General features: G+C 39.1%; 5 protein-coding genes across 8 annotated transcripts; 2 read left to right on the forward strand and 3 right to left on the reverse strand.

Annotated features, from left to right (window-relative positions):
• Positions 1-574: 574 nt before the first annotated feature.
• On the reverse strand, positions 575-13,746 carry atg9b (autophagy related 9B). 4 transcript variants are annotated; one of them, XM_046409218.1, is made up of 15 exons: positions 13,283-13,744; positions 12,863-13,025; positions 12,682-12,725; positions 12,315-12,379; positions 11,034-11,204; positions 8,985-9,126; positions 8,081-8,829; positions 7,668-7,821; positions 7,263-7,442; positions 6,881-7,126; positions 6,340-6,578; positions 6,133-6,226; positions 5,859-5,943; positions 5,184-5,356; positions 4,502-5,009 (listed from the first exon to the last, which is right to left on the reverse strand). In XM_046409218.1, the coding sequence occupies exons 2-14, from the start codon at positions 12,969-12,971 to the stop codon at positions 5,202-5,204; spliced, it is 2,433 nt and encodes an 810-aa protein (XP_046265174.1). In that variant the 5' UTR covers positions 12,972-13,025; positions 13,283-13,744; the 3' UTR covers positions 4,502-5,009; positions 5,184-5,201. The 4 variants fall into 4 exon arrangements, with proteins under 4 accessions (XP_046265175.1, XP_046265174.1, XP_046265176.1 ...); XM_046409220.1 differs by having other exon boundaries at positions 13,264-13,744; XM_046409219.1 differs by lacking the exon at positions 4,502-5,009 and adding an exon at positions 575-762 and having other exon boundaries at positions 12,863-13,745.
• A 47-nt stretch (positions 13,747-13,793) lies between these two features.
• On the forward strand, positions 13,794-18,941 carry abcb8 (ATP-binding cassette, sub-family B (MDR/TAP), member 8). Its single transcript, XM_046409222.1, has 16 exons — positions 13,794-14,017; positions 14,382-14,712; positions 14,815-14,970; positions 15,440-15,534; positions 15,675-15,780; positions 15,879-16,040; positions 16,451-16,536; positions 16,632-16,729; positions 16,844-16,949; positions 17,070-17,103; positions 17,191-17,327; positions 17,428-17,522; positions 17,601-17,734; positions 17,866-18,013; positions 18,091-18,341; positions 18,533-18,941. Exons 1-16 carry the CDS (start codon positions 13,914-13,916, stop codon positions 18,614-18,616), a joined length of 2,127 nt encoding a protein of 708 aa, XP_046265178.1. The 5' UTR covers positions 13,794-13,913; the 3' UTR covers positions 18,617-18,941.
• Positions 18,942-19,516: 575 nt separating this feature from the next.
• On the forward strand, positions 19,517-26,900 carry cdk5 (cyclin-dependent kinase 5). The gene is made up of 12 exons (XM_046409223.1): positions 19,517-19,737; positions 20,102-20,190; positions 20,271-20,338; positions 20,500-20,560; positions 20,642-20,698; positions 20,891-20,986; positions 21,245-21,319; positions 23,080-23,176; positions 23,713-23,782; positions 23,949-24,009; positions 24,116-24,196; positions 24,415-26,900. Exons 1-12 carry the CDS (start codon positions 19,542-19,544, stop codon positions 24,499-24,501), a joined length of 1,038 nt encoding a protein of 345 aa, XP_046265179.1. The 5' UTR covers positions 19,517-19,541; the 3' UTR covers positions 24,502-26,900.
• A 1,832-nt stretch (positions 26,901-28,732) lies between these two features.
• On the reverse strand, positions 28,733-56,056 carry LOC124069789 (acid-sensing ion channel 1C-like). Its single transcript, XM_046409227.1, has 11 exons — positions 55,440-56,056; positions 42,025-42,175; positions 41,343-41,470; positions 36,908-37,058; positions 36,736-36,792; positions 36,132-36,285; positions 35,796-35,887; positions 35,367-35,446; positions 34,764-34,835; positions 31,772-31,824; positions 28,733-30,654 (listed from the first exon to the last, which is right to left on the reverse strand). The coding sequence occupies exons 1-11, from the start codon at positions 55,962-55,964 to the stop codon at positions 30,576-30,578; spliced, it is 1,542 nt and encodes a 513-aa protein (XP_046265183.1). The 5' UTR covers positions 55,965-56,056; the 3' UTR covers positions 28,733-30,575.
• On the reverse strand, positions 44,588-46,461 carry LOC124069786 (acid-sensing ion channel 1-like). Its single transcript, XM_046409224.1, has one exon. The coding sequence runs from the start codon at positions 45,301-45,303 to the stop codon at positions 44,593-44,595; it is 711 nt and encodes a 236-aa protein (XP_046265180.1). The 5' UTR covers positions 45,304-46,461; the 3' UTR covers positions 44,588-44,592.
• Positions 56,057-71,350: the final 15,294 nt, after the last annotated feature.

Below are 71,350 nucleotides of genomic sequence, written 5' to 3' on the forward strand. Positions count from 1 at the left end.
GCTTATGTGTAATATATGGAAATATAACACTTTTTGCATAGCAAATTGTATTTTAACTGACCTCTGACTGTTTTTGTCCGCCTCCTTTGTTTGATTTTTTGTAGTGCACATTTTAAGCTGTCAAATCAATTACTAGCATCAAATCACATCATGTTCGGTATTTCCACAACCTCTGATCACCATCCAAAAGTCACTCATTCATGCCAACTGGAGCAAAATACAGCAGAGGACAGCAGACAGGCTCACAGCGCTTGGTTGTTTTTAGTAACTATAGAGTTATACGCAATCCCATATAAAACATTCCTTTGTGATTAGACAATATTCACAAAAATAGGCGAATGTATACTCACCAGTATCTGACCTACGAGGCCTTGCACCTGACCTCTTAGCCATTTCAAAAATAAGGTCACGGTTGTATCATGTTCACAGCAGAAACACATGGGTGTTACCTCAAAAGAACGTTTCCACAGCAGATGACCCGCAGCGTCAGTCGCACCAACAACCAAGAATGAACAGCAGATGGCGTTTATGTACCTAAAATGATCTGTGAGGACTTAACAACAAACAGATGAGACGAAATAATGTGTTCCCTTGCACCTTTAATCAACTCTTACTTAAAAAGCAATCAAAGCAAAGTACACAGCAAATGTCCTTCCGTTTGGTCTTCATACCAAAGATTAGACAACAGCATTTCAGTTGAGCCAGTGAGTGTTTGCTCTGGTATGCACAGGAGAGATGGAGGTTATCGGCTGTTTAGAGCATCTGAAAAGAGACAGAGAAGTGAATGAGAGAAACATGCAACACATATACAGACGTGGTGTGTGACAGTGGGAACGTGTCCTGAACAAATCCGCTTCAAGCTTGTTCCAACGAGCTCTCATTCAAGGGTTAAAATGATGAGGATAAACACTTGCTGATATTGATGTATCAGATTACATCAGACAGTTATGTAACATGAAATATATTATTTCACATCTCTTAAAAAGCCTGTTATTAGGTGCATAAATATTTTTTTGGTTAATATTCATCAGTAGTTGACAGTTCTGCCCATATTTTTATGTTGGCTGTGTTACACTTTCATTACATCTGGCATTAATGTCCACTATATTGTCTTTTTGAGTCAGTAGGAGTCGCTAAAGTCAGATAATTTTAAATCCCACACAAAAAGTCTTGAAGTATTGCAAAGTTAATGCTCTCTGTAGTGTACACTGACCATTTTAAGACACTTCAGTCTCTGTTTTGGGAAGAACGCATGCTAACAATTTGCCTTTAGCTGTCATGTTAGCATATTAACAACATCTAACTGGCGTGTTAACAATGGCTGGATGAAAAATCTGTCTGCCAATCTCGTCACTCATGAGTGAAAGACATGAGAAGATGGCACGGCAATCATCCTAACAGGATGCTTCACTCTGGACCCAAATCACACACTTTCAGAAATCCAGGTTGGAATATAAAAGGCGTGTTGGAAGAACGAGTGTATGCCACTACAGTGTGTGTGTGTCACATCTAAAACATGTAGAGAAAAAGTTACACATTGCGATCACGCGAGGTGACACAGCAAACTAGCAAAAACAATATAAAACAGAGAAAATTAAAATATACTTTTATTTCAAATAAACATCACATAATCAACCACACATGAAATGATTAAATACACTCAAAACAAGATTTATTTGCCTCTCTACTCACTCACAGAAAACAACACGTATTGTAAAGCTGTGCTGAAAACAAGTTCTTTTGGCATGTTTCATTTTTCAGCTAGTGTTTCTTAATTTACAGACCAAAGACAGACAAACCTGTGTAACAAAAAAACCCCAAAACAAAACAAAACAAAAAAACAAAAACAACAACAACAAAATAAACAAACACCTCTTCAAACATATTCAACATTTCAGGATGAAAACTTAGCACCTTGTTCCAGTCACTGTGATTCTTCGACTGGTGTATAGTGGGTAAGAAACCTTAGGATGGTGAGAGGGTTGGCCATAAAGACATTGCCAAGAACAAGGCATGCTCCTGCTTCTTTAGGATACTGAGGACAGTGCAAGTTTAGACACCGTGATAAAGAAGTGCAACAGAATGACACAAGCTCTCAAGATCAGTTTGCAGCTCATTTTTACAAGCCACATCCACAACTTCAATACATATTTGATCCTATACAGAATGATGACCCCCCCCCACTCGAAAAAAAAGAATAGAAAACAGAAACAAAAACAAAAAAAATACCATACTGTACATACTGTGTGCTGCTAAATTTGTGAGAGTAAATTCAAAAGTTTACATGGCATGGCTTCTATAAAGAGCAAATACTAAACCTTAATACTAAGGCACTGCTTAAAATAAAATGACAAACATGACTGTGAGGTACAAATGTGGAGACCGTCAAAAGAAATCAACTCTGTGCACAAAGCTGAGCTCCAGTGCCTCTACAATAATAAACTCACTGCACAAATGGACAGCGACCACGATACGCATGTAAGCATATTTAACAGTGTGACAGAAACACACATCATTCCCTACAGGGCGACCTTTTACTGACGAGAGGTAAGAACGACCTTATGAGATTTGTCCACAGTGTTTCCAGGTGGTCTGCTGTGGACGATAATAACACAGTGTGTGCTGATGTATTGTTTATATACAAACAATGAGAAGAGGTCACTCAGGATGGAGACTGAATCGGTGTCCCTTTTGAGGCCTGCCCTTTCAAAAACATTAGCTGTCGCGAGTGCTGTACAGATGCACACATTTAAAACAAGAAAAAGGTTTATTTTCTCAGTGCAAAAATTCAAAGTTCACGTTAGCATAATTACGCAGGTGTGGAAACACATTCCTTCCACAGACACTCTCATAAAAGTTTCGAAACACATGTGAGAGTACATTTGTACCCTCTGACGTCTTGCAGTCGTGGAGGAAGAGATCTGTATTACTGTGATCTATGCAGAATGCTAAAAAAATGGGTGGAAAGATTGTGCACAATGCATCGGCAAGCAGATTCTGAGTTTATTTAAAGTGTAAATCACATTACTCATCATGCTTCAGGCAATTTTATCCTTCAAAATAAAAATCTATTTTTTTCTGGGGAGGGGGGGTACATGCCATGTTTTCAATAAGGTGACAATTTTGCAAAATCAATTGATTTGGGAAAGTAATCTAAATATTTTATTATTACTTATTATTTCAAATAAATAACACTGGGAATAAATAAATAAACGTAAAGGGGCAGGGAATAAATTAACCTAAAGCTAAGACATTATGCTGATTACGGAAAGGCTTTTTTCTCTTTATGCTCTTACTTTCAAAGCATAAATCAAACACTGAGGGGAACTGCTGACCTAAAATTCTCAAACCTAAACCCAACAGTGCACACTCTGAAATCAGCCATTTTATGATGAAGTTTCATTTTAATGAGAGCATGTTTTTAAAAAAAAGAACACAAACAAAATCTTAATGTGTGTCACTAGTACCCCAAAACACCACATTCTGGGACATCGACTGACTCACAATCTGCTGGACAAGAAAAAAAAGAACAGGAAATAAGAACCGATCCCGTTCACACATGCCATTAAAATCAAAATGCAGTTAAAAGATGCACCTGAACTCTATAAACAAACTTTTATATACTGTATATATATTTACACAAGAGTAAATACACTGCAGAGGTATTGGTTGGAGTATTAGTTTTTCTTTCCCACCGCTGAGGTAATACGGAAAACCATAATTTAAATACATTTGTTTCTATATTGGTGTTAAGGCATAAAGCTGACTTTGTTTCCAGCTCAAAAAGACTTAAAAAGACATCTCAAATCTGCATCAGATTTTGATGGCAAGTGTATTTAGGAGAGATGTACTATAATACCTGCACGTCATCTGGATCGCCCTAATAAAGGCTGTAAAATTAAATAGCGACATCGACCCTTGACTAAGTGGTTTTCTCATTCTGCCCAGTGAATGTGTACATTTTCAAAAGCACTGCAAGTTTGCCCCTGGGCCATCACGATAACAGTGGGCATCATAATATGTTAATTTCTACAAGAGAGGCTTGGTGGTCTCCGCAACTAGGTGGAAAAAAAAAAAGGTGAATATATCTGCATTGGCATCAGCAATCGGCCAAGATATCGGCCTGTCAGATATCGGCAAAAGTCCAATGTCGCGCAACCCCTGTATTTGGGGCAAAGGGTTACAGAGCTGTTCTTGAAGAACAGTAATGCCTTGATACATCAGCTGTGTAAATATCAATACTGAATAAAATCTGGATTTAGGACCACTAAACCCAGACAGCAGCATCAAAGCATGTGTATATCTGGCTTAAAGCCATGGGCAGGACATTTGCCTGGTACACATGGTGGTTTAGTTGTACAGCTAGTGTATAGTCAGCGCTTTGTCAAAGCAATACTTGGTATCTTGTTCAGGGTTAGATCTGGTAGTAAAAATGTGGACTTTCAAAAGGATAAGTAAATGCAGAAGTGTATTTACAAATCACCAGGCTGCACAATTTGAACTGTTGAATTCCTTTTCTTTTTTTTTTTCTCCCACTTGATCAAAATTGTTCTGGCAGATATAATACAGTCTGCAGTCTTCCTAGCACAGATCAAAAGCTTCAGATAGACTTGCACTGCAAAACTCTGTGATGCACAAGTACTTTAATTGTGCACACAGAGGCTCAGCAGAAGTCACAATGAGCCTTTCGCATTCCGTAACAAGAAATCCACCCACCATCACACAGTGATCCTATAAATACACGACATTGTCTCTCTGTTACTTTACACACAATCTGTCTCTACAAGCAAGTGACAAAATCAGGATGAAGCGGACGGAAGACGTATGGTTTCCCTGATGCCATAGTCTGCCTGGTGTGACAGGATGAGGCGTGGAGGTGCAGAGACAGTGGTTATTCAGTAAACTCCTCCTACAACAAACGCTGAATGATGTTTTAAAGGTCCATGCTAAATTCTCCATGAAGATCATCTAAGGCCACAATGTTCATAGAAGAAAGTAAAATGTAAACACTATAAAATAAAAGAGAGAGAGGAGAAATTATCATGGCGATGTATCCCATGTAGGATTAAAAAAAAAAAGAAAAAAAAAGCCACCTGTTGTTCAACAAGCAAGAATGTCACAGGTACAGAACCACAAAGCATAAGCTGTAGACATGAGTCATAGTTAAAAAACAGAACATATACCTTATGAGATAAGGCACTTCAACAACTACTCCCAGTGCCCTGTTTTGGAGTAGATCCGCTGTTAATCTCCTGATCATCCTCATCCTCCTCTTCATCCACCTCTTGCCAGCGACCGAGGTGGACAGGGGTGGGCATGGAAATGCTGGAAGCAAGGCTGCCATGTGCCTGGAAACCTGAGAAGGGTGTTGACATAAAGTCAGAGTCTTTTTTAGGCATAGTGTTTTTTTTCTTCAATATTTTAGCTGTTATTACTAACTTGCAATAAGCCCCACTGAGTTTCATGTCTGCAATTACTTGGTTTGGTTTGGTTGCTGTATTGCCATGTGATATAACATACGTTTGACAAATATTAAAGTAGGCATAATAAATTCTAAAATCTTTTCTAATTTAATCTTAAATCCTTTAAAGCTCCGCTCAGCTGTTCTTGATGTGACTGGAGTGTGTGAAAAAGTGCTGCAAACTTCAGTCATGACCATGCAATGCAGTACAACTACAAGCAATCTTTTCCACATTACAAAGAGTTATTTAATTGAAAAGTGATGTCAAAAGTATTCCTAAATGTGAATCTGAAATAAAATTTAAGGATTCAAAGATTCAACAAACAGAAACTGACACTGCCAGGAATTTTTCACTTGTCTTTCACCAGTATTCTTCAAAATCAATATGTTTGTTTACCGGTGTTTGTGTGCAGATCTCTCATTGGTACTGGGTTCTGCCACTGCCCAGAAGTTCTCTGTGGGTGAGAGCTCTGCTGGTGGAGCTGGAGAGACAAGCAGTTGTCAGTGTAAAATAAAACAGAGCACTGGACTGATGGTCTACAAGGAATACTAACGAATTTGTGTATCAAATATACAAAACTGGAGTATCACTTTAAACTCCAAAGAAATGGAGTATAAATGTAACAATGTCTGTAATGTCTTTAGTGCCTGGAGGTGAGAGAGGAAATTACCTCATGCAGGTAGATGGCATGGAGACTCATCTCTGCCGAGGCAAACTCTGAGTGCAATGCATTGCTGCGGATGCGAGAGTCACTGTTCGTCAAACTGAAAAATAAACATGTTATCCAAATCTGATAGCCATTCTTTGCATTTATTTACTAATTTCTAATAGCCGCAGTACGTAAATAAACAGTGTGAACGTAATATGTGCCTGGTACCTGTCAATGATGGTGCGGTCGCTGCGGTACATGGTGCTCTCGGGGTGGACGGACGAAGGAAGGAGGCCATGTGAGCGGCCGCGGCTGGGATGTGCCAGCTGGGAGGTGGACAGGGAGGCCAGGACGCTGGCAGCAGCAGAGGCAGCGGTGCTTGGAGGGATGAAGCGATGGTCTCGCCCTTGTAGTCCTGATGCAGTTAGAATGGGGTGGGCCAGGACACTGGCCAACAGATTGTCAGGCTGGAAACAACAGCGTAAGCCAGTAGAAGACCAGTAAGTAAATAAGGTTACACTGGTATAGAAAACCAAAAGGAAACTGACACTGTAATTTCACTGGGAAAAAAACCTGCTAATTTATGGAATAATAGCATATGCAGGTAAAAAATATTTAATTTTTAAACATTTACTTTTTCTCAAAATGTATTACTGTTTCTCACATCAGCTGTTAAAATATCTTTCGATATTAACAATGTAATTTTTTTAGCATGACACAGTGATCATCACATCGGTCACACATCACAGTGGTCCTTAGGGTCTCTTACCCCAGTGGCAGACTCATTGGACTGCAGCGAGGTGCAGAGAGGAGCCTCAGAGAGCAGCAGCTGGGTGGAGGGCCCGCCCTGAGCATCGTGCTGGACCTTTTCCTTCAGATGGCTGATAAACACTGAGCTCTCCTGAGGCGGCTGCCAGCGTGGGTTCTTAATGGTGAAATGCATGAGAGACAACTCTGTCTTGCCATTTTCAGCCTGTTGGTATATGGAGGCCTCCGTCTGGCCCTCTGACATCCACTGTAAAATAATTTAAAGATGAAAGATCAATCAACAATGTCACAACATTAAATTAAATATTCATTGAGATCCAATTTGAAAAATGCTAAACAAGTGACTGGTTTGAACCCCATGTAACAGAAAAAACAAATCATACTGTTGGGTTTCCATGACGTCTGATGTCCATCTGTGCAAAGGAACAGATGTCTCCGACGCCAACCACCTCCACGGTGAAGTTCCTGAAGAAGTCAATGATCTCTAGAGACTTATTCCTCAGGAGGAAGATGAGAATGAATGGGGTGACAATAGGACTGAGCAACTCCTCCAAGATGAACACCTGATTCGGACAGAAACGAAACTGATTATGTGCTCCCAAATTCTAAACACATTCATAATGTACATTCTCAAATGTAGATCAATGTTTCCAAAAATGCATTAGCAGATGCATGTATTGTACTGTTAGAACTGTTAAAAACTTCATCACTCACAGCACAAATCATCCCTAACTTTAGTTTGACTGTGACAAATGTCTTCCTATCCACTGGTTATCTCCATCCCTCACCGCTTTGTATTGGAACAGCTGTGCCACCTCGTCGCGCGTCTCGCTCTTGTTAGCATTGCCTCTCCAGTGGTCTGGCATGTAGTGAATGTGTGCCAGCATGCACTGCAGCAGCTGTTCTGGACACCACACCATATGCTCATCTGGGATGAAAGACCTGGTGCAGAACAAAATATGAACATTTGTCAACAGTACGACTATAGCCGTACATTTGAGATAAATTAGGGAAACAGGAAAGTTTTGTAAGATAAAGTTAGATTCTTGTAATGATTTATTAGGGGACAAGGATGCCCTTAAAAAATTCCCATATCATAAACAGCTAAGGTAACATTTAAAAAGTACAAATAACTTTTTTTTTCTACTTAAAGCGATCCTGAAAAGGCCCCAGGAAAAAAAAAAAGGTCCTGAAAGCTCACCTGGTGATAGTAATAACCACCCCGAGCACAGTGATAGCAGTCAGAATGTGCTGCACTGTCAGAACATCCTCATCATAGACAGTCAGTGCGATGAGCACAGCCAACACTGAACCTGAGAAGAAGGCAATGTTCTTGGCCAGCACAGTCAGCAGTGGCGAAGTGAAAGAGTTCATGTATTTGGAAGTAGGTTTGTAACCACGGCCTAAACGCCCGTTCAGCTCATGGTTCAGCTCATTGAAGTGTCGCAGGTATAAACGACCATACAGGGACCAGCGTCGTGCGCCCAGGCTTCCAGGTTCTCTGCGAATCACTTCGGTATAGCTGAAGAAAGCATAAAGCACCTGCCACACCAGGATGAAGGGACATAGCAGCAGGTTGGCCAAACCTATCAGCAGGATGACTCTACTAAGCTGTTGTGCAAGTTCTAGGCGGTTTCCGCTCCGCTTGTACTTGGGGTGCAGGTTCCACTTATTCTGGAACAGAGAACCAGGACCCCAGAAGAGAATGAGCTCAAAGTTGTACTTGAGGCCCTGGGTGAGGAACACCACATTGCCCAGCAGGGGGAGCTGCAGCTGCACTGGCAGTAATGACTTGTTTATCATAGCCACCATGTAGTTCTTGAATCGCAGGATGCGGTGATAGATATCAAGCTCTGTCAGCTCTTTTTTGTGAATGCACATTTGCTGCTCTCGTTGCAGGTTGATGAGACGGTCTTGGACTTCCTGCCACGTGACGTTGCATAGTTCATCCTGGGACAAAAAAAAGCAAGGCGCAGAAACTGTCTAATACTGCAGAGACAATGCATGACAAACAACTCAGCATTTCCCACAAGACTGGTTAGGATGACCTTTTCCTGTAATGTATGTAACGCATGTAGTGACAAGGTCTCTGGTGCAGCACTTACCATCCTGATCTTCAGTGCTTTGATGTAGAATTGTCTGATCTCCCAGTAGCTCAGAACATTGCAAATAACTTTGACAAGTCGATAGATCCAGAAGATGGCAGCCATGATGAGGAGGAATATAATCCAGCTGTTCTCTTGAATGCTGAATAAAAACAAAACACAGTTGGCATTTAAGTATCTAATAAAGACACAGGTGATTATGTACATAGTTAGTGACAGCTGGATTCAAATATGTATGTATGTAAAAAGAAGGACATTTACTGAAAACACCACAATGCTCATGCAGTATTATGAAGGGGATGGAAAGATAGCAAACAACAAAGACTAATAAATGACCTGCCAAAGGGGTTAAGGAGGAGGTCAATTTGAAATCTGGGATTCAGAATTTCTATAAAATGACACACATCTGTAGTGTGTATTCAGAAGCACACATGACGACCCCTGTCCTCTTATCACACTTAAGCCACTTTACTCAGTATTTAACTTTTAACATGATGAACAAACTGTTGCTCTCTGTGTAATTTGTAATTTATTAAACGGATACTAAACTCCTGTTTACAGGATGCGAGTGACGAAGCTGTTTTAAAACTAAGGAATCCTCTGAGTATCACATGTCAAAACAGAACGCACTGCGCATTAGTTACCCCTACTTATAAACAAACATTAGCCAGTAGCAGTTTAATTGCTGCTGCTCCCTTAATTTTCTATGTCATTTCATATGAGGTCACTATGAGATATAGTAAACAAAAAATTAGAACATTTTCAGGACAAGCATCTGGCTATACAAGGGAAATTAGAGAAGAGGTAAGAAGAGGCCAGAGAGGAGCCAAACTGTGGGGCAAGCTGTTCCCAAATTAGAATTCCAAGCATGTGGATGTCATTGACTTTCATATAAACGGCTATTCAGCCACCGTCAGAACCAAAAACAAATTGATGACAGACCTACTGGACTAGCTGAAGAAAACAAGCAGAGGCTAGGCTACATCTTGGAAAAAAAAATATGGCAACATGGGAAAGGGGGCGAAGGCAGGGGGGGGTCTGTTCCTTGCAGCCAGATAGTCAGGTGTCATGTGGTTGTCAGCTGGCCCAGCTGAGTTGTCAGTATTCTGACGGGCTAGTTTCACCTCACCAAAGCTATCATTTACATTGCCCTGTTCCCTGAAGTCGGTGTGAACACAGTACACACAAATACCTTCCTCCAAGAAACTATCAGTTGGAAGAATGTTCCAATTTGAAGCTACCAATCTCAGGTTGAAACAAACAACAAAACTGAGAAAGAAAAACATTTAATATAAAGAGAGGTCACTCGTACTTTAAACACTCTGATTAAACCTGTTGCTTTTTGATTGAATGGTTTTCTAACACAAATCGAACATTTAATGCTAGCTTGTAACCTGCTATTACTTTTGCAGATGACTTCCAAACAATCATGCACCATAACAAAAATGTAATATTTGGATGACATTGCCATTTATGGGATGTAGGTTAAAACTGCTCCTTTTAAGTTTCAGAATGAAAACAAGAAACTGATATTCAGATCAGCTGATAAATAAGCATTCCTTGTAACGGAACATAAAAATCACTGCCTCGACACACAGTTAATAAGAGATTAAAGGGTCATTGTTTAAAATTACAAATACAAGACAGTTCTCAAGATTTTCTGGAGTAAATAAAGAAACCCACAGGATACGGCCAAATAGGCTAATGCTCCATTTTCCTTCAGTGAGTGAATCTGATGGTATCTTTCTGTCTGAAGCCACATATAACACAATCCAATAAGAAATTAAGCCTGAAAGTCTGACTGCCACCATATTAAGCCAGACAAATTGAATCCCTCTGAGGACCTTCTCTTAAAAGGCTCTGATAAACAACATCTCTGTTTGAGATCAAAATACAGAAACAAACTGGCTGAAATGAGAGAGCACAGGCACATCCCTTTATGGAAATGTATAGCCTTTTCGATTGATTCACCTTGACTGTCACATTCATTAAGTCCTCAAAGAAATAACGCGCTAAACCTCTCCCGAATACTACATTAAATATAATTACCTCTGAGTGCACTGTTGAGTAGGTAGGATGGCATCTGGAAGAGTGACCTTGTTCCTGTCCAAGGGGTTCTGGCCTGACCCAGTGTGATTGACCGCTCGATTGGCAAAGAGGACATCATACTCCACACAGTTGACAAGGAACGTCGTGAACGTGACAACAAACAAAAACTGACTGTTTGGGTAAGATGAAAAAAAGTAAAAGAGAGATCAGGCATCATACTTTATGACAATGAAAAGACAAGAAAATGCAAAATAATAACAATTACAAAGAAGTCACTGGCAACAGACAACAGTATTTTTGCTTTAATGTATCATTATGAGGTATACGTTGATCACACAATGTAACAGCAATAGAACAATGGCACCATCAGCCTTTAGACTGGTTTCCTGTAAGCATCGCTTTCACTATGTAATTTTGTCTGCTACCGGGCATGAAATCTCCCAGGAAAAAGAAGACTGATTGGTGATTCAGCCAAGCTGGCAGCCTGGCACCATTTCTGCCTACTTTCATGTCCCCATTATAGACTAACTGAATAGATAAACTCATGTTTTGTTGTTAGCTGCTACTCAGAGATACAGCATTGAGATAAATGATAATGTTTAATTTCAAGCCACATATAGTTCACTCAGGATATTCTGAGAAGCAAGTAATGTATAGGACTTCAGTTAATACAGATCAGATGTTGAACTGCTGGCATGAGATTTGTTGTGGGCTGTCATTATGTGGACATATTTTCTCCAGCTAATGGTTAAAGGAGCCCCATATTATAAACCAATTATGACCAGATTCAGACCTGAACACCTGACCAGTGCTCATTAGAGCTGGCCTGTTGGCACACACAAATGATATCTCATGTAGCAAGACCAAAAAATAAACAAAACGTGTACTGACGTCATTACACCAGGAGAAATACAGAATTGCCAAATAGGTAACAATAATACTAATATTGTAACAAATTCATGTCAATAAATATATAAATGTAATAATTATAGAGTAAATAAAGCCGGGATCAAAATTTTTGTGCTTAGTGAGATATTTCACATGAGATTCAAGTACTGCTGCTGTTGTACTTGAGGCCCTGGGTGATAATCTGGCTGAACTCGTCCATGAAGAAGCCAGAGGCATACAAGTGTCAAAACAGCAAGAAAAAAACACCAGTGACATAAATGACGCCCAAACCTGACTGAAAACATGTGTACTGTTAAAAAAACGGCTACAAACACATTGCTATATCTCGTGATGTAGTCCAGGCATCAGTATTTTGTGCTATTTAATACTTACATAAGTTCAAAGAACTCTGACAACATCATACAGGCAAAGCCATTCTTCTGATGAAAATGATAGATGTGGAGAGGCTGGTTAAGGAAAACAATTTTCAGGATAACACAAGATACCACAATTATATCAAGTCGTCAAACTTCAGGTTCCCTAAAGAATTCACTTTCCTGTTGAACCCTGTAGTCACCCTGTAGTCACCCTGTAGAAACATGTGGCAATCCTGAAGTAAACATTGTGAAATTCGACAGAGTCTAAATACAACCACTGACATGCACCTTAATAAGCCTGTGTCAGCATGTTGACGACAGTGACATATGACAACACAGGCTGGGACATGCTATTTAACTTGACCGTGATTTAAAAAGGATATCCTTGTGAAGAAGTTATCCAAGTTCTTGATATGGTGCCATGAGTCTGTAACGTAAATAAAAGCATTAAACAGCTCGAAATCGTACATAACTTTGATCCAGTTGCTTCATTTTTTTCAGCTACGCGGCTATCAACGTGCAGTCAGCTAATTAAATACACTTTACTCGTAATAACATGTTTACCTTTCAGGCCTTCGGGTACATGCACGAGTAAATCCTCCTCCCCTGGCGGCGAGTCCTCCTCAAAGTCCTCAATTCTCTGGTACTCCTGGTAAGCTTCAAAGTTGGCCATTGTGCTTCACATTCTTAAGGTCGCTCCCAAACGACGAGCTTCTTGTAGTAAACACTGTATTGAAAATAATACAGTCTCGCAACCTCAGTACATTCTGCAAGCTAGCCTCACAGCAGCTTAAACAGTTCCAGTAGCGTTAACCGCGGCTAACATTAGCTTGCTAACTTGCTAGTCTGGGGACAACGTTTGTGTAACTACACTAACGACACCATGGTAACACGTAATAAACTCGCTAGCAGTTAAAAATTAGGTACACGAATTTTCAGTCGATTAACTAATGGATGTTAGCGACCCTAATATGATGTGACAACCTGACTCTACTGTCTGCTGGCTAGATAGCCCGTGAATGATTCAGCCTCTCATGTAGTCCGGGGTGACACGATTTTGTTTTGTTCCCGTCCTGGTCCGTCCGTATGCTGATCTAGACTTGCTCTCGTTTTTGCTCAGAGTCCGGTGTTGACGCGATGCCGTTTAATATACAGTCCTGTTTTAATTGTGATAGGCTGTTCTTCAGTCTATCGCGAGGTCCGCTAGTTTCCAAAAATACACCATACTCTGTGAGTCCACTGTTTTTGTCTTTCACAAACAAATGTCAACAAAACGTCACTGACGTCACTTCAGGCTTAAGCCGCCGTCATTTCCGGGTATCAATTGTAGTTTTCTTGAGTGTTCCCGAAGAAAGTCTGATTTTTTCCGCGTCTCTGTTTAACAGTGCCGTTCAAATCCCTTAATAGTCCTCACTGCGATGCCCTGTTATGAAATAAGCAAACACTCTGCGGTCACAAACCGCCATTGACCGTAAAGATTACCTCCACGGCAGTGACAGAAATGCACTCTGGGTCAGAGTCAAGATGGCAGCTTGCAGATTGCCTGTGGATTACTGCAGAGCTTAACGATTACTTTGATCTAACAAGCTTGTTATCTCTGATATAAGCATAAAACATGTTTCAGTTACTCTGTTATAGAGCAAGCATCACTGCTCCAGTCCGATCTTTGTCGTTACCCTCGCGATGCAATAAAACAGCAGACTTGTGGAAACTTTCACGGTAGGAAAACCGGTGACCGGGTACCTGGTTTAGCTAATGACAGCTGACCTGTATCACCTGTACAGGTTATATAGTTAATCAACACTGACAAGCTTGGCCCACTTTGATGCTCTAAACAGTACATCTTGACATGTCTGTTTTTCTCTCGTGTCCAGATATAGACAGAGGGATGAACTTGTGTATATGAGTTTGTAATCAGGAACAGACGATTAATCGATAACAAAAAGTTCATCAACAGCAATTTTCACGCTCACAAAAACATCAGATTTCAGACCAGTTTAAACTCTTACAGCCTAAAATATAAAGACTTTAGACATTTTTTATTGTAATGCCTCTATTAATATTCTATTTTTCTCAAACACAGCCGGCACACAACTCCAGCATCTAATGCATACAGCTCCTCACAGCAGTCTGGAAATGCTGTCAGCCGTTTTTGGAGGTTCACTCAAAGAACTGTCTGCCAGTCCGCCAGCCGAACATCCAAACACCCGGGAGCGACTCTGAAGTTCATCCTGGGACCGGCAATACTCACAGTCTCTGCACGACTGTTTTGCCATGTGGCACACTGCGAGGCAGATGCGAATAACAACATCCCTGTGGAAGTTGTAGCCAACACCCCTGTGCCTGAGTTCAAATGGCACGTCCTGTGGGAATTTGTTAAACCCGAACTGTTTGCACTCATTGGCGCTGTTGTGGTAAGCTTGAATCAGTTCTCCAAAATGTGATGTCAGTGTTCCTAAAATAAAATACGATGTGTAAGATTTATGCAACTAAACTGAGTAATTTCTCTTTTTCAGCTTGCTTTTGGTGCTGCTCTGTTGAATATTAAAATCCCCTTGATGCTTGGGGACCTGGTAAATGTTGTGGCACGTTACCTGAGAGAACATACTCAGAATTATGTCCAAGAGATAAGAGGTCCTGCACTGAAATTACTTGGTCTGTATGGTCTCCAAGTAAGTACTCAACAACTCTGTCAGTGTGCCAAGCTATTTCATAGCTTGCTAAGCCAGAGCTTTGACTAGAGTCAAGTACAAGAAGCCGTTGTATTTCTGCTATCAAACGGATAAACACATCTGATATAATAGTGATTGCCCACTCAGGTGTTTTATTTGCAAAAGGAGTCTTGTGCTCATCATAACACTTAAATATGCAATTGTAATGCAGGGCATTTGTTTCTCAGTTAATTAACTGAGAAGAATTGGTAAGGATAGACGCAGTAAAAGTAACACCTGGACAATATAATGCATTCCAATGCAACTGCTCTGAAATAACTACCACTTTCATGAAGCTTGCAGATGTAATTACTGCTTATTATCTAACATCTCTGCATGTTCTGTTCAACTTCCGTATGAAACTTTCAGATATCACAACTGGTTTCTGAAAATGGTCTTGCACTGGTCATTAATCACCTCCTTTATGCAGGGCCTGCTGACGAGTGGTTACATCATCCTGCTTTCGAGGGTTGGGGAGAGAGTGGCGGCTGACATGAGGAAAACCCTTTTTGCTTCCTTACTGAGGTACACGATCCCTCAATGTTAAAGCAGAAGAATGCATGGATACAGTAAAAGCAACGGTCATCAGACAGGATGCTGTCATTTATGTGCTATATCTGCAGTCCAAGCACTGCTAACATTGTCTATGTTGTTTTTCTTGTCAGGCAAGATGTGGCTTTCTTTGATGCCAATAAAACTGGACAGCTGGTAAATCGTTTGACTTCTGACATTCAGGAGTTCAAATCATCCTTTAAATTGGTCATTTCTCAGGTATGAATGCTACATTTGTGTTGTAAAATAATTACTAATATGCTATATAGGTTTAGCCTTGTAATTGCTATTATTTTGCTCTTTTTGCATATCTGCAGGGTCTGCGGAGTGTCACACAGACAGCTGGATGTTTTGTTTCTCTTTATGTCATCTCCCCCAAGCTCACAGGTTTGACGGTAGTGGTCCTTCCGTGTCTAGTGGGAGCAGGGGCTCTCATTGGCTCATTCCTTCGCAGACTATCCCGTTTGGCTCAAGAACAGGTGATCATTTTGCTCAGGGCTGCAAAATCAGAACAGCCATAGATCTGTTCTCTTTCCCTGCCTAATTTTAAGTTTCCGTACAACTTCTTCTTGATGCCCTCTCTGATTGCTATCATTTAGTGGGCTGACACATCAACAGAACAAAATGTCTATGCCAAATAAGCAATAGTCAGAAGTGACAGGAAGATGTTTTCTTCAGATTGCCGGCTGCTGTCAGTGTTTTCTCTGCTACTATGAAGCCTAAGTATTTTATTGCACAGAAAACTCAACCTACTAATTTTAAGCGTCGGTACTTGCAGAGCGTACAATTTTAGACACAGTGTAACTGGTATTATTTTTGCAATGTACAAGTTTTTAGAAGTTTAATACGCTGTCTTTCTGCGTCTTGACTGAACTGCATTTAATTTAAGGTTGCAAAAGCAACAGGAGTGGCAGATGAGGCTCTTGGCAATGTGCGGACTGTGAAAGCTTTTGCCATGGAGGAGAGGGAGCTCCAGTAAGTGAGAGTATATTCTGATATACTTTGTAGAGATGCAGTATGATGTCTGTCAGGGATAATGTGGTTTAATCTTTACACCTTTTTTTCTACAGATTATATGCATATGAAGTTGACAAATCGTGTGAAATGAATGAAAATCTTGGTGCTGGAATAGCAGTTTTCCAAGGACTGTCAAACATTGCCCTGAACTGTGAGTGCATTTTACAATGTTAACAGATAAACACAGCATCCGGCAAATTGGTTTGCATCTCACAATGTCCAGTATAGACTAATCATCTTCATGTGTTGTGTGCTGTTAATACAGGCATTGTCCTAGGAACTATTTTTGCTGGAGGAACTTTAATCTCTAGCAATGAAATGTCCCCTGGAGACCTCATGTCTTTCCTGGTTGCTTCTCAGACTGTTCAGAGGTAAAAGACACAACCTGTTCTAAAATAAATGCCTTTTTTTATCATTTCCAATAAAATGTATCATTTTGAATGAAGCTGATTTTAGGGTATTACTCTTTTAACTGTTCTCTTTATGTTCAGGTCATTGGCCAGTATCTCCATTCTTTTTGGACAGGCGAGTAAAATAAGACACATTATGTGCACATTTGTAGAAAATTGAATTGTTATTGAAGGAGAAATCGGTCAATAATATTTGTTACAGATGGTGAGAGGAATAAGCTCCGGGGCTCGGGTTTTTGAATATCTCTCTCTGAAGCCCAGCATTCCTCTGTCTGGAGGAGGACGCATCCCTTACCACTCTCTGATAGGAAGAGTGGATTTCATGGACATTTCATTCAGGTTAATTCAAAAGAAAAGTAGATTTCAAGACAATTCTAGACATTAATTGGAGTATGGATGTTGTGGATACTATCTAGACATATTTTTTCTATATTTATAGCTATCCAACAAGACCTGGCCATCAGATCTTGAAGAAGTTCAACTTAACGTTGCCACCATGTAAAACTGTTGCCATTGTTGGTGAATCTGGAGGAGGTAATTTCTAAGCTATTGATTCTGATTGATAATGTGTGCACTTGTGAGCCTATAAATGAGTAATCCAATACATTTTAGGAAAGTCCACTGTGGCATCCTTAATGGAGCGTTTCTATGACCCAACCAGTGGTGTTATCATGCTGGACGGACTTGACATTCGAACACTTGATCTGTCCTGGTTGAGAGGCCAAGTCATTGGATTTATCAATCAGGTAAAGGCTTTCATAATGAATTCATCCCACTTTTTCAAGTAGGGATGTGAATAATTTGTTGGGTTAGTAAAACTTTGAATTTCAAACATCTGTCCAGTTTTCATAGCATCTTCTATCCTGTATCTCTACAGGAGCCAGTTTTGTTTGGATCATCTATCATGGAGAACATCCGCTTTGGGAAACCCGAGGCCACAGATGCTGAAGTCATTAATGCAGCCAAGCAAGCCAATGCTCACGGCTTCATTACAAGTTTCCCAGACGGCTATAACACTGTCGTTGGTACGTGCTCTCATTTAGACAAATTGGGAGAATGAGACATTTAGGCTAAATACTAAGCTCTGGATTTCTAAACCCAGGTGAACGAGGTGTGACGTTATCAGGTGGACAGAAACAGCGCGTCGCTATTGCCCGCGCCTTGATCAAAAATCCCAGCATCCTAGTGCTGGACGAAGCCACGAGCGCCCTGGATGCAGAATCGGAGAGAGTGGTGCAGGTGGCTCTGGATAGAGCCACCAAGGGTCGGACTGTGCTTATTATTGCTCATCGGCTGAGTACCATCCAAGAGGCTGACCTCATTTGTGTCATGAGCAATGGCCGAATTGTGGAGGTGAGGTAGCAGAATATTTAATGTGCTTTTATCTCCTCTTAAAAGTCTTGGGTAATTTATTAGACAATATTGTAAGTTCAAAGAAGCGTTGAAAAGTATTTATTTCATAACAGTAGTTGCCTCCATTTCAATATACTTACTATGTAATGTAAGTTGTAATTATATCTAACAGCTTCCTCTTTTCTCTTAAGGCTGGAACTCACTTGGAGCTGCTGAGCAAAGGAGGACTTTATGCCGATCTAATCCGCAGGCAAAGAGCTGAGGGGCAGAAATGAACACACCAAAACCTGTTTACTGTAACTGTACAATGAGCCTACTATGAGTAATGAAATTCACAGCAAAGGCTTGCCTGAATAGATAAATTATGACAAACGTGTAGTGTAAATTTACCAGCTGTCAGTCTAGTTCTATGACAAACTGTCAGTTTATGTATGTAAATGTGTAAGAGGACCAGCTGGAACAGTCTGTGATGATTAACAAACCACACTACTGTACAGTACCTAACATGAATGGGAATCACACTGTTTTCTCTTATCCTGTATAGAATGATAATTTATGATGCCGTAGAACAAAGAATTAAACTTTGTTTTAATGAGAGTATACTGAATTTTTTCCTTTTTAATGGATTATAATAAACATAATTTCCATGGTTTGGCACAAATACAGGGTTGAAGAGCCTAAATGAACAGTATATTCTTGAATTATATATTGTTGTAGTGTTCCTACAGTTAAAATATTGTAGCTTATTGGGGGATGAAGGAAGCAGAAAAGTAATTTCCACATTGCTTTGGTTGCTTCCTACAATCATCTACTCTGTTCATCTGTGACTTCTGTTTTGGAACCAGTATCTCCCCCATTGTATGTGTAATCACTGTTAACTGTCTTTTAAAGCTTGTTTCTACCTCTGGATACAAGGTTAAACACATTTAAGAAGGTTCTTTTTCAGATATCCCATAGCCTACACAAAATATACCTCTCCGGCACAGTGGTTGTTTCACATGAAGAGTTTACATGTTCAAGAGTGAGTACCTGGAAATGACTGGTGTGACCTAGCTATACAGTCATTTTTGTCTTCCCTGTGGAAATAAAGGATGCCATAAGAAGAGTAAATTACTGCAAAGATATTTCTACATCCTTGCAATGTTTTGGGATCTTTCCACTGGGTTTTAAGAGCATTGCAGTTCAGCCTTTGGCCCCTAGATGACCAACAAGAGAAGCTTTGCTGCAGATCGACCCGGAGCAGCAAGTGTAGATAGCTTGAAGCTAACGCTAGCTATCATAACATTTTCAACCCTCAATTGTAGCTTTAATAAGTCATTGGTTTGCTGGCTTGTTCAAGGCTGGCTTCACTGGCCAGACATGCAGAAATATGAAAAGCTTGAAAAAATCGGAGAGGGTGAGTTCCACATGCTCTTTTTTTTATAAAGTTAATATACGCTAGCTGACGTTACCCTATTTTGCTAAAGCAGCATTCATGTAGTTGTGTGGCTAACGTTAGCAGGATTGTGCGCTTTCGTTGTGCCTGTGATAGTTAATTCCCTAGCTAGTTAACCATATAGAAAGCCGTGTGTACAGTTTTTACTTACACTGTTAGTGTCATCGACAAAATCTGTCAGAAAATGTGTGTCTACGAGCTTTTACGATATTACCGAAAGCTAGTTAGCCAACGTTAGCTAATGTCAGGACCCCCTTACGATAACATGCCATTCATCAATACGACAGCCGTGCTTTAATTTAACGCTAATCTAATTAATCCGTAGGTACGTATGGGACCGTTTTCAAGGCGAAAAACAGAGAAACCCACGAAATTGTTGCTTTGAAAAGGGTCAGGTTGGACGACGACGATGAGGTATGTTTGCATAGTATTTTCATTTGTCTGCTGTCTCCTAGCAAGCTAGTGCTCATCAAGTTGGGTGTCATTTCTTCCAGGGGGTGCCCAGTTCTGCCCTGAGAGAAATCTGTCTTTTGAAGGAACTAAAGCATAAAAACATTGTCAGGTCAGTCCGCTGCCTAAACTGAGTCAAATCTGTTGTTACGTGGAAACGACAGGTAGCTTTACATTGTTGTGTCAGTTGAGCTTAGTGCTGGTGCACCAAGCAGTTTGCATTTAACCCTGATGTCAACCACCATCGACTTAAAGCTGTTCTGTCTTCTGCAGACTGCATGATGTTTTGCACAGTGACAAGAAGTTAACCTTGGTTTTTGAATATTGTGATCAGGTGAGATAGCGTCATCTCAAACTTGCAGGATGTTTTAATGTGTACCTTCTAAGGCTAATGTGTGTCTCTTATCAAATGCAGGATTTGAAGAAGTATTTTGACAGCTGCAATGGGGATCTGGATCCTGAAACTGTGAAGGTAAGAGATAAACACGTTAAGTAAGGACAGCATGCCTGCTTAAATGAATACTGTATAGATAGCTTGTTTTTAAATAGCATCATGTTTGGCCTCTGATTGTCATCAGTGTGTCAGCTGCATCCTGTGAAACATGGAATTAACTTCTTAAAGACTGCTTTGTCTCTAAATTCAGTCTCTCTCTGTCTGATGCAGTCATTCATGTACCAGCTGTTGAAAGGTCTCGCTTTCTGTCACAGTCGAAATGTTCTTCACAGAGATCTGAAGCCGCAAAATCTCCTCATAAACAGAGTGAGTGTTTAGGTGCATTTGGACTTTGACTTGAAGGCTGGTAAATATTCGTTACTGTGTGAGTAAATCATTTGGCTCAGGTATGTCATGTGTATGTTCAAACCAAAAGGAAGGCACACCAAAACATACTATGCAAACTTGAAGTAATATAATAGTATCTGTGAAATGTATATCTTAAATCTGATGTACTAGGCTCTGATTTATTATTCTATTTTAATACCATCTGGGACGAGTTGGTAACTTTGTCTTTTTCTACAGAATGGGGAGTTGAAGTTGGCTGACTTTGGGTTGGCTAGAGCCTTTGGCATTCCTGTGAGGTGTTACTCAGCTGAGGTAGGTTGTTCTCCATTAACACAGCAGGTGTTACTAACTACGTCCATCTTAAAATATATCACCTGTGTGACACAGCATTGATTTGTCGCAATATTCAAACTTCAATATCTGAAGAGAAGCCAAGTCCAAGGCTGATTTCTAAACACTTACTTACTTTCATGGAGGGATTTTAAATTAGGTGCTAACTGACATTATAATGAGTTTTGTGCCCTTTAATCCAGGCTTTTGCAGAAGTTGTGTTATGTCTGTGTAGCCAAATTAAATGTTCCCCAAATACTGTGTTAAAAACATTTTCCTGGCTTTAAAACCAAGCAGTATCTCATCAATAAATTAAAAGCCTTCAGGCTTTGTGTTTTAGGGCTGGATATTAAAATATGACACAGTAGAAACATCTGACCTCCAAACAGCAGCAATAAGGGCAGATGCATTGCCTCTTCTGCAATGCTCACATGTTTTTTAGACACTCATTTGTACTTTCATTTGTGTGAACACTCAGTGGTTTTAATTTGTTTCTCTGAGGTCCTGAAGCTAAGTTGTTCAATTAGTGATGGGTGAGAGTGGAACGCTCAGCAGCATGTGGTTTAAGAGTTGTTTGATTTTGTTGTTGTTGTTGTTGTTGCTGATACAATCAGAGAAATGACAGGCAAGTCTCAGAAAGGTTTAGTGGTTTTTGGTTGGCTGACCTAAGGGCCCGGCAAGCTCATCTCATGGGGAGGGGGGCGCTTGACCCAGAGTGACACTATTGATCTGAAAATGTAATAAACAGAAAACCTAGAGGGGAACAGTTTGAAGTTTGAAGCATTGAGAATTTGAAGGTCATTTTAAAAGGTCATTTCAGAGGATGTATTGCCCTGAGACTCTGAGCACTCTCTCTGCAAGACAAAATGCACTACATTTACATACTGGATATAATAATAATGCAGCATAAATAAAATACGGTGACTGAAGTTCTTATCATGACAGCATGGGGACGTGTTTCATTTATTCAGTCAGGGATCAGTCAGATCCCTGCCTCAGAGTACAGTTCATCAGTGTTTTTACATTTTCTTGGGTGATACTTTTTTTTTTCTTTCTAAAGTGAAGCAGTAACAGGTGCATAAGCATTTTTTAATGCATAGAAAAAGTGAATATGCAGAGTTCCCTACTCATATTTAGAAACACAGAGACACTGAAATTGGCATTAGAACGCGCTCAGTTTATCTCATCTCAGTCACTTTTTTGAATGTTGTAAATTAAAAAAAGAAAAAAGAAATTTTAGAGATAATTATATATAGAAATTATTGTGACTCGATATCTAACTCATGCTCATAGTTCCAGTCAGAAGCCTTACAAAAAGGAAAAGAGAGAGAGAGGGGGGGGATCTGTAGCAGGTGGCTGAATAATTAACATCTGTACTAAACTGAATTTTTCAAGCTGAAACATAAGCACTTTTAGTCAGAGCGCTCAAACACACACACACACACAGCTCACTCTCTTTGAAGCCAAACTTTTTTTTTTATAGTTTCATTAGATCATTTTCACTGTTCTGTCAGTACACTTCAGCAATCAGATTTTCACATAACCTGGAAAAATGTGTGAAACACTTGCTGAAGCAGCAGTTTGCTAAAATGTCATCGACGTATGGGAACCAGATGGCCCTTTCTTTGTGAAATCAGTGTCGCTACATTGGGTCATTACGCTGAATGTCCACACTGTTGTTGTTAACACCAGTTTGGGTGTGATAATTGGCATAAACACTTTACTCTGTCAATTGTTTGTAGGTGGTGACATTGTGGTACCGGCCTCCAGATGTGTTGTTTGGTGCTAAACTTTATTCTACCTCAATTGACATGTGGTCGGCTGGATGCATATTTGCAGGTTTGTTTGTGATTGTTGACACATGAGATAATGTGTTCTTGTCTTTCTTTGTTCAGTTACATAGTCACTAGATTATTTCATTCATGAAGTTTAGGGAATTTTAAATGGTTAAACACACAAGTCTTCTGTATAAATGTCAGCAGCAAAGGTGTATTACTAGACATAGATAATATTCAGTGTTATGCTACCTTTTGGAGCTAAAGAGCCAGAATGTGGAACAGTTTATCAGATAATGTGAGATCTTTGGAATATGTTACAGTTCATAAAAGCAGATTTAATTATTCAAATGGAATAAAGAGAGATGGGTGATGTGTTTACTGTAATCTTTGGAATAGGGAAGGATAGGGGCACTATGGAAATACATTATTTTGACTTGAAGTGTTTTTGTTCTGTTTTATATTACTTCCTTGTGTTTCTGTTTGTCAATTTTTTGTTTTGGATTAAATCCACATGAATGTGTGGACATGTTTGTAAACCCAAGCACAGCATATCTAAAATATTAATGGCATTTTGTTTGGATTCCATGTCCCATTTAGAGCTGGCTAATGCTGGAAGGCCTTTATTCCCTGGGAACGATGTGGACGACCAGTTGAAAAGAATCTTCAGATATCCTTTTTTGGACATCATTAGTATATTTTGACAACATGGGTCTCCTGCTTAGATAGTCTGATATGTGGGACCACAGAAGTTTTGTTCAGTCAGAACTACTGATCTGCTCTGATTTACAGGGTGAACACACCTCTCTGCAAGTTTTTCTTTAACCACATGGTACATTATTGGGTACACCAACTGAAGAACAGTGGCAGACAATGACGAAACTGCCTGATTACAAGGTAAATTGTTACCCACGGTGGATAGTGTAAACCCCTTGTGTTACTGGTACACTCCCCCCAACCCCCCTCCCGAGCTGTTCTTAACTTCTTCTTTTTCTGCCTGCAGCCATATCCCATGTATCCAGCCACCACCTCACTGGTAAATGTGGTCCCCAAACTAAGTAGCACAGGACGGGATCTACTCCAGGTAGTTTTGACTAACTACCCTTTTAATTTTATAGTAAATGGCTCTGCACAAGTGTTTTTTTTTTTTTTATTAGACCTCTTTGTATAATTGCTTGTGCAAATAACTCAGTGACTTCTGCAGAAATGACCTACCAGTTGTTGCTAATATATATATTTTTCATGGAAGAAATTTGATGTTGCCGTTCACTTATGTAAATGTTTCCTTTTGATCTCACCCAGAACCTGTTGAAATGTAATCCTGTCCAGAGGATCTCTGCAGAGGAGGCCTTGCAGCACCCTTACTTTGCCGATTTCTGCCCACCCTAGATGCTAAATTGCCTCTTGCTGAACCTCAGCCGCCAGAATCAATCATCCTTCACTCTGTCGGGTCATTAGGACCGGTCCCAATCAGGCAGATCCCTCAGCGGTTTTCAAACACTCCCCTGCTTTAATTCTGCTGTGCCTCTACGTGGAACAAAGTCCGAGTGGCTCTGCAAGGTTTTAGGTTCTTTTAGGCTGCAAGCCTGTTTAATTTCGTACTTATACGCCTCCCAGTTAATTAGCACTAATCTGGGAGGGTGTGTGGCATTGACTAAATTTTGTACCTTTCAAAACGATTGTAAACAAGAAGCCCCTCAGAATTAATAGACAGGAATTGACAGCAACATTCTAATATTATGGTTTATATTGCTATTGAAATGTGTTTTGCCTATTTCCTTCCATTACTCAAAGTTATAACGTCTTCGGAGACGGTAGCCCAATTGATTCAGGAGTATTGACTACCATATTGCTATTTAAGAGTTAATGAAATGAGATAATGAAGCCAATAAACTTTTTTTTTTCCCTTAAATTTGGTTATTAAAGGATTATGATTGAGACATATTTGGACAAACTATGTGATGGTGACACTATTTTAGATTCTGTTGTGTTTGCCGTTACTTATTAGCCACAGTATACACAGGTACTGATACATCTGTGAGAAGTTAACATCCATGGATAAATTGGCTGTGGTGATGCTACAGCGTCACTTAGGGGAACACCAAGCGAGTAAAGGCTCTTTTTGGGATTTTATGTTATTTTCTACAACATTTTATTTTACAAGTCTGTAATTTAATAGTATACATATAAATAAAACTACTGTATGTCATTTGGTACTAATTTATATCTTTGAAAGAACCCCCCCCCAGTTAAATCTGAGTAAATGTTGATAAATTATTCCCTTATTATTGGAAACTTTATTTTCACTATATTTACATTATTATACATTTTTTTGTGTGTTTGTAAATATATTTCAGATTTTTGGCCGATTCAGTTGATCATTTGCACTCACTAAGAGACTCGAGGTTACATGAGCCTTTAATTAGAAATGATTAGTGTACCAGTTGAACACTGCCCATGTTTTCCCTGTAATCAGTACCCAATCACATACTTCTGTCCTGGAAACTTCCCAGGAAATCGTTAAGCAATTACAGACTTGTGAATTAAAAATTACCCTGTTTTTTTTTTTTTTGGACTTGTACTAATAATGTTTCATGTACCAGCAATACAGCGCTATGTCCCACTGTCTATGACAAGATTGTATAATAGCATGGGAAGCTAATTTATAATTTCCCCAGAGTTTTGCTCCCCCTTTTGTATTTGTCTTTTGTGCACTTTGTAACTGACAGTTTTATTTGAAATATTTAGTTATCGATATTATTAAATATATTGAACTCAGCCAGGATTATAACCGGTATAAATGTATCTATACACACACACACACACACACACACACTCATGACTAGTGGACCATTAGCAACACTTTTTTTTTTAAAGCTTTATCATTATTGTACTAATGTCTTTTAGTTTTTTTTGTTTTTTTTAATGCTTTTGTAATAGTTAAATTCAAAATGAAAAAAAAAAAATCCACTGATAATCTGAATTTTTCGATTGTTTTGCACCATTAGCTGTTTCCATTTTGGTTACTTATATTAACATGGTTAACGGCTCACAGTGTTATTATACTAGAGATTGTTACAGTGCTTCTCATCCTGTAAAAGCCTACATAATGACTTGTTAGAAATAGCCTTGCCAATAGGGACAGGATTTTTCTTTGTGCTGATGTAAGACAATAATGGATGCATGTATTTATTAATGATGGTATGTCTGTCTTTTTTTTTTTTTTTTTGCATTAATTTGGTACCGAAACACTCCTTTTGAATGATTTAATGATACTTGGATCTGAAACGTTTAGGAGGCTCTTTATAGGAGTTAGTATGTTTGAAGGTTGTGTGTGTGGATTAAGTTATAATGAAAAAGAAACACAAAAGCTTTTGCTCTCAGTATTTCATTATCTCGCGATGACAGGACATTTAAGACCAACTGCAGTAGAGTTAACTTTATGCTGCTTCAACTTCAATTTTGAATGAAGAGTGGATTTTGCATTTTGCTAGTATATTTGCTTTTTACTGGTAGACCTTGGGACAGATGCCACCAATTCTTTGTGTATATTTCTGCCAATAAGACATAAATACATGTCTGCTTTTGAGAATGTAAGTTCATTCTCGACCTTGGAAGCAGAAGTTGACAAAACTGTCTCACCACGAGGTCCATTTAGTAGCTGTTGTGGACTCTTTGATCATATCACAGTTTATCACATATCATCTTTCTCGTCAGATGAAGCCTGTTCAAAGTTTCTTGTTCATGATGTCTTAAAAATTTACATTAAAAGTTCACTTTCAACAAAACAGTAGTTGGCTAAATAATCTCACTACAAGGTCCGTGCGTTTCGTCATTTAGCAGCTGTTGCGGAGCTTTCGATCGTTTCCGTGGCAACTGGGCAAACTTGATCTGCTGAGAAAGCTCACGTGACGATTGAAAGCTCCAGGGCAGCAAATAACAGACCCTTGTGGTGAAATTCTTCTTTCATTTTGGAAACATCGTCATAAAAAGTATGACAACCATGTTTTACATAGTGAAAAATAAAAGCATCCTGTACTTTCGTCAGCTTCAGTGTACACCAAGCAGGATGTCAACTCATCTTAAAGCCCTTGAAAACTTTTTAAAAATGCATATATGCAAATAATTAAATTGTACATGTCTGGGACAGCAACTTGTTATATCTGAGCCCCTCCAACCAATGAGAAGAGCTGAGACAAAAAAACAAACCAGCAGATTATTTTGTGCTCGTTGCTCGTAATGAGAAGGGGCCCTGAAGTTAGCACAGTTTGGTTTGTGATTTAAAACTGACTACACGTGGTTAAGTGTGTATGAACTATTTAATGTACAGTTCAGAGTTAAAATCACATATCTACAATAAAATGCACATAAAGCACGCAGAGCCAGATGAAGCAAGTTCGGGTCCCCAGATGTTTGTGTACATGAAAATTTCTGTCACCTGTAAGAACCAGCCTTGAAGGCACATTTCAGTTGGACTTCAAGCCACATTCTGCTTATTTAATCCCTAAAAATTGATAGAAAGATATTGCATGAATATCGTTCCTTTTTGAGTATTGCACAATCCCAAGACTGGTTTGAGGAGGACTTCTTGTGTTCTGAAGACTCAAAATGTTTTAGCACATGAAGTGGAGAACACCGTTTTGATTCATCTGGCTCCAAAAGTACATTTTGGATCTTACAAAGTGAAGAGCATGGCTAAGATTACAGTAAGAGGCCAGGGATAGTAGGAGTACACAATGGTCATGCAAGGAAGAAAATGGAGGAGATATGACATTAATTATTAGTCGCAAGAATAAAATAGTTCAAATCCAGGTGATGAGTGACAGAAATATATACAATACTGTTTCATACTTGGCCATAACTATGCAGTAAATATCAATTGAGGACTACTTAATGAGCACAAACATTTCAGTACTAGTTTCTGCCAGTTCACATACACTCTGCTGTTCTCTGACTGGTAGTAAGGCAGGGGGTGGGGAGAGATAAAGAGGTAAAGACCACGGACATTTTCACAAATTCTTCATCCACAGTTTGCGGTAAATGCTGGGTCTTTTTTTTTTATGCTTTCTTACACGACAACATGACACACAAAGTCATCATGTCAATGCAGCATCATCAGAATAGCATCATTGTGTAACATGAATTGGCATTTGTGTCCCTTTATTTGACGAATGACGGTTAATATACAGTTTTCATATCATACATCTGTGTTGTAGCTGGCAGCTGTTCACCCTGCATCCGTTCCGGCTGTTCAGTATGTAATGAATTGAAAATGGGGATCCCAAATTTTTTTTTTTTTTTTTTTTTTTTTTTTGGAAATTTGATAACAGTTGTATCTGACTCAGTGCATTTATTGCTCTGATTCACCTTTTCTGTTTCCTGAAAAGTAAAATTTCCATTTGGATAAAGTCTCTCTCATGAGGTGATCGCCGTACTCCTCCTCCGGAGTACGTGCTTATTCCCATTAATGCTGGAGCACTGAACGCACCATGTGTAACAGTGTGTGGTTAAAACTAGAGCCATAAAAGATAGTCACAACCATAGACGTCCGGTCATTGGCTTTCAAGTGATGGCTGATCTCCAGGGGTTTGTGCTTCACATCAACAGTCATCTAATACACACACAACAGAGTAATAAAGCTACAGTGTTATGAACACCATTTACTTGATTGGCATTATAAGTTTCACATTAAAAAATTTTTTAATAATTATAGCAAGGATATGTGCCTACGAGTCCATAACCGTAGCGTCAAGGATTTAAATAACAGTGAACCGTAACGATAGAGAAAGCAGACTCACACAAAGGTAAGAAGAAAAGTTGTGTACGTGAGTAAGATGGGTAAATATAGAGTTTATTATACTTGATCATTTATACATCACAAACTGTTATTTGTGACTTATTACATGTTCTGTAATAATAATAATAATAATAATAATAATAAAAGGACACAATGGCTAAATTGTACAATGCATTTCTGTAATAAATCAACTGAAATAAATGGGGCTGAGGTGGTTTTGATGTTTTGAGGCAATTCTTTTGTGTCTAATAAAGTCTACTTAATTGTAAGTCATGTCAGAAACTCAAAGACACTTAAGGTCAGACCCAGACAGAAAGTCCAAATTCCTTCTGGTGTAAGAACAGATGAAGAGACACTTTTTTTTTAATCTCTATATATATCTCTATTTATATATACAGTAGACTGATATATTTTGACCAATGAGCGGTTTAGAATTTCTTCATGGCATTTGATTGTGGGTATTTACAAATTTCTATCATGTTTAGGAATGTCACCGACACGCTTTTGAAACTCTGCTTATGTTCCATAGAGAATAGATTACTATCACAGGGGTTTGTGCTGATGAACACCTTTAAGACACAGTGATGAAAAAAAAACAGGACTGAATTATTAAAAAGGCAAAGAGGAAAGCCTGATTGTTTTTTCTTCTGTTGAATTCAAGGTAAACAAGGGGCAACTTTTACAGCAAGCTGCATGCTAGCGTTTTTTTTTTTTGTGACAGCACAGCAACTGGGAAAACAATGAAAACTTGAAATGTTAGCTATATAAAGATAAAAAGATACAATCAATAGCCTTTTTTGACCTCCTGGTTCTCTTCTTTGATCCTATGTAAAAAGTGACTAAAGTTAACAAAAACATCCAATTTGAGAGTTTCTGTCATCCTGGGATCCACATGGAACAAAACCAGATACTTGCATATGTACATACAGTCAAGTTCCTCTTCTCTTTTTAAACTGAATAAGCACAGTCATCTAATTAATGAGGCAAATGAACGCCTCACATTAGCAAAAGGCAACATTTAACACTCGTCTAGTGTTTTCGATTTAGGTGCGAGAAGGTCTTTTCACTGAGAATCGGCTCGTTAAAGTCGAGCCTTTTCTACGAAGGCTCTCTCGTTCAAACTGGTGACAAGCATAAGGTCACTCAGTGCAGCATTGCTTAGATGCTGGAGACGACACACTAATAAGAAACCGAAACGCTACACATACCAAATGCACATGTACTCTTTTTTTTTTTGTTGTTTGTTTTTGTTTTTGGATTCATGTACAGCAAAACTACCGCAACAGTACTATGTAACTCATCTCAACACAGGTCAGAAACCCTTTCTGGACACATTAACTTGACTGATTGTATACTCTCAAGTGACCACATAAGGAAAACAAATCCAGAGAATGAAACATGAATAAATTAACATTGATGCCTTGACATGGCAGTTAAACCTGAGTTCTGTTTTGGAAGTGGTTTCTTTTTCTTCTGATGATAGTATTCTATTTCTATTCAGGCATTGATAAACTCTACTAATACGTTTTTGAGTTACACACTCAACCATTTTCGGTTAAATACATACATTATTTCACAGTTTGCTGTCAAGTCTCCAGATATGCCACCCCACCCCACCCACAATCCCCTACTTTATGCTGTCAACAAGCGAACTCCTCAAAGTTGCCTAAAGTCGGGTGACGAGGTAACATGTTCGGCGTGAATCCGAGACTGTCCGAGTGACTCCGGAGGGTGTCACAGGTGCTCTGCAAAACAGAGGGAAAGGAAGGAGGGAAGACCAGTTCAACCGGGTTAAGGGAGGGGCGATGAAGGGAGCGACGATATGATGGCGATGCAGGAAAGAAACAAGCCACAGGTAAAAAGGAGAACGACCGGAACAATGGAGGGACGAGGAGGAAATTAAACAAAACACGTGTGGTGAGGAAAAATTGAGTAGAAACAGAAAAAAATGAGGTCGATCGTTATCAATACATCAGACGCAATGATAGAATGCAACAATAATAAATGAGAGAAACATATGTGGGCAATGATGAGGTAATGAATACAAAAGATTTGGAGGTTCCGAGATCAGCCACGTCGCATGTGTTTCACAGGTAGCGGAAACAGAGTTTAAATAAAAACCAGGGGAAGGTGGGGAGAAGATGAATGAAAGGAGGGAGAGGAGAAAGAAAACAGCACATTTTAGTCCTGTTTTTACACTATCATGTTAAGTTGTTATAGTTCTGGAAATTGAAACATCCACATAGGTCCGCATTTCCCTGTATGTGCTCCATGAGTAAGTAACAAGGATAACAATCAATGCTAGTCCCACTGGCAAAAATGGCTATTCCAGCAGACAAAGAAACATTTATATATTGTGCAAACTCACTGCATGCAGACCTGTGATAACATCACAAAGTAATGCATCTAGTGATGTTATCTGGCATGAGCCTCAAATGCATTGCCTCTAAATGGACCTCTGTGCTGCAGGGAAAACAAATAGATCTCATGTGGTTCAGCTTTTTTTTTTTTCAGTAAATACATAATCTGTTTTCAAGGGAGGACCGCGGATTATCCTTTGGGAAAGAAAGCATCATTATTCAGTTTTGCATAGTGCAGAAAGTCAGGTCTTTATGCACCTGGAGAATCCAACCAACTCATGTCTTCCGTAAAGCTGATAAATAAAGAGACACACCAAACTAACCTGATATTGAAATGTTCATTACATTTGGCTAATCACCCCTCTTTTTCTGTTGACTGTCTACTAAAGCCAGTCAAATTATTTGTAGCCACTGAGAAAATGATGTATGAGATGGTATCAAGTATGTATGAAAGAGAGGGACAGCATGGGAGGGAGCATCTATTATCAATGGGGTGTGCTACCTGGGGGCATGATTAGGCGTGACACCAGGGCTGGTTGGGTTCTCTGGAAACTCCTGGAATAGACATGATGAAAAGAAAGATGGGTGAGGGTGACTGAAATGAAAGTAAAACACAATGCAAATGCTAATAGTTAAACTTGGAAGGGAATACTGCAAGAGTGTGTTATCTTCCCGTCAGTGATATCATTTACGTACTGAAGGAGGATGGCTGTTTGAAACAAGATTTGAGCTTTTCTCATAAGCAGCGTAAAATAGTTAGTGTCATCCATAAGATCATCAAAGAGAATGAAAGTCAGAGTTAAAATAGAGTCTAATAAACCACTAAATGCATTACTTTTTTGTTGGGTTGTTTGAGTGGAGATGCGACAATGGACTAGTTGGAAAAAAAAAAAAAAACAGTTATTGAATATGAGAAGAAGGAAGTACAAAAGGATGGTTTATCGTAAGCAGGTGAACACATGACATGAATGGCGCAGAAGACAGTAAACATCACACTATGTAAGACTCTAGTATAATACTTTAACTACTTGAATAGTTTCAATATTAGCCCACAAAAATAGATGTTTCTTCTACTGCCACTATTAATTTGTACAAATTGACCCTCCCAAAACCAGACTGACTAAAATAACCTCATTCATAACTATGCTATTTCTTAAGTTAACATATCTCCACTTCTACAACGTAAAATAAACAACTTCTTTAAGTCTTTTCACTCCACAACAGCCATACCAAATCCCAAATCCGAGGCAACCAAACATGCAAGAACAGAATCCACATGCATGAGACAAACCCATGGCTTTTTCATAGATTTTAACCAAAATAGGACTGTTCTTTTCCGCATTGTATCGAATTGCCAGTAATGAAAAAGTCTTGGGCTTGTGTGACACACAACAAAGAATTAGAACTTGCATTTCCAAGATTCTGTTAAAAAGACAGGGTGCAAACTGGTAGAGTAAACTCAGGGACAAAAGGAACTGTCTGCTTAAATGCTTTTAATTATAACAGTACCAAAAAAGAGAAAATGTTTTAGTTTTAGTTTGAGCTTCCACCCCCACAGTGAACTGCAGAGAAAGATTAGTGGCTTTAAGCTGTTATTTGGACTACTATATGACCAGGGGTCCCCATGTGTACAAAATAATTGGATTTAGTGGTTATTACAGTTAACATTTTGAAATTTGCAATGAAAGGAAAAGTTTAGTTATTATCTGAGAAATTTCACGGTGGTTATTAAAATTTAAAAATGTTTAAAGTAAACCCTAAAAATGAACATTAATAAACGAATGAACAAATTACATGAACATTTTTTGTAGCGTCTCTTGAACAGATGAACAAGATCGAACATGTAGAACATTTGGTTGAAATAGCAAATAATTTTTCCTATCTTCAAAACGTGTGACGAGTGATGATCACAAAGACAATGAATTAATTAACTTAATGCCAAACAATTTGTTTTTTGTGAGCTGTTTGGTTTCTCTTCAAAAGACAAAGTAAGCTGAGTCACACTACTTATGCAAATATTAGCACATTTAGCTTTAGCTAGATTTCTCACAAATGACTTTTATCTATTTTGTGATGGAATAAAGATCGACTTGTGTCCCATAGATAATCTTTCAGTTGTTTTTAAGTCTGTTGTCCAAGTACATAAGTAAATCAATTTTTTAAAGAAACCATTGACGATAATTAACAAAAAATGTAAAATAAAAGCTGACCCTAGCATCTTCCCTGTGGGACGCCTCAGAGGTTTATTTACTAACAGAGAAAAGTCTTGCTTTGTTCTGTCAAAGAGGTAGCACTTTCATCCAGGCAAGAGTTAAAGGTGAAATAACAGAACCTTTACGCCTGACATGAAGATAAAGATCAATAGCACTGATTTAAAATTTACCTGAAAATAAAATTCTTGCACATTTTTCTCAGCAGTGACTACATTAATGGTTCCACAACTGCAGACACTCCATCTAAAGTGTTTGATTCAGCAGTAGATGCTGAACATGCTAATTACTGATATTAAGAAGTTGCATTTCAGTTATTAATAATTTGTTAACTGCTCTGTCTAAAGCTTACACAACAGTCTGCAGGGAAAATGAAGACGCCTCTGGACGCAGTGCAAAACCACTGGGCTCGACAAAATGCTGTGATTTAGGGCAGGACAGAAATGCCTCACATTTCTCTGGTTTTCATTGGGAAGTTAAAATGGGTTTTATTGCCTTGAAGGCTATGAAAATGAGTTGATCATGAAATGTTAATAAAATCCCCAGACCTCTTAATCTTGTTCTACTTTCAGCTCATTCTTCAACTCTTACATGAACTTGCTTTGAATTTGCTCTGATCATACTGCCAGACACAAAGCAGTAAAACCTGAAAACAGAAAGGGCTTTTACTGCTCTAAGTGAACCCTAATTACCTGATTGGGGGTGAAGCTACTGTACTGTATATTGTGAAAATACTGAAAGGTTGGCTGATCTGTGAATCAACTGAGAAAATATAAACTGAATGTAAGAGCAGTTTATCAGCCACAGAGATGAGGTCAGATTAGTCAGTAATCTGACTTGTCCATGCTTAATAGCGTAAAGCAATTCATGGCGTGAAACACTTGATAAACCACAACAAAGCTTGGAGAAGAAGCTTTAAAGGTCCGTCTGTGCCATTTAAATACTCATCTGCATTCCTACAGTAGATTTTTGTTTCTCTGTAATATTCAATATGTAAATACAGAGTACTGTATGTGTATATCATTAGATACACTGATTATGCACTCATCCTGTGCTTATGTGTTATTAATGATTATGTTTCCTAGCACAATACATCTTTTCTGCATGGGAAATTGAAAATGATGGCGATATAATGTGCTGCGGCTTTGCTTTGTCTCTGGTGCTGTTCATTAAAAGCATTTCCAGTGTTAACAGACATTTTTGTTGTTGTTGTTCCTGAGCTCATTTAATATCACATCACACTCATTTCATTCAATCAAATGCCTTCTGAGAGGCTAAAATTACCAGATTGTCGCTCTGACAACGCTGCGGCCGTTTCTTGCGTATGAAGTAACCCAAAACCTTATCCTTAAACACCTAAATGCAGAAACATCAGATACAAATTATACACAAATGCAATACATCATGATCAATGACATTAAGACCTAACATCACCAGTACAAATAAATTATCATTATCAATATGGTTATTGGAGAGTCAGAAGACATGTTTGATAATACTCTCATGTCTGTACAGTAAACATGGACTGCAAGCAGCCATTTAGCTTAGCTTAGCATAAAATTTTAGTCTTGATAATATAATTCATCCAAAACTGCATGCAAGAACCACAAGTTGTGTTTTTACTGGAGGTTATGTGCTGGACTATTTACATGCAATGTATTTATTTATGTAGCACTTCTCAAAATATATGTTATGAAGTGTTTGATGAAACCACAGCACAGACAGAGCAAGGCTAGCTGTCCTGTCTGAAGTCTTCATGGTAAGCTAAGCTAACTGGCTACTGCATGTAGCTGTTGTAACTGTTTGCCTTTATATACTGTAAGACAAGAATAAACTGAATTAGTGTTTAAAGGTTTACATTTTAATTGTTTAAAATCATCACTTTACCTCATATAAGTAGTCAAATATTTCCAGTATTGTTAAAACGCTGGCTCCGATAAACAGCCCCATCTGACCTCCAATGTCACCTAGTAAAAGCGAGATAAACAGATATGAACAATACAGTAACTGAACAATGGTGCGTGAAACCATTTCCCGTGCTGTCATTTCCAATTCGGTATCTCTCAGCCTAATCTGAGCAGAATTGGTAAAAGTGTCCATCCAGCCCTGACTTCTCATCAGACCCAACCCGGGTGCCCTTGCAAGAGCATCAGATTATGAAAATGTGTTCAGCCTGTTTCACAAGTTCAAAGATGAAACCTCAAAGCACCAGAACACACGATGTGAAATGTGCGGTGGGGGCCCGCTGAGAGTGCTGATACCGAGGTCAACCACATTCTTCTGTCCCAATGAATCGGAAAACTGCGAGAATCTTACCAAGAAGCCCTGCAATTTCATAGGCCTTCTTCTGCTCAATCTTCTCATAATTCAGAGCTTCAAAGAAGATGTCCAAGACCAATATATTCTCTCTGGAGAGAGGATAGACAGAAAGCACACCCAAGAAAGTTTTACTACTGGTGGTATTACATTATACAAAATGATGTCTCACATTTCCTGTGTTAATTATCTTTCATTATTGTTACATTGAAGGTGAACGATGGAGACCCAGGTCATGCTATGCCACAGTACATCCATCCAGCAACAAAAAAAAAAGGAAAAGAAAAGAAAAGAGGCTTCGATCGGAACAACTAACTGCTACTAAATAATACTTACCCAATATATTGCTCAGTTTTGTTGAATTTCTTAGCCAGATATTTAGCAGATGCCTTACTGGGGATCTTAACCATGGACAGCTCCTTGCCATAGCGAGTCATGTTGCAGGGGGTCTGACACACACAGTAATCGTTGTCTTTCTCTACCAAAAAGTCTGTGGATGATCAAAGTCATTTAAAAATATTGTGATCACTGCGAAGAATCAAATAAACCTGCACACAGAGGCTCTCAGTTTCCACTAAAAATATCTCTGTGCACCACAGAAAAACTACAGTCGCTGCCATCGTTCACTTTCCATGAAAGCAAATAATGACTGAAGCTATAGTACAAGGGGAAGATAAAAAGCTCTGTGGGAATTATTTGATATCGGCGAAGCATAGACACATCACAAATCCTGCTAATGGAATTTTTAAACAATAATTTTACTTTATTATTTTGCTTCAGCACCATCTGAGATTAAAGCAATTTCAAGTTAGAGCTTCAGAGGTGCCATATAAAGGATGGAATAGTCTCGACTCTTGTGGTTCTGTTGCTGAATCTACACACTAATGCAAAATGATCACACTAACATTTCATACTTATGCAGTAAAGTGTGTGGGCTCACCTAAAGCTGGGTCAGCACAGTCTTTGTACTGCTCAGGGGTGCAAACTGTGGAGGTTCCTGTTTGAAATTACATAAAAGTGAAAATAATTACACATGCAATATTTAAAAAATGACAAGAAGACACAACTATGTGTTACATTTTTCAATTGGCCAAGCCTTGCTACAATCATACCAGGCATGTGAACCATCCTGCAGTTGCAGTTTTCCAGCAGGTACCGGGTTTCACAATCAATGCGGCAGGCTGTGATGCTATATGTTGAGAAGTATTCAGAGTCTATGGGGGTAGACTTGCAATCTCCCCAAGGCGGAGGGAGGTACTGGAGCTGAAAGAGCAAACAGCACATGTTTTCCATCAGTGTATCAGTACACAGGATTACAGTTTCTGACATAATGCAAGCCCAGTACAGCAGAAGTACAAGAGAGCACATCAAGCCCGCAAAACCCAACACAAATGTCTCCAATGATAAAATAAAAAATAAAAATACAGAAGCATTTAAATGAAAATGTGTACTGGGACAATACTGGCACAAAATGTCCAGTCAGACCAACATTGTTGCTCATGTATAGCAGCAAGCAGACATCATGCAGAACATTACTGATGCAGGTCTAGTCCCCGGTAGGAAGCAGAATACCATGGGAATAGAGACAAGCTTGAGAGAAATCTGTAAAATATGTAGTTTCAGACAGGACACCACAATCAATGGACAAATTTTATAAACCCTGAGAACAGAACTCAGAACAATAAACAGTTTTACAGTTTTTGAATGAACAAATACATGAATTGGACTGATTTTAACAGACATTATACAGACCATTTTAGAGTCAAGATTTAAAAAAAAAAAAACGTCCTAATTAATAAACTACTCTCCAGATGCTTTATTACAAACTACCCTGACTGCACAGCCCTGTGAATCTAGTAATGAAGTGAAAATGGAGTGTATAGTTAGTTTGCAGTCTCATTAGAGGTAAAACTCTCATTAAAAGGTGAAGAGCATTTATGAGTAACTCAGGGAATTCTGAATGAATCCACTAATGAGGAATATTTAATGCCTGAATTTTAAGGCTCTGGTTCACACTAAACATTATGCTCATGACGCTCCTCTTGTAACTGCACCAATGTGCCCTCTGTGTGTATATGTGTGTGTGTGTGTGTGTGTGTGTGTGTGTGTGTGTGTGTGTGTGTATGTGTGTGTGTGTATGTACGTGCAAGATCTGTTTAGAACTCCTTTGGTGTACAAAACAGACTGACATTTAAGCACCAGCCAGACCTTCGTTCTGCTTTAAAAGTCTTGTTTACAGCTATTTATGGTAATGAATGCCTATTACTCATTTTCGTGACAAAAACTAATTAACTATTTATAAAGACCACCAATGCTTGCTTGGACATTTCAGGATGTTGCTACTTATTGCAATGGGAGCTAGCCAGCTGTAATCAGTACCAAAGGCTTCTTCCTGACAAACTTCACAAGGAAACGATACCACAATTGTCACATTATGGCTCACTGTAATCTCCACCAGCTCTTACCAGGCTAACTGGCAATCTGATGGTCATTTAGTCAATCAAATGTGACAGAGATAGAGTGAAATTCACCGAAGGGGTGGACTTAACCCGGTAAATGCGATTAAGCCTTTATTGAACTCTGTTTCAAGCCCACAGACTCTCATAACTGGGGTTACTCTGGAGATAAAACCCCAGTGCAATAAATGCTAGACTTCAAACTGATGCCAGAGTTCTCATGGGTAATAAAACCTAATGAATCACACTGCCTGGTCCCTCCAGATGATATTAAGCAGCGGTCCAGTGAATCGCCCCGAGAACACATAAAAGCAAAAAAAAAAAAAAAAAAAAAAAAGAAAAAGTTAACAGAACTGTACATGGGAGTGAGAGGGTAAAGCCAAACAACAGCTTTGATGAAGCTAGAGACTGGCATGAATGGCTTAAAGCTGGAATTTAACACATTAGCTGCTCTTTTTTTGATATATATATATGTAAAACAAAGAAGACAATGAGGACAAGGACAGACTGCAGATGTTGCATATCATTGCTTCAGCCAGGAGGAGGCAGATGGACCCAGTCCACCGGGGGGGGGGGGGGCAGGGAGGGGGTGGGGGGGAGGCAGGGAGGGGGGGTGTGAGGTGTGTGGGGGGCAACAGATGAAAGTGAAGAACTTGATAATGGGTGTGTAGCTATTTAACAATACAGTATTTGTGGCATGCAGCAAGCCCAGACAGTCATACGCTACCCTCTGCTCTTGGGTGGAAACGAACGTTTGGAAGCCGGGGGCGACCCCGAAGCCCAGCTCATGGAGGAAGGGAGGCTCTGACTGAGTGTGAAGCTGTACCTTTATGCCGGCCTCATACGACGTCTCATCTAGGGCGAGGGGTGAGGGAACACAGCCCACATCATTATCAAAATAATAAGAGGAGGAACAGCAAGGCAAGGGGGCAGACAGCGATCAACCCCTCCAGGCAGAAAGACATCCTGTTGTCAGTGTAACAATGAAAGAGCTCCAACTCCCAGCGGTGTGTAAAGACTTTGCAGCATTGGTGTACTAGTGGGTTGTCATTCAGCCATTCTCTCCTTATATCCACTCAAGCTTGAGCGAGGACACTGTTCAAATTTCAAATCTAACATAAAACTAGTCCAAATTTGGTGGATCTCGGAGCCCACAAGCCATTGTTTCTTCTTCAAAATTAAACTCCTCTGGCAGAGGCTTAACAAATGAAAAGTCTTGAAATCATAAGGGCTGAAAGCAGAGACACATGTCACTGTACTCGTTGAAGACTGACTGAAATTAATGCTGGCCAGACTTTAATGGCAGTCTAATTAATTCAGACCATCTTTTAGGTCATAAACGTCTTTTAGCTGTCACTGGTATGGGCGCTTATGTCTTGATTGTAAATGACAATCTGTGCACTTTTGCTTTCACGATGTTGATTAATAGGTTGGATTCACTTCTTGGAGATGGCTGAATGATGATACACTTGGAGCATTTTACAACTTGTACAAAGGAAGAGAATAAGACAGATATGGTTCAAAACTGCTTTCGAAACACATTTGCCATCTTTGTGGTGTCCAAGTGTCTGTTTCAGGAGACCAATCATACCTCAATCATCCCATGTTATTCTGCTAATACAAGAGAGGAAGATTTTATGTGATCATTTATCTCATGCTCATGAACTGACCAAGGCCATTAACTTAAGGAGCAAAATCATTTAAATTAGGCTTGATTAATGGCTAATATAATGACTTCAATTAGCTGCTGGAGTATCCATTTCTTCAGTGCTTCACAAGGACTGATTATGTGGTAGAAATTTTTAATGAGTCTGCAGCACAATACAGAAATAAACTTGATCTCAAAGGTAATCACTGCAAAAACCTGCAATCTTTAGTGGCACAGGCGCTTCTTTTCTTGTGACTTAGAATGATATTTCTCCTCTTCTGTCACCGTTCGCGACTGGCTCGTGTGCTATTCTAGTGCAGTCAAAATAATTTGTAGTCTTGGCAACATCACATAACTGCTGTACATTTTCATTAAATTTGGATAGGAAATCCATGTGAGCTCGTTATGACCTTGCACACAGGCTTTCCGATCAATTCCTACTTTTCATCCTTCAGTGATGACAGTGAAGGGATAGTTGAGGACAAGGAACTAATTTTCTGCTGTTTCTGCTTCCCTTCATATTGTGTGTCAAAACGCTCATTCGGCTGTGTGTCTAAATCATTATCTACTTTAAAATATGTCTTCAAAACAGCTGTGGGTCATCTTTCCCATCTAATGATGTATCCATTGACTGTTAGTGGAACTGAAAAATAAACTAATATGACAGGTGCACCCAGCTTCTACTAATAGTTCATCTTAACATCAAAAACATGACGATAATTTCAATATCTTTCCCTCAAGATACACTTGAGTCCTGAGAGGTCAGTTGTTTTTGTAAGTCTTTAAAGCAGTCTGAGTTTGGCTGACTGTTGCTGAAAAAAGACCATTTCAGTGAGAGAAATCATTCATTGTGTTTAGTATTACGTTAAAGTCTTTAAAGGGCGTTAATTGTTCGTTTTTGTCTTCAAACACTTTGGATCATTACAGCCTGCTAACCGTGGCTGTGTGAATTCTTCCTCACAGTTTTTCTCTGCCTTCCCTTTGAAGGCGCCACTTGAGATAATTTTCACAGCATTCAAATAAGCTGTGTTTATATATTTTTTTTCCCATGCTAAAAGTAGTGAATATGAAAAGTAGAAATTTACACTCTGAGCTGCCAGATATTTTTGCATGTTGTGTAGACTGTTTCTTTAGGCTGAGATAAGAACAGTATGCTTGTATGCCTGCATCCAATCATTACGTGGCCCTGCTCTGTCAATATTCTTCGGCTGCTATAATTCTTCTGCTTCGAGTATGCAAAAACAAAACCTGGGTGTTCATACATATAGCACTATAGAGCCTTGACCACACATTTCTGTTAAATTTCAACAGTCGGATTTTGCTCCAGGCTCTGTGACAAATGGAAATGGGGTACTGGCTGACGACAATTTGGGGACAAACACAAAATGAAGCGCAGCAAAGAAAAGGTCCAGGTTGGAGGGGAGGAGGCTGAACATTAGGTACCAGTTGCTGCTGACATGACACAAAAGTTTGAAAACCAGGGGCCACACCAAATCCCAGCTGGTCAATGAAGGGCGGCTCGTCTTGGCTGTGGATCTGAACCTTGATGCCTGCTTCGTAGGAGGTCTCATCTGTGGATACAGCACGCCAGAAAATGTAACAACAAAATACTGTGGCCCCTGGAAGCCCGCATTTTGGATCAGACACTTATACTAAGTGCTCCCAACCCCCATGCTGAAAGCTAATATCTGAGAGATACTCATATCTTAGTGTGGTGGACTGACATTAAACAGATTTACAACCAGTGATTTATTTCATGCTGTATACTTTATGAATATACGGCTCAGTGGTGTTGTTGCCAGCCATAAACTGAAGACAATATGTCAATGAATGCATTTTATTAGATCTAATGTCAGTTGTTGACTTGGAGAAACTTATCAAGATAATATGCTATTAAACATGCTAGTACATCATGTCTGTGTGGTGTAAATTCTGTGGACTTCTGGCCATGAAGCGAATGAGAAGACCTGAGGAAATTGTGGAATTTTGCTATCAATATAAAGTGACAGATCATCATGTTACAGAAATAACAAAGGATTAGAAGAAGTGTTGCGATTCAACCCACCAACACCAAGGAATTTTTAGTTAAAATGTTACTGCAAATGTCAGAACAAGCTGCACTCACCTGTCTCTCCCCAAACAGGCAGGTATTCATCCTGCTGAATATCCAGCATGATCTCCAAGCCGTTCCCCGTGCCGCCTTTTAATGTTGTCAACAAAGGGTTTCCGTCTAATCCCGAGTTGAAGGTGTAGCATTTTCCGTAACGCGTGTAAATCTGTAAAGAGCACAGGAAGAGACAGGAGTGTAAATGAGTCAAACCCTTCCCATTGTGCTGTGGTAAACTGTGCACCTGTACAAGATGTATTACACACCAGCCTGTAATTGTGTAGTAAAGCTAATCATTGCAGAGGTTCTATGATTATCAGAGAAGCAGCAGCAACTCTAAACAGGCACCTGGCTCTGATTTGAGAAATTAATGAGTTTTCCTTAGCAGCAGCAGCAGCAGCCGCCACAGTAGCTATAAATCTTTACCCAGTTTCATTCCAAATTTCCCCTGAGTAGCTTTGAGTGAATGTAGCAGTTTCTAATCATTACATAAGAAACATATGAGCTGGAAGCTCTCTGGACACACAAACAAACTCTGAAATGGGTTTGTAAAAGACAGTTGTGTGTCTTGACTTACAGACTTCTTAAGAGACCGAATCTTTGCCAGTAAAGCTCAGCAGTACTTAACATTTTGATGAGCAATTGCTACAGTAGGTTTGCTCACACCAAATATCTTTCTGATCTAATTAATCCAGTTGGCTTGAGGTATTTATTTTCAGCTTTTGCTTAAGCATTCACAGTTGACAGATTGGAGTTTATGGATTTTTCCTGTCATTGGGAATTCCTTTGTCCTCTGCCAAAAAAGTAAATATAAAACTGTATCATGATTTGAAACTGACACTGTAAATTGAGTCTACAGTTTGGATAAAGACTAAAAAAAGCTTGAAATTCCGAATACAGCTAGAGGCCTTGAGTAAATGTATAAGTCTATCAGCTTGAGATAAGACTATGAAACTGCTGAATTGGCCAGTTACTAACTATGAACTACAATATCTATTCTTCATGCATTTCAACACAATATGAAAACCTGCAGAACCACTTGAAATAACTGTTAAATTGGTTTTATGTTATACCACATAAAATTGTGACACCAATGTATTACTCACACATAGGTTCTTCAGATAACATATGCTGCAAGCTTATGTTGCTATCATATAACTACATATTGAACTGGTGTAATTTAATGGCGTGAGAGTGAATGACTTGACTATACAGGAAAATTATTACTCATCATAAAACCGTGAAAGCTGAAAAAGATAAAAAAGGCAAAAAAAAAAAAAGAATTGATTTTATCACCAACCGAATACCTTTTGACGCTTCTAAACAGTTTATGTTGTAAATTGATACTGTTGAATTTATAGCACTGAAATGTTTTACTTTGAAAAGTATCAATATAGATTTATATGGCTCACATTCCCATCTGAAATTTCAACATATTATTTAAAGTTGTGCAATTTGAAAAACTCGATTAACTAATAATTTTCTATACTTCCTCAGATAAATAAACAAAAAACAAAAAAAAACCCAAATGGAAATTTGGGCTGCACTTCCTACATTAATGATATTTGTTCACGTATCCTTACTTGCCAAACAGAAGAAGGTAATACATATACCGTATAACCCTGACTTCTTTTTTCCACCCAGTCTGGTTGCCTACATCTCCGAACTCCATTTTTAATCATGTACTACTGGAAAGGGGGATGGTGAGGTTGCGGCAAGAGGTTCTACTGGCAAAAACTCAACCAGCATGGCAAAGCTGATCTCAAGAGATCAGAGTCACTGTTTCATGTCCACACTCAGAGAGACTTACATGCAGCTCTGACAGATAAGACAGCACGTTGGTCCCTTCTTCCTGTTGGCTCTCTATAATGAGGTCTGCAAAGTAACTGGAAACCTATTTTTAAAGAATCAAATTGAAGTTTGGATAAAATGGAAGCTTCGTTCATTCACAGCACAACTACACCATGTGCTATTGAAAATGCGAACACACAAGACAGTTTAAACCCCATTTATGGCAAATGTCATCCACTTCCTCTTGCAGCATTCAGCGCTTAGTCACAAATTAATGGCTGTAAGAGACGTGTGTCTGGTGTTTTAAATGGGAAACTCAGCTGTGCTTTTGAAACAGGGCCATACAACTCCACATATGTTCCAGATGTTTAATCAGAGAAGCTAAAATTTTAATTTCAACTGATTCATGGCATTTGAATTGTATATGCTCAAATGTTTCTTTCTTAACATTTTTGTTCCAGGTCATAAAGCAAAAAGGTGCTAAAGCAACTGGAAACTCCAGAACTCACCAGGGTGAGACAGAAACTGTCAAGAATAAAAAAACTGCAATGTAGACACTGAAGTCATTGATGACATGACATGACACTGATTTTTCACAAAGTGAAGGTAACGTATTTGTTTCCTTGAGAAACTTTCTGAAGACATCAAGTTTAATAAGGGAAAAAGCTGTCGTATCTGAGAGGAAAAACAGGACAGGCTTGTTTGCAGCTTTGAAGCATCAACACCTTAAAACACCCGAGAGAGTGCCTGCTGGAGGGTGCATCGTGAAATGTCTACATCAATTATTAATATATCTTACAAACAACATTCAAATCTACACCTGACAAACACCACCTTTCTTTCTGTACATACAGTACTGAAGTTTTTGTAGGTGCAGGTTTCCCCACGGAACCTGCACTCCAGCAACATGTCCTCCAACCGATGGCCAAGGCGTCCCATCATCTCGGTGGTGTTGATGCGGTAATCAGGGTGAGGGCTGTAGTTGTTGAAATCCAGCAGGCTCAGGAGACCCTGCTTGTGACTGTCTTTAAGGATGGACAGGCTCCTCTCCATGACTGTGTGATTAGGATACATGAGGTCCATCCAGTAGCCGCTGTGATACAGGTCATCCTTAGTCAGAGTGGACACACGGAACACATTTTTATTGCAGAAAGTAACAGCTGGGAAAGACATGTTGTGAGCCCACACCATGTAGATCTTTGTGACAGCAGGGTAGGACATCAGGTAGAGGATTCGATTCCAGGACCAGGTGACGAGGAGACTGACACAAACAAAGAAGGCCATGATCCAGATGACTCGTTGTGGTTTTGACTTGTCCGGAGAGAAAACAAACTTCAAACCATGGATCTTGGTCCTCATAATGAAATCCACTGTGATCTCTTTCCACGTTGGTTTAAGCGAGCTGGACTCTGTGTTTTTGAGAGTTGTCTCTTGGGCGTCATTTTGACTGCGTGGACCCAGGGGACCTGATCCAGATGTGGGCGCTTCAACCATAATTGTTCGCATCCAGGCAGGCTCTTCTTTATGAAACGCTGAATCTTAGTAGCCCACTGCAGACATCTCTAATTTACACACAGTGGCTTTCTCCACAACCATCTCCAAGTTTGTGTATCACAAATTCCAGGTAACAGTGACTGGAGTCCTAATGTTTAGCCGTCCCACTGTTCAGGCTTGAAAATTCTTTGCCGTGAAGATATAAACAAAAGAAACTGTGCTCCTTGGGGGAGGTAAAATTGATTTACATAATGATTCCTTTATGAGGAAAAACAGCTGAATCACTCCATTAACAAATCAACATCAAGCGTAACCATCAGCAGTCCTTCACCAATAGATAAATGAACGTGATAATTGCAGATGTAAGCGACGACTTCAGTCCCATAGGCAATCACTTTGAAAATCCGGAGAGGCTTACCCCTGTTGCTCAGATCCTTCACTCCCCCAGCTCCCTCTCCAGTAGCAGACAATACTAGCAGATTTCACTGGTTTCTCTCTTTGTGCAATAGCTGCCCAGAACTCAACTCCTCCCTTTTTCCACAGATTGAAGAGATGCTTTTTAGTCTGTTGATTTGCAGCCCGCAGAAAGGAATATAAAGCTTGTTGTCCCCTACACACTCTCTCTACGGTCGAATGGAGAATGAGGTGGAGCCAGTGGATGAAATTGTTTTCCTCTGGTGAGGAAGTAGACCTCCAATGGTAAAGAGAGGCGGGGAGAAGGTATCAATCAAAGTAGAAATAATTGAGATAAATTCTGCAGCAAAGAAATCAACAAAATCTGAAATTTTTTAATACTGAAGAATCTGCAGCTTGTTCGTGGATCAATACATCTATATAATTGAAATTTCAAGAGAGTCAGCTAGTTGAAGAAAAACACTGCAAACCCCCCTTCAAATTGTGTTAGAAATATCCATTACAGCACATTTTACAGCACATTATCTAGTTCTTCTTTTTTTGCCAGTGTCTAATATAATTTCACAAATGCAGTGTAATGAGAGCTGACATCCTGCTGCATGCAGATGTGGCTCTGACTGATATTAAAGGTGCTTTGCTCCGTTTATATGAGAGGATTCTACTTGGCAGAAAACCCAGCTTCATACTGAGACTATTTTTTTTTATTATGTTAGCTGGAATTGTTGCAGTCTGTAATGTGAGTGTTGACTGAGTAACCTGATCACAGCTGTGGCAATATATGACTTCAAAAAATTATTCTGACAAGTGAAAAATAGCTTTACATGTCGGATTATTGTGTGTATTTGGAGCAAAGGGCATCATTTGCAAGTTTAGATGAAATGAAATGGACTAAAATAATTGGATTCAACCCAATTTAAATACAACAGAGGACTGTGGAAATGACTCATGGGCATCACAAAGTCTTTGTCTCACTGACTGGAGTGATGCAGAAATGTCAGATGCTAGAACTGGTCGGCTAATTCAGAATTCTTCATTGTGTTTTAATGTCTCCCATTTCATCTTAAAAGGTACATCTGCGAAAATTAAGCACTTGTGAAAAATTTTTCCAGACACAGACTGGAAGTAGGAGGAAACAGCTGGCCATTTCAAGGTGTGATTCCAGCAGGTTACTGTGCCCACCAAGAATCATTTTTCCACACAAAAGCTCCTTAAAACAACCACTTAGTTTGGTTTTCATATGGATTAAACTTGAAAGTTGTTTCATTTGTCCACCTCATACTGCATGAAATGTAACTGGATGTCAGTATTATATTTTGAGAAGAATCACACCTTAACTTTGCCTAGACCACACTGTCACTCAGTACAAAGGCTAATATTTGAAAAATGTGACACAGTTTTTTCTTCAATCAACAGAAATATATTAAAAAAAAATCAAACCTGAGACTTGGGCTAATTATGCACAGTAAGTCTCTCTCTGTTCCTACCAGCACATTTGTTATTTAACTAAGATTCAAAACCTAATTTAATAAAAAGATAATTTAAAAGCATTTAAATTTATCTCCAGCCAATTTAATTACAGCCAAAATGATTAATTCATAGCAGAGAGAAAGGAACACTACGCAGAACGGTTTTATCTGTGTTCAAAAGTTGTGGTAATAACAGTCTGATAACATTAATGAATGTCTGAATACTGAAAAATAAAGAGGAGCCAAAGTAACAGCTTCAGCACTGTGGTAATAGTTATTTTCCCTGTGTGTGCTTTCAGAGCTCTCAGGCAGCAAAACAACTAAATTAATTGCCTGGATCCAGCTCCCTCAATAGCTACTGTACATCATGTCCACACCACACCTAGACAAGGCAGTTGCCTGGCATTGCTTTCTTTTTAGGCTTTACACTGAAACCTTTTTCACTCTTAGTCTTCTTTAACATTTTATGATTAAGAATTTAAAGCGTTGCTGCAAAGATCCAAGCAAAAATCCATTCATAATGGACAACTGCCGGTCACTGCACACACCAATGAGCATGAGTACCTCAGTTTGAGACCCAATAAGAAAGCAAAACAAAGAGGAGAAAAATATAATGTCCATGAGTGGCAGGCAAATAAGTGACTGCAACAATACCGCCTTACCAGAGCTATAGCTGCTCATTGACCAGCTGCATTGATCTCCTTTATTCTTGGTTTCTTTGGAAACATGTCAATAGATATAAGGCACAATTAACTGGCGAGTTAAATGCTTGCACTCATTTGTCCTATACCAGCTCAGTGGAGGCGTGAGACTAAGGCTCTTCTGATTTCCGAATCGGCTCCCGTCAGCAGTTTGATCCAAAGCCCAATTTCATTAGTCCGAGCTCCAGAGGTTACACAGGAAATGCATAACAATCACTCTTTTTGACATTTGCTTCCTATCCAAGGCACCTAATATGCTATGCTATGCAATTAGACCCATCTCTTAATGTTTTAATCATACATATTCATTTATGTATATGCTTTTGTGTGACGGGCTGTGTTTCTGTATCTTCTCGCTGTGCTTGATTATGTACACAACCAACAGACACAGATTACTTATTTAGTAGGCCAAAACAGACAGCACAGTGACCATTCAGAGTGATTGATGTGAACTGCTTTTTCCAACAGTCAGAGACATCACAGTATGTAAACCTTTAACTTGTATTAATGGATTTCGTTAATGGATTTTTTTTGGCCACTTGGGGCAGAGCAACAAACTTAAAACGCAACAAAGACACAAAGGCTTATAAGGTCGATGTAGAAAAAGATTATCTATTATTTATCAATTTACACATCCATCAGGCACAAATTTTCATTTGGAATCATATTAGTGTCCACCTGATGAATTAAGCTGATTTTAGTTTTTGGTATCCATCAGCTCCTGGGAGGAGCATGGATCTCTTATGGGGATAAGTGCTCATCACTAACTTTGTCTGATGGAGCAGGCATATTAAGCAGATTTGAAGAGTTCTTTCTGTTTTGCCGGACCCAGCTTCCCACTGTTCGTATGAAATTACTGATATGTGCAGCTTTAAGCATGATGATCTGTATTAACCCTGCACCTGTGTTTTCAGAAACATGACTGCTTCAGGATGTTTGAGCATTTCCAATCTTGTTTATGCAACAACAACAATCTGCAATCATGTTTCTGCACTGCAGTGTTTTAGAAAGTATTTCAACTTTTAAAAACTGTGTTTATTTGTGAAATTACTTCACAAAATCATTAATTTAATAATTAAAATATCCCCTCCAAGCCCACACCGCATTCACTCCAGAATATAAACCGCTCCAGGCAAAAGTTAATGATTTTTCTTCAGTAAAATTGCAATTGCTCTTACTGAAAACACATTTCTGTTGCTCACACATTTCCATTGTTATCTTACTGTGGATGCAAACGCATTTCATCATTGGAGCGTGTAATTAGAGGATCGCAGTGCAATAACATTTACAAAATAAAAAGGAGAAACTGATTTCTGTTTGATGAAAAAGAAAAGTTGAACTATCTGAAAGATGTATTTGCACATTTACTGCCCGGCTTTAACACAAGCTCGGTGATTCCTGAGACGAGTCAGAGAATGACACCAACCATCTTCTTTCATGTCAAAGCCAAACTGAACCCCTGAGGTCTCATTAGAGGAGGACCAGAGTTTTGACTGAGTAAAAGGATGAGCTCCTTCAAGGGCCAGTGAGAACGTTAGACAACGAATGAAATACTGGCAGCAATTAGATGCCCATCAGAAAAGAACAGGACAGAGACAGAGACGAGCCACATCCAACATTAATGTCCAGTTACTGTAGAGAGGAACCGATGAGTTGATTAATTGATTAGTAGACCCCTGACATAAATCAATAATTGTGGTTGCTTATTAATATACATATTAGTAGCCTATTAGCCCTTTATTATTACATTTTATAGAACAAATAATTAGTTGATTGAGAGAATAACTAACTGATAATAAAAAATAATTGACTGCTTATTGAACATATATAGAAGTAGAGCTGTACCTGATGATTTTCATCATCAATTAACCTGCCAATTATATTCTTAGTTTATTGGTAGTTTTTTTTCTATGAAACAGACAGAAAGATGAAGAAAAATCAATTCATTCATCAGTTAAATCATATAATTACAATGTCAAATGTGGCTTTTTCAAATTCCTTCTTTTATGCGACCATCAGTCCAACACCCAAACATAATAAGTTGAATATCATGTATGATTAAGGAAAGAAGCTGGTTAATAACTGAATCAATGAATCAATTAATTTATTAATCCTTACAGCTCCATATGCTTTTGTTGGCTTTGTTCCACATTCTATATGGACACTAACATGGCTGCAAAATTAATCTATATAATGAATTTAAGTTTGAATGAACAACGAGCCATCAGTTGAAATAAATACAGCATGTAACACTCAGAAAACTGCACAACTTGACTCCCTGGGAACTTCCAGACCTGAAACCATGAAAAGGGAAGAGGAATCCTGCATATACTTGAAACAAATGGAAATATGGAAGAGACACATGGTTAGAGCTGAAACATTTGCAATCAGGGATGTCACTCTGGTGAATGGGCAGCTTCTTTAGCAGAGGGAGACATCTTGTGGCCTGCCTCTAAATGAGACTAACCTCTTACTGGCTCAAAAAGCAGTCAGTCTGTATGCTGCACAAGTAATGCAAAGGAGGCAAGAATGGATTTTAGCGAGAGGCTTATACTTTGAATTATTTTATATAAAATTCCTCAAAAGGGAAATAAATTGGTATATACTTTGTGAGAAACTTGAAAAAGAAAACCATGCCTGGTTTGGAGAGAGTAAATTCACTGTATTTTGTATTGCTTATAGAACTACTTAAATCTAAAAATGCTGTATTCTCACAAGCATATTGTTACACAGCATTTATTTTTAATTCAGTAAAGGCAAATGTAGTGTTGCTCATTTGAAATATACAGCAATTGTAAACATCTCTGACATAGCTCGTGCACAGTATGTCCCACCCCAGCAAACCAGGAGGAAGGAAGATGCAGTCTGTATCAATAAAAAACAGATGCTGCTGGCTACACCTGCCATCTTGTTTTCTTGTTCCATTCCAGGCAGAATCCAACTCAGAAAACATTAGTGTGCTGTCACTCAAGCTTTCAGTCTGCAGCCTGCAGTCACACTTTGATAAACTCAGTCCTCAAACTTCCTCACTGGTGCATTCATTTGCAAGGATAATCTTATGTCTATTTTTTTTTTCTTTTTAGCATGTTCTCATCTTGTTTGCTCAGCTGGAGGCTTTTGGTATCTGTTCCTGAATCCGTTTTGCCCGCTTGCCCAAAAATTAAGCAAAGTAAGCACTTGCCAGAGGCTTATAAGCGGGACTAAATAGCATTCCAGAAAAGAATTTCTCCTGTGTCAGGTGAACACGAATTCAAATCAGACCCCTTAACATCCGCAAGGCTACAGAGATCTTTCAAGGAAATGTCATTACAGAATCTAAATGTAAATGACATTTTTAACACTTGAAATTACATCATCACTCGTACTTCCAAAAGAAAAAAAAAAAAAGAATAACTGCTCTTTCCAATAATCTGTCATACCTGGCTTCCTCTGTACAATGACCCGAGGTGTCAAGGGGAATCTCGGTTTACTTGAAAGAAGATAGCAATACAATACTTTAGAAGGTGCAAGGTTTTGCTTTTATTGGTTAAGAGAGCGGGATATAGATCTAAGAGGCCATTAGTCGAAACAAAAGCTAAATATGGGCATATTGTCAAGCAATGTCAGATGAAAAGGACATGTGATATGAAACCATGAGTCATTTTTTACCCCATCAATATCTGGTAAAACATGAAAATCTGGACACAAACGTGCTTTTGTTTGGATATCACAAAATGGCATAAGGCTGGTAACCTACTACATAACATAATGGCACTATTGGTTTTGGACAGAGGCACACTTGTGTCTGGTGTCTCCACCTAACAAGCTAATTAACTTAAAAGGTTTTGTCAAATGGCACCTCTAATGTCTGCTTCTGGTAGTATCTGCTCCCCAATGTGCAAGTCAGCAAAAAGCAGCCGCCGTTATGAATTCCTTCACTATTTCTCTTCAGAGCCATTGATCGGACTGCCAATACAACACTTACAGTAACAGTGGCTCCCACACTGGCTGTTACTGACACTGAGTAATGGAACAAACATATTAGGTATTTGCTATTTGGCCTGTCATCTACGCTCACCGCCTCAGATTTGTTTATTTCATTGTTTGCACTGTGGAGCAGTATCCCTCCCCCCTCCGTTCATGCTCCAGGCAGCACTGTAATTTTGTGCTCCTTCACACACCTCTTCCCTTCATCTCTCCTAATGCTTCCAGTTGTGCATCGTGGTTCTGGCTCAGCTCCAAAGCAGGCTGAATAACAATGATGGTGTCAGTCCTCAGCTGAGTCCCAGTCCCACCTCAATCTGAGCACAGCACAGCCTCCATTTCCTCTGTCTCTCCTCATTTCTCTTTTGTTTCCACTTTCTCAGCTTCCTTGGCTTTCTCCATCTCTGTTGTATAGCGACTACTCTTCTTTCCTGATCTCTCACACTGCCTAGGTCTGCAGCCAGGCTCATTGATTCTAAACAGGTCCAACACTCAATCCTGACTTCTGCTTCCTTTACTCACATTTCTTTTTTCCTTTGACCTCCAAAGCCAACTTCAGCCTCCAGACTATACTGCAGTGGATGAAGTAAAACACCACATCCTTGCTCTGTTTTGGCAGACCCTGAACAATTCCCAAACACCACAGTCAGACCATAATGTAATATCAAGCAGCTTCAGGCTTTGGTTTCAACACAAGCTGATACCCCAACAGGAAGTTCAATTACAACATACAAGATCACCAGTAAAAGGATAAATGTGTTTGAATCAAGTCTCCGCATTGGCGTAAGCCAGCTAAAGGGCTGAACTAGAGATCGATTGAAATTATATTACACCAACTTCAGCATGCATCCTGCATACACAGACTGACAGATGATTTATTTAGTCAGAACCAGTCTTCCAGGTTTAATCCAGAGCAGTGAGTTGGGCTGCGATGGAGTGTTTACGCTTTTGAGTATTAATGAGACAATCAATCACACACCAGTTCACAGACAGCATGTAAGGCAAAAAGATGGACACATGAGATTGATTTTGATAATGAACTAAATCCTCCACTGAGAAAGTTATTTGGCTGATCAGTTGTGTTTAGATAATGGGGTACACCCTGTCTGACTTACAAAAATGCATACATTTCAAACACATGAAGTTTTGCACAAGTACAGAAATCCTTAAGTGTAATCTGAACAAAACTTAAATCCATAGTTCACTCACAGATTGATACTGGGACATTCAAGACTACATTTGTGTATATATTTATAGCACTGGGTAGAAAATTTCCAACATCTACCATCTGCCAGCCTTTTAATATCTGAGACTCATTCTCCTCCAGTGAATTACAGCATCCTGCCCCAAAAAAATATTTCATCACTTTATGCAGAGGGAATAATTGCCCTTGAGGGCCCTGATATTTCCAAGATTTCTCAATGCCACTGCACCCATATCTGGCTCATTATTTGAAACATCTGGTCTTTCCTGTCATCGAGTTCCTTCACTCACTGTTTCTTTGTCTGACTCTGGCACAAAAATGCACCTTCAGGCAGAGCACACAAACACAAAGAACACATATGAAAAAAAATCCTTTGAACACTATAAAGATAAATGTACAATAAGTAAAAATTTGTTTAAAAAAATGTATACCTTAAGGGTTGTAAATAGGAAAAGATAACAGCCTATTAATTCTAATCATTTTAGTGCCATATTAAAATGCATCGACTCAAAAGGTAAAATACATCAGCAGAGGCATTTGAATGATTTTGTCCTTTTATTTTCCAAATGCAGAAAGCTAATTGTCAGATGTTGTCTAGACCGTGTGTGAGTCATCTTGCAGTGATGTTGCTGAAGTATATAATGGGTAATCTCAATTCCAGCACATCTCATCTTCTGTGAGAGGACCTGTCTCTGAGCCTCCCACAGTAAGATCAGCAGGCCGATGAGGGAGAATTCAGGCAGCTCCATGAATCTTTAATTAGTCCCCTCTATACTTAGGCCCTCAGAGCATCTCCAGTTTCTGACATTTAGCTGAAATTTGCCCTTTGTGCACGGGGATGAGAAAGAGCCAAAGTCAACGGACTGACCACAGCAATATCAAAATCTGCCTCTATAAGATTATGTAGCAGTTTTGTTTCTGGAGCGATAGTGTGCCATTTTCATGTACAAATCTGAGTCTCGGGTATTGGGTTTGGTGTGGGCTGAAAAGGCAAACCTTATCTTTCAATCTAAAGCATTGTCGTTCATACAAAATAATAGTATTGCCGGTGTAAGTCATTAATATAAATAATTTGCCTCACTTCCACTGCTGCAGGTTCTCAAAGAAACTGTGCAGCATGACAAGCCCATCTTGGTGCTAGTCTTTCATCACTCAAATCAATGGCCCATTTCATCGAAATGCAATCCTTCACCCGTCTCTGCAGCAGGACGATTAAATTCCATTCAAATTCTGCTGACACAATTCTATCTCTCTGCTAGATGTCTGAAAATTGAGTGAAAAAATGGGATTTTAAAAAAATAAAAGCAAATGAGTTAAGAATAATTACCTTTTTCATTCCCTTTTTCAAAAGGGAAAAAGTGACCCAGAGCAGTGTCACTTTGTATAACATTATGGGGCTTTGTGGGTTGAGACAAACATTACTATATTACCATATTACAAAAATCCCCCAATAAGATTAAAAACTCTACTGGTCTTGAAAACAGCATATGTTTGCTTCATAATGCATGATGCATGATGTCAGCAGAGATTTGCTGAACCATATGGCACCTCAGTAGTTTACATCTGAGGACGTGTTTAAGGAACTAACTCTCACTTCTCCTTCAAGAAAAGGAACTATTAATAGCTGTCACAAAATGAAGAATTGGACACAGTATAACCATTGGCATCACCATAAAAAAACAAAACAAAATAAAAAACAAAAACAAAAAAAAAACCCCAGGAAACATCTTTCCGCTTTTGGCACTGGCTCTCTTCAACAGAGATAAAGCACTGATTCATTAGTATTCTTCAGAAATTTTTCCTGTCTTACACCCCCATACCTGTTGTTCCACCTAGAGCTACTTAATTTTCCACAAACATGCTCTTATTATTTAAAAATGGAGGATTATGGGAATAAACATGACTGGAATAATAATAATAAAAAAACAATTAAGAAAAGACAACATAATTTGAATGAAAATGACTTCTCTTTCCCTAACGATATCTGATGTGTCTCATCCTGACAATGCTTGTTTCACAAAAACAGCCTGCAGAGATCTGCTGTATGAGAGTGGCTTTTTCTCCTGGTGTTCATAAACATAACCTCTATTTCATTTTACTGTGGGCAGAATGAAGAATTCTAATTCTGGCATTATCATGACTACTTAATAGCTCACAGTTGTTGGGACTGTTGCCAAAGGCTTCTGCATCTGTTCAAATCTGGCTTTTAATGAAATGAATTTTTCCAATAAATATTTAGTCTAAATATTTAAAAAACCTGCATTTATCTCACTGAAATATTTCAGATAGTACTTAATCGGACTTTCACAGGTTGGCACAGAGGGATCAGCATTTTCCCCCCAATGATTCTGATGAAGTTTATGCTTATTTCACCTGACCCACATAAGGAGCCATACTTACTGTAGTAAAGTTCTCTGGACCACAGTCCTTGCCTCTGTATTTGCAGTCAAGCAGCATCTCATCTATGTTGTGGCTAGTCCTCTGCACAAACTCCAGCATGTTAAAAGTCTTGCTGGGGAAAAATTTACTGTCATCCGTGGGCTGCCCCAAAGCGGCCATGAAGTCATCAAAGTCTCCTTGTTCCACACCCAAGAGTCCAGCCATCCAGAAGATGTCATTCCTACGGATCTGGGACTTTCGAAAGCTGTTGTAGTTGCAGAGGGTGATAGCGGGGAAGTACATGACAGGACTGTCCATCTCATCCAGGATGGTGACATGAGGGTACCGGTAGTATTCGATCACACGGTCGGCCACTTGGCACAGGAAGATGGAAAGGGAGGAGGTGAATGCAGCAGCCCAAAGGAGCCGTCGGACAGTCACTCCGCCAGGCAGGAAGATGTGGCTGAGGCCATGGAGGGTACAGTTGGCCCCAAACACCGTAATGTCTGATGGTGGACGTGGTGCTTCCTCTTCTGGGGCTCCCATTGTCACCAAAAAGTTTCCAAGTTAAGATCTGCGATTGCTGGATATTGTCTTGCTGAAGTGGTGACCCGCTGAACACTGGCGCTAACAGGGATGTTCACCTAAACTAAATGTACAATAGAGGCTGGATGAGACAGGGTCTAATTTCCTCTTTGCACCAGCGGGAGGGGAAGGGGTTGGATATCTGGAGCTGGGAAGCAGCGATGGACAGTTATATCAACCAATCCTTAGCGAGATCTTTGAGGGCACATTGAATTCAAGAGATCTTGTTTCATTTGGGAAGTAAGAGCTGATCCCATGGTGGGTAGTGGTGGATAGATCAGGATACACCAGAGAAGAAAAGATGAAAACTGAAGCATATTCAATTTTGTGACCTCTAATGCACCCAAAGTCCGTTCTCATTTGTAATATTCAACCAGGTTTCTGGACACATAAATGTTATGTATTTATTATTTTTACATCATACTTTTTAGCTTTAACTTCAAGGACTTTGGTTTAATATCCCAAGAATCTAATGCTATGTAAAGAATGAAAAAAAAACAAACAAATAAAACAAAACACTTTGACCCAACCAAAATCCATCAGAGACATTACAAACATGGGATCAAAAAACTAAAAATGAGGTTCTTCTTAGTTTCTGAAAGGCTCATATTCTGTATCTGCAAAATGTCAGTAATTCCCAATTAGCTTCACTTTTAGTTACAGCAGCACACAGAAAGCTTGAGCTGCCATGTACAACCACAATGATCTATTGTTGGCCACTGGGAGTTACACTGAGGAAATGGTTTAGTACTTTCCTGAATGAAACCTGAACAGACGTCGCTGTGAAAGGCCAAAGTATTATTCAATCACAGTTTCCATCAAGCTTACTGCAGCTGTATTCAAACCTGGCACCACTCTTTGTCACAAACTCACATTTATAATCTTTAGGCTACCATCATCCCTCCCGAACTTAGATTTCTTGGAACAATTACACATAATACAATGACATAAGTTCACTTTGGAGGATAAAGTATTCATCTACTGTACACATTCTCAAGAACCTCTCCAAACCAGTTAAATGATCAATATACACAATAAGCAAGTAGTTAATACAGCCTGAAAGTTTGCAGTACTCATCGCCTTCTATCTTGCTGCAGCCTCCCTATCATGTGTTTTGTAGCAGCATCAATTATTAACAGGTTCTCCTGCATACATTTCAACTTGCACACAGAGGTATGCATTCGCAGAAAGTGGGCCTGAGATTATTTCAGTCCAACCTGATAAGAATCTGTCTCGACTTAAATTGATTTGCTCAGAGCAGCACTCATTTAACATGAAGTTAATAAGTTAGCTGATGTTCGGTGCAAAGCAAAGACCTGAGCCAAACCTCTAATCGCCTGCCAAGACTACTTAAAGTATACCTGCCATTCTCTTGTGTTTGTCTCAGCTTTCTCTACCCACCCAACAATCCCTCTTCATCATACACACCTCTTCTCTCTTACATACATCCCATTATCTAACCTTCTGCACATAAATGTCACCTCTCATTCCCCTATACATTTCCCCTCCTTAAGTCTGTTCTGTGTATGCCTCTCTCAGCTTTACCTCATTCAGTTACCGAGGTTTCCAAATATGTATCCTGTTTAGTTTATTGATTACTTTCCTTGAGCTGTGCTGTGTTGCATCTGTGCTATTTGATCCTTCTGATGTGAAGAATGTTACTAACAGTGAATGCAGAGCATTTCACCTGAATATGCAGCTATACAGGGCATTATAGAAAGATTCTGCTCATTTTTTAGCTGTTCAACCTGAACCTTCACTGTTTCGATAGCGTATGATGCGGTTTCTATTTAGAGGCTTTCACTGAAAACAATTTCCAGTTTGATGTCAGTGATGAAGCTGAATCAAAACAAAAAGACTGCTGGCCAGTGCTCTTTGATGCTGTTTGTCCTCCTGTCTTCTCTGCTTTATGACCAGGTGGTCCACATACTGATTGGCCTGGGAGGAAGCGTTTGTAAAAGCAGAAGTGAAAAGGCCTCTGGAGTGAGGACTGCTGTTACAGCCTTCTCAGCTTGGGATTTGTCACTGTTGTTATGTTTGAACTAGTGGCTTTAGTAGGGTTAATTTAGTATCTTGGTAGTTGTTTTTGTGTTTTTGTTTTAATGTTAATAGTCCCATGCAGTTGATTGCTTTAAAGGTGTCTTTTCTGTGGCTCAGTGTGAGAGTGTTGCTTGCCCCTCAGAGGCCGCTTAAGAGTGGGGCGCAACACCATAAAGCCGAAACAATGGGCTGAAAGACTTTAAAAGTCCCCAGAGAGTTGAGGGAAACTGCAGGGCGACCATTTTCTGTGGGTTAATCACTACAAAAGCCCTCTTTCACATTATACATAGTCTTTTCATTCATTGCTAATGTAAAAATATTGATTGCAGCGGCTTTAACAGCTCTAACATTACCAGTGGGGTTGTCATTGTGCGTCTACACTAAACACTGAGTCAGCCCTCACTTAATTCATGCTGTCCAGAAAAGAAGCACTCAAGAGTAGGTCAAACCTTATGAATTGCACAATATCTTAACAAATGCATTTATTTAGTAAAATACAAGAAAAAAAATCACTGGTTGATTGGGTATACACAATGAAAACTGTGTATATGTGCATCGTATTTTTCATTCAAGTAAGGCCAGTGCTTTAATGAAGAAATAATGGAAATGTTCAAACAAGCAATATCCTGCAGTGATAATCAATATATTCCTGGATCTGCAACAAAGGCTAGTCACTTACTCCTTGGCTGAACTCTTACTGTAGCATTCCACATAATGACATTAAAATCTGTTCACTCTTTGAGATAACTTAATAAACTAGACAAGCACCACACAGGACAGAAAATATAGACTAACCTCCTTGGCAACGTAGCAACAACTTCAAGAACAATTCAGAGAAGACAAACCTTACACCACAGCTGCAGCATACTACAGGAGATGGGCAAAAACACGAAGGCAGCCAAATCTAAAAGCCAACATTGTCAGCTGACTTACATTTAAAAGAAATTCAAGCCACGGTGACCTCTCCATCAGCAAATATGTCAAATTATAGAGAGAAAATGTATTTTTAGAAAACCTGACATTTAAACAATGTCAGGTTTTGCAAACACATACAAACTACAGCAGTTCAGATAAAAAAGCACCTTCAAGTAAGTGCAGCATCAAACTTTAGTATCTTTCATGCACAGTTTGTGGAGGCATTGAACAGCTCTCTTTGTTAAAGGTAAAGTAAGTTCATTCACTAACTCTTCACAAAGCTCACAGTTAACTGAGCACTGATGCCCTGTGAGCACCCTTCTCTGTCACCTATGGATAAAATTGAGCAATCTTTCTTCCACTACAGCAAATGGCAAAGTGGTCAGAGCGCATTTCTGTAATTAATAGGTGCACTCTGAGCGAAGTGCAAGGCACTGCTCAATCAATACACTGTGGAGTTTTTCCAGATGCTTTAAGTTAGGCGTACTGGTTAATGCACTGCTGTAACAAATCAGCAATTCAGCGCATGATGGCTTCTATGTGGCCTGAAAACATTTTCTTCTACTCTACAGTGAGAAGCCGAGGCCGCATTCACACGTGTCAGGATTACTGATATCTTCAAAGACGAAGTGCTCTTTCTCATCAGCCACTTTGTATCCTGACTGTGTGGTGCATGTCAGAGTCAGTCTGTTGGATCTGACGGCGGACATTTCACGGGTGGCTACAAGAATGTCATTTTCGTAATGGAAAAGGTCATTTAAATACTGAGTAAAAGGTTTCAACCTGTCCCTCTGCTCCTCAAACTCTAATTAGTGCATCTCGGCAACCACCCACCCATCCAGCCATCCAAATCATGACTTTACAAGGAGGCTGGAGTGTTCTTGGCTGTTTATCTGCTTTCTTTTTGTGATACAAAAATTGCTTGGTCTCCTCCTTGGGAAGTTAAGAGGTCAAGAGCGGAGGAGTGTCCCTGCAGCTGAAAGGGATATCCTGATGTCCTACACAAGGACACAGACTTTATCCAACTGTCTCTCAAATCACAGTCTTTCTTAATTTCTTCCACCACATGCAGATAAGTTCTTTCATGTGCCTCCAAAATCAAAAGGAGCGAAGGAGCCAAGTTCGGAAGTGCTGAGCTGACGTACTAATGTAACGAAAACATTTCACATCAGTAAGTCTTACTGAGATAATGATGCACAAGGCTGCAAATAAACTCATTAACATGCAGGGACAGAGCGGGATGCTGGTAGTCACTTCAAAATCTTTTAGACCCTAAACTCCTCAGTGTTAACTTCAAGGTTCAAGTATTCCTTTCTGTAACCACCCCAAGCTAACAAATGCTAAATAAAGAATAATTTTGATCATTAAAGTTGATTCGTGACTTTAGATGTATTTTTTAAAAAACTACCACTTGCATTTAACCACTTTGAATCTCATCAAACTGAGCAAACTTCATCTGCTGAGAAAGACACAGGGATGAATGAGTAGCTGAAACTACATTCTGTATTCATTATGGATTAATATGCTGGTTATTTTTGATTGACATGTCAAACTTTTGGTCTATAAAATGTCATCACATAATAAAAACAAATGTTTATTACAATCATGCAGAGGTCAAGGCAGGGTTGAACTGTTTTGTCCAACCAACAGTCCAAAATCAAAAGATATTTTATTTACTATCATAGAGGGGTAAGAATACCACCAAATCCTCAAAGTTAAGATGCTGGAAACAGTAAATTTGGGGCATTTTAGTTTAAGAAAAGACACAAAATATAAGTGTAAATGCAAACTACCTCCACCAACTAAAATCCTACTCAAAAGCCGTATACACCACTTGTTCACTCAGAAATGTTTCATTAAAATCCTCCTTAGCAACAAAAATTGTAATGACTCACACAGTTAGAGTTGGACAAAATTTAGATTTACATCTTCTCTATTTGTGCCAAAAAAAACAACTGATCATATTTTAATACCAGCACAGTGTCTGTTGTTATCCATTCACTACTGCACTTTCACTTCATAAAAGCAGATTTTTAAATACCAATACTCAGAATCTGGGACTTCACTGAATGTAAGCTGCAGCTGGCTTCTCTTCTGGCAAGCAGGAAATGGGCAACAAATAATGAGGAAATTCAATATTTCAGTATTGACCCTAACACATGCTTGATAAATTGGGTATCAAAACAGCAAAGGGAAGATGCTTTAGCTGTTGTTTGCACAGCACTGCAGCATACTATGGTTTTGCATTACAAGGAGCCCAGTCTAGAACAGAGTCCCTCCCCACTTTGATTTGAAGCCTAATACCACACTGACAGTTATTCATCAGGCACAAGCAGAGGACTTCATACAGCTGCCAAAGTAAACACTAGAAATATAAAAGGCAGAAAAGCTTCACTGTGGGTATTTCAAAGGACCTTTCAAAAAATTAATTTCTTCCCATCTTGAACAGCCATTAGCTGTAAGTACAGTTAAGGGGAATAAAAGGTGATGTTTCTCCCATACATTTAAGAGGTGTAGCAGCAACACTACTGAGAAGAAAATCATATCTAAAATGACATTCATATATCATCCGTGTCCTCGCAGACCGCAGACACCACGATGAACCTTTAAAGAAAGAACTCTTGAGAAATCAATAAAACTCATTTTACAGATTTGTCTTGGTGGGAGGGAACATTGCTGAAGCACTTTGTCGACGAACGAACCAATATAATCAGTTTTGTCAATGTCAAACGTTATCTGTGCCAAAAACAGAAGCGTGTTGGCTCAGGGCAGATGTCATTAGGAGACAAACCTTTTGGTCTGAGGAATGACCAATTACTTTATATTTAAGAGAGCACAAGAATAAATGCTGTAATTTTCCAGGGAGGCACTGATCACTGAAGATGAATACTTAAAAGAAATGTCCACCGTAAAACAGAATTAGAGGTTATTGTTACTAATACATTTCTCCCAGGCTAATAAAGGCTCTATTCTGAATTTGCTGACCAAGATGAATTTGTGTTAAATTGTACTGCTGTCTTGTTGGGAGCTTTAATTCCCAAATCAATGCAGTTTCCATTTAGCATTGGTAGCTCTGAACCAAAGTTCATGTCTACAGGAAATTACAATGTCAGCAGCTAATGTCAGAGAACAGTCACAGTGTCCACAAGTTCTCCAACTCGCTTAACAAAAGAATTTCAGGATGTCCCACTTGATCAAATCACAGATAAGAGTCTTTCTGACGGAAATGGCGTCATGTATATATGACAGCAATTTCAGCTAAGTTATCCAAGGTCAGAGAAACAACATGTGAACGCCGGTCCACAGCCATTCTGAAGTCAGTCTTGGATTCCCAGTGGCCGATAAAACATAACTGAGTCCAAATATTGTACTCCTCGCCTTGTAGATGATAAAGGATAACCTTCACTGAAAATCAACATCACAACAGACTGAATCAAGGCCCTTTTTCTTCACCCAAGATGTGAGGACTCGTTTTACGAAACTGACCACCTCTCCCTGTGCATGATTGCAGTTATCAAGATGGCACCAGACTGGAAAATGGCCCACAGAAGGTTAACCCACAATATACTGCTAACAATAAGAAACCTTCGACATTAAAGCAAAGCCCCAGAATACAACTGACATTCTGCCATTAAACTGTAAAGAGTGCAATCTTGCATTCAACTTTATTTCTGTAAGAACACGATACACACGAACAAAAGCAGATATTGAACTGCAAACAAAGTTTCATGCTCACACACATCTCTTAAAACACTAATATTATAATTGGCACAGTGTATTTTGAAAAGCTGGTTGTGACAGTAAATTGCATCACTGTCCTTATCGGCTGTTGAAGGCTGCAGAAAAAGTTAGAAAGTGAACCTTGATTCAAGAGTATTTCACATACTCACAACTCATCTTCTTCCTATAAATTGTGAGAAATCAATGAAGTGTTTGTTGATTGATGGAATCCATTAGGTTTTTTTTACCACTAACCGTCACAGCTAAGTAATCTGATCCCTTCGGTCAATATGAGATGTTTTAGAGGAATGCCGATATGATTAAATAGACTTGAGTGTTTAAGCAACTCCACAGTATAATGTCCTCCCAACTTGCCCTTACTTTGCACTGCTGTACAAAGTCAGCTAACTGGATTAGCAATGACAGTCGGAAAGAAGCACTGGACAGTTCTTGTCAATAAAGAATTACTCCCTCTTCTCATTTATGCCTGGGTGTAAAGTTTGAACACCAGCTTGTTTCCGATTCACTCCCACAGCCATTAATTATAGTAGCTGAAGACTGCTTTGGAGCAAGTAATATACAGCTGGAAGGAGCCTGATTGTTTTGATAGCTGTCTGAAGGATGTCTGAAACATGAAACAGGAGGAGGAAGGCAGAATATCTGCAAGGAGTGTGAAAGCCCTGGCAGCAGCCTTGTCCTGTCTGCCGTCTTCTCCCTCAGGGAGATTGGCAGGAAGTCCGTCAGAGGGATGGCTGACACCTGTACTGGCACCAACCTCAGCTTTATAAGCCAATGGAGGCAGACAGTCATTTGCTCATTCCCCAGGTATTTGGTTTGCTGTTATGAGTGGGTTTAGACTTTAGATTTCTTGTACACTGCAAAACATTTCTCATTGAGTCTATGCTCATAGACAGTAAATAAACAGCTGGACGTGACTACATGTCTTTCAGCTAAATAAGGAGGAGTTAAAGCTCAGCTTGATATATATAAAAATATATAGTGAAAATGGGAGATTTATCATCCATATAAGGTTTGGAGAACCGCACTGATGCCCTCCAGCAGGAAGGACTATTGCAGCTGACTTCGGACATGACTGATGCAAATTAGTACAGTGTGCCCCAACTTTTGTAAATTTGATTAATTTTCTTTTCTGTCTGTTTTAATTTTGTTTAATCTAATTCCATTATATCCCCATGTGTCTTTATTTCCTTTTTCAAATTTCAAACTTTTCTTCTATGTTTTCAAAAGTTCTACACAAATATGCTCGCCTTGCCAGCTCACCCTTGTTACTAATATTGGAGTAATATGTGTTTGTGTTTGGTTTAATAACCTTATGAAAAGCCGTGCGGTCTCCTCCACTGGGCAGTGCTGTGATAGGGATCGGGTGTGTGCGTGTGTGTGTATGTGTGTGTTTGTGAAACCAATTACCTTCTCTCTGTACATCTGAAAGCGAACTTTAAGCTCAGACCGAATAAATGGGCGCACACATCGGCTCAGGAATCAATGGCAGTAAAGTCTGTATTTCTACTGATTGCAAGAATCTTTCCCTATTAAACGTGATTGTTTGGTGTGGCAGAGAGCTGTCACTGGGCTGCAGGCTTGAGCTAAGTAATCAGGCTATCTTGGGTCAGCGATAGCTGTGTATAAAGCATGAGGAAATCAATTCAATTGGGCAAATAAACATTCATTCAGCTACAACCTGTGACATTAATCCATGGGAACACCCTGCTGAGCCCTACATCCCTTATTCCCCTGGGATTCTTTGAATCTTTCTGATGGTTGACTGAGCGGGACAGAAGCAAGTACCCTTACACATATGAAACATTTCGTACACTACAGAAATGAATCAATAGTTTCTGAAACATGCTTGAGAGATGACAGAGCACAGAGCCACCTGGCCATTATTCTGAAGAAATAAACAACAGAGCATGACCTCTCCTGCTGTGCTCTTGCTCGGGTATTACCTCCACTTCTTTACACTTTTTTCTGGCTTTCAACTCTCTGGGCGATGTGTACAATATATAAATAATATATTAAAGCTATGTAAACTGTAAACCTTGAAGACCAACTTTTCATTTTAGCATTGCAGAGGTTTTGCTTCATGGTCTTCAGGAAAAAAGATGCTGTCAGTTGCCATGTGATTGTGTTTTTGGGAGAGGAGGCTTACATACAGTAGCAGGGCCTTTTGTGTTGAGTGCATGTCTATTCTCAGAGCAGATTTTTTTTTTGTTCCTTTCTGTCTGGGCCCTTTAGCAGACAGCGAAGTGAGAACCTTCCATTATCCTTTTCAGCTGCCTCTTTAACAAGCTCTCTTGTGTGCCTCAGAGCTAAGTGCTACACATCTCCACTGTTCATCCACCAAGCATTTGCTACCAACACAGTCCCCACAAACCATCTTACCCTGCGGGTAGTGAAGGCTTCAAGATCTCATTCCTGCTTCTCCAACAGAGAGATTTTCGAAATTCAAGCAGGCATATTACTTGTGTATGTCTGTGAATATCATAGTAATAGATCCTTGAGCTATGATGCTAAATGCTTGTTGATATATCTGAAGACACACAAGGATTTGTGGTCCCAAGGTTCTACGTTTGACATTTCTCCCAGTCAAATATGCGATCTATCTGGAAAGTCAGTCAGTGCACTGACACAGTGCTTCAAGTGCTTCAAAGAATATTTTTGTGCCTGAATTCAATTAATTGAGGCTGGCAGCAGGTGGCAATGTTTATTTAGGCAGAGATACAATATTGTGGAAAAGCAGTATTGTGTCTGACACAGTGACTTGTTTTATCTTCTTATACAACCGTTATCGTTCTTCTAATTTGTGCTTGTTGCTTGAAAAAACTGTCTGACTAAAACTATGATTATTACTGTGACTGTTCAAGAGGTTTTCCTCTAACTATATGTTTCTTACTGATGTTGTAGGCTGCAGTGGTGTTGAACTGGACCACACTGAGATGTAGTGAAATGTGTTTCTATTGTTTTGACCACATCGCTGACAAACATGAGGTGTTTGATGTAACCTGTCTATTACAACATCACAACATATTACAACAAGTCTATTACAACATCAACACTAGTGGCCTCAGTAATAAACATACAGTTGCATTAACGTTCCCCAGGAAATTTGAACAAAAAGTGTCCATCATAAGCTTTGTAAAAAAAAAAAAGGTGAGGTGATGAGGCAGAGCTTTCGTACTGCATTTTATCAGATTGTATAAATTTTAAGAAGTCAGGAAATGTACTTTTTCCATTTGTATTTAAAAACAGCATTTCAGTGCAGCGTAGAATGAATAATAAATTTAACCTTTTTTACACAATGAGCTAAACTCTCCATCCATCGTGGATACAGCTGGCAGATCAGTGTGTTTTTATGGTTTTGAAAAGAGAATAATACACACCTAACAAAACTGAGTTAACTTAGGCCTAGGAAACAAGAGATAATGAACTGATGAATACTGTGCTGGTAAATCCTAATAACAATGTGTGAGGCACACACATGGAAACAGCGCGTATCCTATCATAGAGCAACTATTGAGCCACAAATCATTCTGTTAGCGTAAACAAACAAGTTGTATATCTATCTTAGTCCAGATCTGCTCCTGCCTACAGAGGCGAACCTCAAGATTAGGTCTTGAAGGAGACTTGTGAAGTCTGCGTTCTGTGAAATTTGATTTTTTTTTTTTCATTCTCACGGATGTCATTCGGTCAGTTTCATTTCAAAATGACTCAAGCCACCAAATTCAAATAAAATACATTCATATGATTGCACAGCTGCACAACATTAATAAATGATGGCCATCATTCATCTTGTTCTGAGCTGTCTCGGAAAGCTGAGTTATCTAAAGTGAAGCAAATTTTAGCCCTGGGAAAAAAAACAACGCAATGAGTGCTGATAAGTAGTTAGACTAGTGGTTACAGAAGGGCGCTCATACATTTCTGACACCTGAGAATTTCTATTTAATTTAAGTTCACTCATGTGAGAGATTACAGTGGGTCTGGATGAGTGTGAGAGCTGCTGGTACATGGCAGTGGAAGAGCACTTGGCTTTCCACCTATTACTCCCAAGTCTCCATGACCAATAGCATACAGAAAGGCAAACAAGTCTGTCAACCCATGATAAATGCTCTTAGGGAAAATCTGTGGGTGACAGAAAAGCCAGTGCCATGTGCCCTTACGAAAACAGTCTATAATTTAAGGAGAATAATTTTCCACGACACTGTGATCACATCTAGTAAACTGTGAGATAAGAAAAAAGAGAAGAACGAGGTCTTGATGGGGTATGTTAGGTACATCACTTCAAATTTACATCGATTTACCAGTGTAATCAGGGCAGTTAAAAGATAATTATGCACATGATCACTGGTATCTATAGAGTATTTAGAAATGTTGTTATTTTAGTGTTCAATATATCTTTAGATCTCTTTGTCCCCTCCAACTAATAATACTGTCTGTGTGATGCTGTGTGTCATCAGGGTGTTAGAGGAGAGAGACAGGATTAACTCTATTTCTATACAGACTGCTGCAATGATGGGCATGTTTTGATGGATGGGAGGGGGTGACTTTGGTTTCAGGGCTGCAGCTTTTTAATTTGTGCAGGATCATTAGCTGGGGAGGGCTCCTGCTTGTAGCTCTGGGGGGTGGGGAGTCAAATAGATGCACCACAAAGAGGCACCTCTTCATCCATCTAGCTGTTGTTGTACCTATCACAGCCTGTAAGAAGCGGATATTATTCATGCGTTAAAATACAATGTGAAACACGACTGTAGACTGTAAACTGCATGTAGTGGTGGTGGGGGTGGTGGGGGGTCTTGGCATGAAAACTAACTTTCTGTGCGAATTATGTGGCTTTTGAAACACGCAGGAACATCAAGTGAGCTTGAGTCAAGCACTGTACATCCTGGACGTGTCATCCAATCCCCCTCCTACACACATAGCAATGTGTGTGGGCACGGAGTGTCAAGCTGGGGTCTCATTTACTGCTGCAGTCACTATGTAATGTAAATTCATATATGCAAACAGTGTACACAACTGTTTCAGATTTGTCTACGAGGTAAAAAAGGATGTTCACAACTAGTCCACTTTCCACCACTACCATGACTACAATGCAGATTTTAGCTTCTTCATCAAGTTTTTTCTTTTTTTGTTGCAACTGAAATGTAATTTCACATTGACAATTTACCAGAAATATAGCACTAAAGGTTCAGACAAAATGCCGTAAGGGGCTGATGAAAACTATCAGCATGTTTTGCCTGCCTCAAACAAAAGCCCACACTTAAACGCAAATACTATAATTTTCATACCGTTCTGACACTTCAAGGTGCTGATTTCTCTGGTTAAGTAGGGGTTAAATAAGCTTTTTAATTCAGCCTCCTGTGTTTTGAGGAACAAATGCTCTGCAGAATCTGATGTGGTTTTTTTATCCTCAAGCCCACTCATATGGTGTCTTTTGATAGCCCCCCAAAATCAATTGAAAGGAAACAATACAATCAAGTGCCTGAGGCAAACCACTCGTTCTATTGAACACATGTCTACATCATGATTGCTCCAGGAGATTGAGTACAATCATAGCATACCCAACATTTGTCTGTTTATGTTTTTCCTTTTCACTGAAAAAAGTGAAAAGGATTAAATTCTTTCAAGAGTTTAATTTTAAAAACAAATTTCAATCGCAGTAAAATCAAAATATACATGGTGTTCACGACTTGCATGAAAATATATCAGAGATTAGAAAATGTACAATTAAAAAAAAAACCAAAATGGACAGTTTTGCATTCAGTGATATTGTCACTTCTTACTTTCAAGAAAAAAAAATTACTTGAGAAGATGTGAATTTTAAAAATGGTGAACATATCATAAAACCAAATTGCTAAAACTGTTTATTGCATATAAACACTGACACAATAATGAGTGATACAACAGCTACAATATTGCCTCGTGTTTATGCTGTTCTGTATTTTTTCTCCACATCAGGTTCTCACAAATGCAATGAATATTTGTGCACGAATGAATGCATTACTGTAAACCTCCCGATGAGGAAAGGGCAATGAGGAAGTTAATTAGCGTGAGGCAATTCTTGTTATCAGTTGTAAGGGATGTATGTGCCCATGTTGTGTAGTTTTGCCACCCTGCCATCAGTGAGAAGGCTCAGTAATAAAACCTCGCAGGCTATTTATAGAAACATGTCGATGGGCAGGTTGGTGATTTAAAGCCGCATAGTGCAGGAACCCTTGGACAAGATTTACTATGCTGTTGTTTCTAAAGGATTTTCTCTGCAAGGGGGGATTGGGAAGGTTTCGCTGTGCCAGTCATTGCAGATGTAAACTGAAAATATGATGGTGAAGAAAAACAGGCGCTTAAGTGAAAAGATATATGGATGAATGGTAATCTTTAACGGTTTTGGCCCCAGTGATGGCTTTTTACAGTATGCAGAGACTGCATATGAGGTGAGAAAACAAGCTTTAAAGAGAAGGTACCTAAGTTGTTGTGGCATGAAGGCACTGACTGAAGGTTATTAATAAAAGCACAACTGTTGCTGGTGGCACAACCTAAGAAACTTAAGGATGTTTACACTTTCAACAAACTGAGCAGATATTAATTTAAAGCCTTTTCAGGATTTTTTTTTTTTTTGGTCTATGACCTATTAATTCCTCTGAGCTAAATTAGATATTCATGGGGAAGAATGTTTCCCATTGTCGCTAAAACTTCCCATCTTTCAGTGATTATGCAAAATTCACGATTCATTAAATTGACAGGACAATTTTCATTGTTCTTTGCTTCCGCCATAAACTTGCCAGTCCTTGTCTTTTCATCTCCTTAACTTCTCAATTTTATGCTGTTATCTCTCATTTCTCCAGGCATCTATATATTGAGCATTTAATCTTGTCATCATTAGCTTAATTATGGTTAACAGTATGATCATCCCCACCTGAAAATGGAAGGACTGTATCATGCTGGTAGATAACTTGTCACAACTCTATAATTGCATTGACTCTAACAGTACAAATCCTAACATGACCAACAATTACTTAGGTTAGGTTGTTGATTGAATATCCAATGCAAGGTACACATAGCAATGAATTTTTTATGACTCCCACTTCCTCTGCAAGTTTTTTCAAACACGTATTATTTCACTGGCTGGTGGCTAGTGCAGATTACTGGTATAGTTACAGAGAAATGGTGTCGCCCTGAGAAACAGACAGAAGACAAACATCATATAGAAAACCTCTGCACAGGTAAACTACACGAAGGAGGTAAAATGCAATTAACTGCTGTTGCACACAGGTCTTGCCTCATTCACTTGGCTGAATTTTGACTTGACTCTGCAGTGTGCAGCTGATATCAGACACTCAACAGAGCTGATCTCTCACTCTCCCCAAACTTGGATATAAAATGGATAAACCATAGCCTTGTTTGACTTGCCACAAAACACTCTCAGAGTGTTAGTGCCACAGGAAAGCAGTGGATGAAATATGAGAGGAAATTAAAAACTGGTGTTCCTTCCTTTTTTTTTTTTTAAATCAACTGACCATTAAAGAGCAACCTAGCAACCCCCCTCGAGATGGATCACATCCTATTCATTTAGAAAAAAAGAAAATTCAGAGTGCTTTCAACTGCAACTGCAAGTAATTACTGTTAACTGAATGCTTTCGATGTATTTTCAAATGACCAGTCCCCAAAAAGAATTACGTACGTTAGTATAGTTCGATGAATTTTGGATGACAGCCACATTTGTATATTTCTACCATCATTAGCAGTTAGCACGAATGAAACAAACCTTTCCACACCACCAGTTTATTTCAGTTCTCCTTTATGAGGGTTATTGTCTGAGAGGTGGAATACACGACAGTATCAGAGAGTTTTCCTAGATTTTCTTTGTCCTGTAGCAGTATGTGATTTTCTTCATTAAATGGCAAAGAACCTCCCTTGCAATGAATTACTAAATATAGCTTATGCCAAGAACCAACTGATGGGATAATGAATGGTCTGCAATTGATACTAAAAAGATACAACAGTCTATATAGTGGAGAATCATCACACACAAATGAGCAGATTGTAAGATTTCCTATAATCCTATTGAAGAACCAAACTATGCGTTTGTGACTGAAAATATTTGTCATCTAATATGGCCATAAGGTTGCATCTAAACACCAAACTAGTTTGTCATTGCTTCAAAGTCATAAAACAGCAATATCACACATTGCTAGCTATAAAAATGTTGTTGAGTGAATAAAAAAAAACGCAGACAAACAAAGACCACAATTGGTGGCAAAAAGCAGGATATTCCTTAAACTGGGTGCAGTAGGTTAGGTCCAACATACTGCAGGTTATTAAAAAATGATACAGTACATTTTTGCTCCATTCACCAAGCTATTTCTCTTTCCTTTTTGTCCGGATATCGGTAACACATAAAGAAATAGTTTCAACATTGAGGCAAATTCCTTAAAAAAGGCCTTTTGGTAATAATGTATTAAGCCTGGCTGTAGAGGTTACATGTTTGGTAGTAAAGGGAACTGAAGCATAATGGCAACATGTTTACATTTATTTTTTCACTACATAGCATTCCTAAACTCTACTCATTAATTCATTCTACCAAAATAATAAAAACTTAATTATTATATCCAATATGATCTCATGTTGCTTTATTTCACAAAATGAATATAGGTGTTCCAGTA

This window comes from Scatophagus argus, chromosome 13 (assembly GCF_020382885.2).
Source record: "Scatophagus argus isolate fScaArg1 chromosome 13, fScaArg1.pri, whole genome shotgun sequence".
NCBI classification, from domain to species: domain Eukaryota; kingdom Metazoa; phylum Chordata; class Actinopteri; family Scatophagidae; genus Scatophagus; species Scatophagus argus.

Excerpts from the sequence above, each read along its gene's own strand:
- atg9b (XM_046409219.1), bottom strand. The coding sequence starts at position 12,971 with ATGGCCAACTTTGAAGCTTACCAGGAGTACCAGAGAATTGAGGACTTT. Across the intron at positions 9,127-11,033 it reads ACTCAACAGTGCACTCAGAG|CATTCAAGAGAACAGCTGGA; the intron begins GTAATTATATTT and ends GTTTTTATTCAG. Across the intron at positions 7,127-7,262 it reads GACGTCATGGAAACCCAACA|TGGATGTCAGAGGGCCAGAC; the intron begins GTATGATTTGTT and ends ATTATTTTACAG.
- abcb8 (XM_046409222.1), top strand. The coding sequence starts at position 13,914 with ATGTTTCAGTTACTCTGTTATAGAGCAAGCATCACTGCTCCAGTCCGA. Across the intron at positions 16,950-17,069 it reads GCTTCTCAGACTGTTCAGAG|GTCATTGGCCAGTATCTCCA; the intron begins GTAAAAGACACA and ends CTTTATGTTCAG. Across the intron at positions 18,014-18,090 it reads CGGCTATAACACTGTCGTTG|GTGAACGAGGTGTGACGTTA; the intron begins GTACGTGCTCTC and ends TTCTAAACCCAG.
- cdk5 (XM_046409223.1), top strand. The coding sequence starts at position 19,542 with ATGACCAACAAGAGAAGCTTTGCTGCAGATCGACCCGGAGCAGCAAGT. Across the intron at positions 23,177-23,712 it reads GGCTGGATGCATATTTGCAG|AGCTGGCTAATGCTGGAAGG; the intron begins GTTTGTTTGTGA and ends TGTCCCATTTAG. Across the intron at positions 24,197-24,414 it reads CAGGACGGGATCTACTCCAG|AACCTGTTGAAATGTAATCC; the intron begins GTAGTTTTGACT and ends GATCTCACCCAG.
- LOC124069786 (XM_046409224.1), bottom strand. The coding sequence starts at position 45,303 with ATGCGAACAATTATGGTTGAAGCGCCCACATCTGGATCAGGTCCCCTG.
- LOC124069789 (XM_046409227.1), bottom strand. The coding sequence starts at position 55,964 with ATGGGAGCCCCAGAAGAGGAAGCACCACGTCCACCATCAGACATTACG. Across the intron at positions 41,471-42,024 it reads GCCTGTTTGGGGAGAGACAG|ATGAGACCTCCTACGAAGCA; the intron begins GTGAGTGCAGCT and ends CTGTATCCACAG. Across the intron at positions 30,655-31,771 it reads ACGCCTAATCATGCCCCCAG|AGCACCTGTGACACCCTCCG; the intron begins GTAGCACACCCC and ends TCTGTTTTGCAG.